The 65,295-nt window shown below is 32.2% G+C and overlaps 6 protein-coding genes across 9 annotated transcripts in view; 3 read left to right on the top strand and 3 right to left on the bottom strand.

The window, feature by feature from the left end:
* Positions 1–14,935: 14,935 nt before the first annotated feature.
* Positions 14,936–20,065, bottom strand: LOC107410014 (phloretin 4'-O-glucosyltransferase). Its single transcript, XM_048478315.2, has 3 exons — positions 19,412–20,065; positions 18,204–18,270; positions 14,936–17,386 (listed from the first exon to the last, which is right to left on the bottom strand). The coding sequence occupies exon 3, from the start codon at positions 16,434–16,436 to the stop codon at positions 15,030–15,032; it is 1,407 nt and encodes a 468-aa protein (XP_048334272.2). The 5' UTR covers positions 16,437–17,386; positions 18,204–18,270; positions 19,412–20,065; the 3' UTR covers positions 14,936–15,029.
* Positions 20,066–23,826: 3,761 nt separating this feature from the next.
* LOC107422321 (phloretin 4'-O-glucosyltransferase) lies at positions 23,827–25,986 on the top strand. The gene is made up of 2 exons (XM_048477068.2): positions 23,827–25,561; positions 25,717–25,986. The coding sequence occupies exon 1, from the start codon at positions 24,117–24,119 to the stop codon at positions 25,557–25,559; it is 1,443 nt and encodes a 480-aa protein (XP_048333025.1). The 5' UTR covers positions 23,827–24,116; the 3' UTR covers positions 25,560–25,561; positions 25,717–25,986.
* A 4,707-nt stretch (positions 25,987–30,693) lies between these two features.
* Positions 30,694–35,041, top strand: LOC107422326 (uncharacterized). 2 transcript variants are annotated; one of them, XM_016031765.4, is made up of 7 exons: positions 30,694–31,357; positions 31,525–31,627; positions 31,750–32,642; positions 32,835–32,937; positions 33,168–33,961; positions 34,526–34,624; positions 34,727–35,041. In XM_016031765.4, exons 1-7 carry the CDS (start codon positions 30,749–30,751, stop codon positions 34,805–34,807), a joined length of 2,682 nt encoding a protein of 893 aa, XP_015887251.2. In that variant the 5' UTR covers positions 30,694–30,748; the 3' UTR covers positions 34,808–35,041. The 2 variants fall into 2 exon arrangements, with proteins under 2 accessions (XP_015887251.2, XP_015887250.2); XM_016031764.4 differs by having other exon boundaries at positions 33,159–33,961.
* A 745-nt stretch (positions 35,042–35,786) lies between these two features.
* LOC107422327 (xyloglucan endotransglucosylase/hydrolase 2) lies at positions 35,787–37,922 on the bottom strand. The gene is made up of 3 exons (XM_016031766.4): positions 37,547–37,922; positions 36,622–36,815; positions 35,787–36,523 (listed from the first exon to the last, which is right to left on the bottom strand). The coding sequence occupies exons 1-3, from the start codon at positions 37,829–37,831 to the stop codon at positions 36,157–36,159; spliced, it is 846 nt and encodes a 281-aa protein (XP_015887252.2). The 5' UTR covers positions 37,832–37,922; the 3' UTR covers positions 35,787–36,156.
* Positions 37,923–46,959: 9,037 nt separating this feature from the next.
* On the top strand, positions 46,960–51,111 carry LOC107422322 (uncharacterized). 2 transcript variants are annotated; one of them, XM_016031758.4, is made up of 4 exons: positions 46,960–47,146; positions 48,964–49,058; positions 49,564–49,636; positions 50,819–51,111. In XM_016031758.4, the coding sequence occupies exons 2-4, from the start codon at positions 48,974–48,976 to the stop codon at positions 50,838–50,840; spliced, it is 180 nt and encodes a 59-aa protein (XP_015887244.1). In that variant the 5' UTR covers positions 46,960–47,146; positions 48,964–48,973; the 3' UTR covers positions 50,841–51,111. The 2 variants fall into 2 exon arrangements, with proteins under 2 accessions (XP_015887244.1, XP_048334230.1); XM_048478273.2 differs by lacking the exon at positions 46,960–47,146 and adding an exon at positions 47,296–47,434.
* A 12,638-nt stretch (positions 51,112–63,749) lies between these two features.
* Positions 63,750–65,295, bottom strand: part of LOC112492205 (disease resistance protein RUN1-like) — a 3,649-nt gene continuing 2,103 nt past the window's right edge. Inside the window, exons 2-4 of one of the 2 annotated variants that reach the window (XR_009638396.1) lie at positions 64,667–65,295; positions 64,509–64,552; positions 63,750–64,350 (exon numbers count right to left, since the gene is read on the bottom strand). The exon at positions 64,667–65,295 is cut by the window's right edge and continues 555 nt beyond it. Coding sequence is in view for 1 of the 2 variants with exons in the window: in XM_060815975.1 (XP_060671958.1) it covers positions 64,683–65,295 (613 nt within the window). In the remaining variant the exon portion in view is untranslated. The remainder of the gene's footprint in view (positions 64,351–64,508; positions 64,553–64,666) is intronic. The other variant, XM_060815975.1, reaches the window with a different exon arrangement.

Raw genomic sequence — 65,295 nt, 5'->3', positions numbered from 1 at the left:
GTATAAGAATTACACGTGTAGCTTTTTCTAGATAGAATTAGATCCTGAAGTTGCTAAAGTTTTGGGCTGAGAAATATGGTGTTATTGTATTGGGCTTTCCCTTTTACCATTGGTATTCTTCTTTGGGCTTTTGTAATCTTGGCTATCGAGATCATATTTGGGTTCTGGATTTTAAGCTTATCCTAATTTTAGATGTGGAAAGCAGTGATGCAAAGGAAAAAACAAGGGGAAAAAAGGGAAAGAAGAAGAAGGAGGTGTTTGCCTTTTTCATTTATTTATTTTTCCATTTTACATATTTATAATAGTTTTTTATTTGTTTTATTATTTTGTTTTGAGCTTATTTTACTGCATTACAGGTGTTTCCAACCAATGCAAATCAGAATATGTCAATAAAAAACTGATTACAAAGGTATATAATTACAAATTTGTCCCTTACCTGTTAAATCTCATCAAAACTTAAATAACGGTAGGGGTTACTGATATTAAATTTAAATTAATTATTCCGGGACTTGCAATTGAAATTAATCCATTCTACAACAGCTTCCATCAAAATTGTAACGCCGTTCAGTTCCATGACTTAACGTCCATAAACTTCAAGAAATTGGCAATATGCGCTGGGTGTTATTGCTCATATATTAAAGCTGGTTTAAGAGAGAGGATAAATTGTTTGTGAGATGGGAAGAGGGCCAATGGAATGAAAGGAAAGAAAGTGGTCAGATTTACATTTCAAATTAAACTTTGTTTTGGTTACACCCACCTCTATTATACCAAAATATCTATATATATATATATATATACTAAAAAATAATTTATTTTGATAAATGAGATTGATTTAGAGGTATGTTTTTCACATCTATATTTTTAAAGTTGTAAATTCAAATTACTTTTCCTTTCCTTTATAATTATATTGAAATTTCAAAAAAAAAAAAAAAGAAAGAAAAGAAAAAGATAATTGCCATATTTATATAAGCTAATTTTAAAAAAAAAATTAATCAAATAGCTACTGGAAAAAATATGAAAGGTTAGAGGTTGACTTCAAATTTCGGATGTAATTGAAAGGGTAGAACTCAGTATGACCATGACCAAGCTCCAAGGCAGACGATGATGGCACCCCTACTAACCTAAACATATTTGGTTATATATACTCAAACTTCTACCCTCATCAAAGCAACTTTACAAATCCACCTAGCACCATCTAAACAGTTTATCAATCCATCTACACCAACTAAGCATCTCATGACCAACCCATTTATTATCACCATCTGAGCTTTATTTATTTATTTGGGACAATTTAGCACCATCTACACTGTAAACAAAGAAAGGTGATTCGATGGAGGCGTTTGTAACCCGTTCTTTATAATCGATTCACATTGTTTGTTGACCAAATAAAAGGAATACACATGCATTTTCTTAATATAGTGTTATCAGCACAAGACCCACAAATGATTAAAATGATAATCGAAACGAGTAAAATACAAACATAACGAAACTACTAGAACAAATCCTCTTTTGTCCATTTTACCTCTTCAGTTATTTCCAAATGAAAAAAAATAAAAAAATAAAAAAATACATATTTATTTAAGCAGCAGTGCATTAAGTTCATATCCAGATAAAACAAAAAGAGCAAATTAATAAATTTTGCAAATTAGTTGTTTCAGACTTATCTAGATACGTCCCGTTTCGGGCAGGACAACAATTTGATTCCAATTCCCAATTAACAACCGTGACCCCAGCCTCCCTTCCAGATTCGTCACCACAAACGTTACTAAATTGCCATATTTTAAAAAATAATATAATAATCAATAATTATTTTTTGATATTGAAGGTAAGAGATTCCAATTCTGATCATTGTTCGAAGAAATAGTAGCTATTACCACTTGACTATCTCTACAAGGATCAATATATATATGTTACATATTATATGTTATAAAACTACAGACAATCACATCGACATTACTATTAATTATTCTATAAAACAAGATTATGAAATAGATAATTATTTATTTTATATTTCAAGCTTATTGGCCTCTTCAGTCTTCAACATCCATATATTGTCCAATTAATTGACTCCAAGTCCGACCAACAATATTTCACTTCAAATCCCATACAAAAACCATACATCAACCTGCAAAATCCCACGTGCCACTACGCGCCACTTATTTTTCCATGGCGAAACCCAAGCTCATCCTCATCTTGTATCCAGCACAAGGTCACATAAATCTCGCCCTACAATTGGCAAAGCACATCATTGGTGCCGACACAGAGATGACCTTGGTCACCATCATCTTTGCCCGTCGATGCATCATGAAGACCAAAACTTCCCCACCAACTGGTTTATCTTTCTTTCCCTGATCTAACGGCTATGATGAATAGTTCAATCTTGGAGACGATATTAAGACCTTTGTATCAGAGACTCACCATTGTGGAAAGCAAGCTCGCTCTGAACTCATAGACTTTAGTACCAAAGAAGACCGTCCATTTATTACTATAGTCTACAGCTTATTGTCACGGGCCTAACTTTTCCAACACTCCCGTGCGGCACTTAGCACCTCCCTTGCTAAGTAAGCCTTGCCCACAAGCTATGAAAATGCGGAAGCTAAGAGTAAAAGAGTAGGAAGTAGAAGAGTTTGAGAGAATGTGGAGAATACTTGTATTACTAGAATACTTGGATTCTTGGATGTTCTTGGATATGTTACAAATGAGAGTCCAACCCTTTTATATAGAGGGCTTGGCATGTAGGAAAGTTCTAGATATGTACACATGTCACATATCTAGTTATGGTTCTAGATTATTCTAGGGTTATGTACAAGATATTTACATGGAGTATTCTAGAGAGATTCTCATCTACATTAGTCTAGGTTTCTCTTGAATCTTCTAGAATATTCCGGGCTTCTCTTGATCCTTCATGGAGAGTGTGGAGTCTTCCGGTTAAACCTCAAGGGTTTTACTCCTTTTGCACGGGACGTGACACTCTCCCCCACCTAAACTCGCGACGCCCTCGTCGCGCCTTCTTCCTTACCCGCCGAATGCGATCTTTGAGTTGCCGTTGTGTATCTTCGTACTCCCCACTTACTTCACCATCCGGCAGGTCCTTCCCCTTCACCAAGTATTTGGTGTAGTTGGGCATGCCTCTATGTTGACCGACTCGATCCGCAAGTGTGGCTTCCACATTCTTGTCGGGTGAAGTCGCTATCTCCATGGGTGCCCTTCTTGACTTACCTTCCGCTAGGGCCTCCGTGCCCCCTTTCCTTACAATGGGAAGTGACTCTTCATTGCGTCGTGCCTTCCCGTCATGCACCTTGTGTAGTGCCTTGTTTTGTTGAGGTGATGGTTTGGCTAAGTTCCCTTCCTTAGCCTCTACGTGCTTTCTCTTGTCGTCTCCACGACTTGAAGCCAATGTACACAAGCTCCCTTGGTCCAACTCCTTTGGCACATCTTGTACCTTAGGAGATGTCTTGGCATGGCTTGGGGCATCCTCACTAGGCTTTTGGGCAGCAACCAGGTTGAGTTGCTCCTCCTTCTCAACCTGCAGTGCCGACAAGACTTTAGCCTCCCGCTTGCTAGCTTGTTCCGTAGGCACCATGCACGTCGTTCCCCCATCCATGATGCATAACTTGTTTGCAAATGGGAGTGGGAAAGCCTTTACTTGGTTGAAGAAGTCCATACCAAGGACAACCTTGTAGTCATCCATGGACACCACCGTTAGGTTCAATTGGCCTTCCCAATCCCCGATGGTGGTTTTCACGCCTCTAGCAACTCCTTGGAGTGGCTTCGCATCGGGATTCACCGCCTTTACGGAGCCCCTTTCTTGTGTTGCCTTAATCCCAAGCCTTTGTACCTCCTCCACCGATAGGAAGTTATGTGAGGCACCCGTGTCCACCAACGCCTTGGTGGGCATCCCATTGAGTTTTGCCTCCACGAACATTAGGCCACTCTTCTTTGTCTCCTTCGGAGCAGCCTTGATAGCATTCAACAGTTGTAAGGAACCTATACAAGCTCCTCCCTCTTGCTTCTCCTCGTATTGGGTAGTCATGGCATTCAAAGCCTTCCTCTTCGGACAATCCCTAACCCAATGCGGTCCATCACATAAGAAACAAGAGTTTTTAGGTTTGGAAGCATCCTTACCTTCTCTAGGCGGCTTCCACCTTGAGCTTTTTGGCTTATGTGCACTTTCTTCCCTTTCATTCTCTTTGGACCCACTAGGTTCTCCCCCACCTTTTCCATGGTTGTCCTTCCATTCTTTTGACTTTGGAGAGTCTCTTTGGTTGGAGTAGTCGATAAAGCCTTCGGCATACGCAATGGCACTAGCCAAATCTTGTACTCCACGCCTCTTCAACTCCGTTTTGGCCCAAGGTTGTAGTCCATCCATGAAGTAGAAAAGGGAGTCTTTATCCGATAGGTCCGGGATCTCCAACACCAAGTTGGTGAACTCCTTGATGTATTCCCGGATATGGCCTACTTGCTTGAGTCGTCGAAGGCGACTCCTTGCCTCATCTTCGGCATTCTCCGGATAGAATTGCCTTTTGAGATCCTTTTTAAAGTCATCAAAGGTATGGAAAGTGCACGTACCTCGCTCGATGTCGCTATGCCTCCTTCTCCACCATAACATTGCCGTGTCGCTAAGGTAGAGAGTGGCAATCCTAATCTTTGAAGCATCGTCCACAATGCCCATTGCTTCAAAGTATTGCTCCAAGCCCCAAAGGAAATTCTCGAGCTCCCTCGCATTCCTTGTCCCGGAGTAGGACTTGGGCTTTGGCACATCAATTCGTGGCCCCTCGCGGATGGTGGTTGTCCCCGACGCCACCGCCCTCTTGCAAAGAGCCCAATCACCCCGCATATCCTCCATTTAGGTGAGGATGGCATCCAATTCTCTCTCCAACATTGCACGAAGGTCTGCTACCTCCCCCATGCATTGGTCGCGTGTCGCGCGGAGCTCCCTCCTTAAGGCATCATCTAGCCCATTGAGTAACCCTCTTACGGCTTGGTTGATGGCAATGTCCTCCGACTCTAGCCCATCTAGGCGACCCTCCAGCGCCTCAAACCGTTCTTGTACTCGGGATGCATGCTCCTCCAAGCGTAACTCTACGCCCGTCATCACATCCTTGGACTTGGACTTATGCCTCTGCTTCCCCGCATTGGGGTTGCGTTGCTCTTCACGACCTCGCACTTCGGTAGCTCCCTCCACATTGATGGTAACCTCCGAGCTAGTCATCTTGCCTACTTCCATGTTACACCAACGATATTCTTGAGCAGCAATTGGCTCTGATACCAACTGTCACGGGCCTAACTTTTCCAACACTCCCGTGCGGCACTTAGCACCTCCCTTGCTAAGTAAGCCTTGCCCACAAGCTATGAAAATGCGGAAGCTAAGAGTAAAAGAGTAGGAAGTAGGAGAGTTTGAGAGAATGTGGAGAATACTTGTATTACTAGAATACTTGGATTCTTGGATGTTCTTGGATATGTTACAAATGAGAGTCCAACCCCTTTATATAGAGGGCTTGGCATGTAGGAAAGTTCTAGATATGTACACATGTCACCTATCTAGTTATGGTTCTAGATTATTCTAGGGTTATGTACAAGATATTTACATGGAGTATTCTAGAGAGATTCTCATCTACATTAGTCTAGGTTTCTCTTGAATCTTCTAGAATATTCCGGGCTTCTCTTGATCCTTCATGGAGAGTGTGGAGTCTTCCGGTTAAACCTCAAGGGTTTTACTCCTTTTGCACGGGACGTGACATTATGCCTCCAATGGGCCACAAAGTTAGCTCAGGAGCTTTCAATTCCAATGTCTTTGTTTTGGGTTGAGCCGATCACAGTGTTCCATATGTATCACAATTACTTCCATGGCTATGAAAATATCATCAAGGACAATATCAGTAACCTTTCATGTTCCATAGAATTACCTAGACTGCCATTTAAACTCACTGGCTCAGACTTTCCCTCCTTTATGGATGCTTCGAAACCCAAGAATGCTATTGGCATACGAGTGTTGAAAGAGCAGTTTGAGGTTCTTGAAAAAAACCAAAAGTACTTGTCAACACCTTTAAGATCATTTAGAGCCCCAGGCTTCAAAAGCAATTAATGAGATTGATTTCATTGGAATTGGACCGTTGATTCCGATAACTTTCTTAGGTGGGAAAGAAGATCATAAAGATCCATTTATGACTACTTCATTTAAAGGAGATGTTTTTGAAGTTTCAAGGGATTGGAATTGCATGGAATGGATGAATCAAAACCAATAGCATCCACTCTTTATGTTTTCGTTTGTGTAAAAAATAAGAATCCGTAATATGGTTTGTGTAGGAAAACTGAATATCATTGCATTAGCTTGTTAGTGAATAAATATAGCATTGTAAACTAGAGATTACATGAAAGTGGTTAAGTAGTTTACATATCAGATAATACACAAGATATTTATCCTAATAATATAAGCTATTAAATCAAAAGATAAGTCCCTTGCATATCCCACAAATATATCAATTATTAGATGTTGTACATGCATTTAGGAACTATGTGGCTTGGTATTTATCTTTACATCACCCCTAAGTTCAAGATGCTTTTAAACAGATTGAGCTTGGACTAAAGAGTGAGAAAATCAGTAGTCAGTAGCATTTTAGTCATGATGTCGATGATCTACTTGGAAGTGGGAACATAATGGACTTCAAATTTATTTTGTATGATATGGTCTCACATAAAATGAACTTCAACTTCTATGTGCTTAGTCCATGCACGAAACACTGGATTCGAAGCTAAAGATCCTGCACTCATATTATTACAACATAAAATAGGGACCTGAGTGATGTGAATTTGTTGTTCAGCAAGCAATGATTGAATTCACATTATTTCTATGGCACCATTAGCTAAGTCCCGATATTTAGATTTTGTGCTAGACCTAGCTACCACTAGTTATTTCTTAGAGGATCAAGAAATTAAGTTATCTCCAACACAGACACAATACCTGCCAATATAAATCGTCGATCATCGATGTAGGAAGCCTAATTAGCATAATTTTAGCCAAGAAGTGTTAAGTGATTAAAAGGATGTATGTGAAGGCTTAAATGAATCGTCCCTTTAAGATAATGTAAGATCCTTTTACAGGTAGTCCAATGAACATCTGTTGGTTCTTGTAAAAATTGGCTAACTTGTTGATGACGAATGACAAGTCAGGATAAGTAAATGTTAGATATTGTAGAGAACCAATAATGCTGCCATAAGGAAGTTTATTTTGAAGGGAAGACCAATTTGCTTCCTAAGTTGCATGCTGGTACTAATTGGAGTTCGACTACTTTTTGGATAAGAGCATTTCAATTTTATGAAGCAAGTCATTTATACATTTGATTTGAATAAGGCACAAACCTATAGGAGTCTAAATTGCTTCAATGCCAAGGAAATATGAGAGAGGACCAAGATCCTTTAATGAAAAGTGCAAGTCCAGTTGCTTGATTAAGGTATTTACTAGTTGAATGGTGTTTCCTATAATGATAATATCATCAACATATATTAAAATCCATATATCACCTTATCCTGTGTATACAAAGAACAGATAAGAGTCCATTTGAGATTTGTTGAAACCCTATAGGTGAAGTGTTGAACAAAGTGATCAAACCAAGTTCGTTGTGCCTATTTTAGACCATATAAGGATTTTTGGAGTATACACAAATTAATGAAGATTATTGGATTCTTCAAAGCTAGGAAGTTGAACCATATGCTCTTTTCGAAGAATACCATTCAAAAAAGCATTATTTACACCTACCCATCGAATTCGCCAGCCAATTAAAAGAGATAGAAAGAGACAATATTACCCATACAATGGTGGTTTTATGACTAGGCTAAATGTTTCATTATAGTATATTCCAGTGTTCTGATGAAAACCCTCGCAATTTACCTAACCTTGTACTATTAGATGCTTCCATCTGAGTTGTGTTTAATCTTGAAGACCCATTTATTTCCAACAACATTTTTTGTTGGATCAGTTGGTGTGAGGACCCAAGTTATATTCTTAAGTAATGCATGAAATTCTTCTTGCATGGCATATACCCAATGAGGAGAAGAGAGAGCAATGGATTAGCTGTGCATCCAAATATTTTTTTTTTCTTGGAAATTCCATGTTGTGATCTGGTTACTATTGGGTGAGTTAATTTAGGTTGAAGTTTAGGCAATTTAACATGCAGATCAATACCGGATAGACTTGGTTGGAAGCTTGATCATTTGGGTCAAGTTTATCTATTTGGTGAGAGTGTGATGGTATCATTGGAGAATTAGATAAGGATAAAGATTATTTTGAAAAGGTAGGTGTCAAACTTGAGGAATCTTTATCCGTAGGATATAAGGATGATGGATTGGTTGAGGACATGTTACGAGAGAAAAATAAACAATTTGATTGCTTTGTGATGTGTTAGATTGGGTCTAAAATTCTTCTACCGCAGGGAGACTAAAGGTTCCTGTATTTGGTTCACTTGCCACCTATTCACTTAAATTAAACATGCTTGGATAATTATTAGAAGAATATTCTGACCATAAATTGGCAAGTGGATAAGGTAATCCATTAAAAACAACTTCTGAGCTAACAGAGGTCCTTCCAATTGTCAAACTGAGGTATAGGTATCCTTTATATTTTGAACTATATCCAATGAATCTCTGAATGAAAGGAATTTTTTTTTTCTTTATGGTCTTAGGTATGGATAACATTCACCATCCAAACGTTTTAAAAAAGAAAAATCAAAATTCCTTTTAAAAAGTTTTTGAAAAGGAGGTTTTAATTTTAGAACCTTTGTGGGTAATCTACTTATTAAAAAAACTGTTGTGGCAAAAGCATTCCACCAAAATTTTAATGGTAAGAAACTATGAGCTAACAAAGAAAGAGTTGTTTCTGTTATGTATCAGTGTTTTCGCTTAATGTTACCATTTTTATGGTGAATGTAAGGACATGGATATTGAAAAATAACACTCATATGATTAAAAAGGTTTAACAGTGGTCTAAATTGTCCTTCCCAATCAGATTGAAAACATTTGATTTTTCTTCGAAGTTGATTTTCAACCATTTTTTTAAAATTGAGAAAATTTTGAATAACCTTAGATTTGAGTTTCAATTGGATATACTAGGTAAATCTTGAATAGTCATCTTAAAAAATTAAGTAATATTTATACCCTTCATTAGATAATACTGGAGCAGGACCCCAGATATCTAAATGAATTTGCTCTAAGGGTGATTTACTTTTAGACATTGAAGGAGAAGTAAATTTTCTATACAATTTACCTAATTGACAAGAATTACAAAAATTATTATCACAACAATTTGTCAAAGAAACCTTATGACATTAAGTAGCAATAGAACTTATAATAGTTAAAGAAGGATGACCTAATCTAAAGTGCCATAATTTATTAGAAGATAAAATAGAATTAAAAAGATGGTAATTAAAACTAGGACTAGTTTCTTTAAAGCAAATGACATGGGAAGAAAAACGACCAATGGGCTAAATGGTAGGCAAATAAACTTTGCACAGTCCATCTTTAAGTCTGTCTTTGAATAGCTACTTTTAGGTATACTTGTCCTTCACATACATAAAATGATTGCTGAATTCTACTATAGCATTATTATCTGATGTTATTCTGGCAATACTCAAAAAATTCTTTTTAATAAATGGTACATGCAACATTTCTTTTAGTATAATTTTTCCGCTAGGTGAATGTATAAAGGAATAACCAATGGTTTTAATGGAAACCTTGATTATTACCAATCACTACTTTCTTTTCTCCAATGTAACCAAATTTGTTATGGATGCTGGATTATTCACTTGTCACATGATTTGTGGCTTCGCTGTCTATTAGCCATTCTAGATTGCAACTGAGTTTGGAGAGGTATAATAGGCAGTAGAATTTTTATTACGATTTGGAGGTCCTGTATAATTTTGATGAAACCTATGATAGCACTAGGTGACAACATGTCCTTGCATCTTACAAAGTTGACAATAAACAGGTCTTGAATTTCCTCTACCACACCCTCAACATCTGCCTCCACAAGTTGCACCTCTCCCAAAACCATCCAGACGCTCGTTTTCATAGTTCTTTATTGACCTATCATTTTTTTTACAGCATAAGCAAATAGCATGATAAATGAGATTGATGTTTGTATCCTCATTTCTTAGCTGAGTAAAAGAGCTCACACTTCCTTTATATCTAGATGAATAGATTGAGAATTTATGTTAGCAATACAGCATCATATTCAAAAGGAATACCTTAAAGAAGGTGCATGATGAAATCTTCACTAGAAACTGGACAACCAGCTAGAGAAAGGTTGTTGACTATTTCTTTCATTTTTAAAAAATATTCTAGAAACTAGACAACTAGCTATAGAAAGGTTGTTGACTATTTCTTTCATTTTTAAAAAATATTCTATCATTGATAAAGAATCCTTCTTGGTTGACTAGAGTTGAAGTTTTAGTTGCATTGTTTTGGCTTTTGATTGGCTGCCAAATAGCTTTGCAAGGAAGGTCCACAATTGAAAAGAAGTCTATGGTTTGGAGATGGCCGTGTGTACATTTAGAGAAATGCAGACATCAACCATCCTAATAAGGCTTGATCCAAATGTCTCCAAAGTTAATACTCAGGATTTGGAATCTATTGAGGAGCACTAGAGCCTGCTGTCAAAGAATCTACAACTTGTTGAACTTGTTTTAGTGCTGGTTGAATATCCACATTAATAAAACCTTCAAGATTTCTCCCAATAAGGATAGGTTGAATTTGAGTAACCCATATAATGTAATTAATAGACTTAAGTTTGTAGGGAAATATGTAACTGTAAAGGCTAACCTGACTGGGCTGAGGGATAACAGAAGATGAAGGAATGATGACCATGACTTTAGCGGTATATGGCTTTGACACCATATAAGGAATAAAAATATGTAATATGGTTTGTGTAGAAGGATTGAATATCATTGCATTAGCTTGTTAGTAAACAAATACAGTCCTGTAAACTAAAAATTACATCAAAGTGGTAAAGTTGTTTATGTATAAGATAATACACAATATATTTATCCTAATAATAAAAAGCTATTAAATCAATAGTCTAGTCCTTTATATATCCCACAACTATATCAATTATTAGATGATGTCCATGCATTTAGGAAGTGGGTGGATTAGTATTTATCTCTACAGTTTAAAAGTATGTGTGTTTTGCCAAAGCCATAAATGGAGGAAATTGCATGTGGACTATTGGGTTTTGGATAACTTTTCTTGTGGGTTATTACTAAGAAGCAATATGGAAAAGGAAAGAAAGAAGAAGATGGGATTAGTTGCACAAAGGAATTGGAGAAGCTTGGGAAAATAGTTCCATGGTGTTCTCAAATAGAGGTTTTGTTAAATTTTTCATTAGGTTGTTTTGTGACGCATTGTGGGTGGAATTCCACGTTGGAGAGCTTGGTCTGTAGGGTTCCAATGGTAGCTTTTCTGAGGTGGATAGACCAAGGAAGTAATGCAAAGTTTATAAAGAACTCATGGAAGATGGGATTGACAGTAAAGGCAAACAAAGAAGGGATTGTTGAAAGAGATGAGATTAAGAAATTAGAAGCAATGCTAAGAAATGGAAGGATCTAGGTAGGGAAGCTATGAACAGTAAAGAAAAAGTCGTCGATTTTAGGAAAATATCGGCGATAATATTGAATTTCGATGAACATCGACACCGTCAGTGGGGGGAAGAAATATCACCGAAAAAACCAGAGGATGATGGTTAACCAGCCATTTACAAACCATGCAAGCAAGATTGTTACTCTGCCTAGGATTCCAAGAAAAACAAAATGTAATTGAAAGCAGAGATAAGGTCAAAACTTGGTAACATAATCCAACAGCAGACCAGTGAAGGCTAGAGGTATTAAGATGAATTCAGGCTTTGGATCACAGCTTTAGCATCATTCTCCAGAGCCATCCTTCAACACGAGCCAATAGCAAGGCCTGATGAATGACACGTATGGTTTTCGAGCTAATATTAGATGGGATGAGATATTTCATAACTCTCACATGCAACAAGGCAATCTCACGTGCAAACCAAGTGATGGCATATGGTGCATTTTTTTTTTTTTTTGGGTTAATTGTGAGGGCATACAGTGCTTACTAACTCTTTGGATGACTTGTTAGATGATGAATATCTTTCTCACTCTTTGAATAAAATGAATCTTTCTAACTCTTTGAATAAAATAAATATGATTTTGTTAAATTTTTATATTTTGATTCTAATAAATATCGTATTTTTTTTATATACAATAATTTTTTATATTTATGAATTATTTTATTATTATTATATTCTAATTATTGTATTTTTATATTATTTTATTATATTCATTATTTTATATGTAAAAATGTATATTTTAAATAAATATTTACATTTTTCATAATTTTATCAGTATTTTCATCGATATCAATATTTTAATCACTGGCGATGAAGGTATGTTAGCCTTCTAATATGAATTTCAAGGCGGTTGTGAATGAGATAATTTCAAATTCCTATATTCATGATTTTGGTGTAGGATTCTATTCTTAATAAAATTGTACTTTGAAAGTCATAATTATTTAGTTTTCAATAAATGAGTTTTTTTTCTTTCTTTATATATATATATATATATATAGTCAAATTTCAAATTAGATTGACATAATAATTTCAAAATTGATTTTTTTATTAGTCCTTTGATTACATTAACAATTAAAAGTTAAAATGAGAAGTTCTAGTTGTATTAGTAAACAAAATTTATACAGCCCTATCATAAATTTATATTTTTACCACTATTTAAAATTATTATTAAATATATTTACTAATTAAATATATTTGTGTTCAGAAATATAGAATTAAACATTTTAAATTTGTTCAGAAACATGTTATTAAACATCTTAAATATATTTAGAAGAATACGATCGACCATTTTTAGAAATAAATATCTCAAATGTATTTAAAAATATGCGACTGTATATCTTAAATAGATTCAGAAGTATGCAACTGAACGTTTCATAGATGAACATTGCAAATATATTCAGAAGTATATGACTGAACATCTTAAATATGTATAGAAATATACAACCGAATATCTTTAGATACGTCTATAATATTTTCATGATCTAAAAGTGCTCTAATAGGAAATAAAATTTTGTGAAATTTCCATGACTATCAATTTTATCAAAAAATGTTATGAAGAGTATTCATGGAGTAATATTTCATTTGTAAGTGATTTGTGAAGAAAAAAAAAACATGTTTTTTGGCTTAATTAAGACTCTATGAATTATGGATATGTTAAATATTAAAAATATTATATAAAGTTATATTATATTTGTATATATTTAAATAGTAGTATATAAAGAATGATACTGGATAGAGTTCTTTTAAAGTTGTAAAAAAAACTTTTCATTTACTTAATAATCAAATATTTTATCTAAAAACCCAATTAAAAAAAGGAAATTTGTAAAGACTGATAAACCATAAATGCATTTTAAGATTTAAATGGATCGATTTAATGTAAACTTAGTTGTATATATATATATATATATATACATGTAAAAATTTATTGTAGTAAGATTATGTACTTATCGTATGAAACACGTATAATGCTTTTTCTACATCTCGTGACAAATATTATGCCCATTCAATAAGGTAAGCTTGCAAGCTTAGTATAACAAAATTGTGTATATATATCATTTTGATCTAGGAAGTGATTTATAAAAGGAAATTATGAAAAATAACCTTTTATAACTATTAAATCACAAAAATTATGCAGATATAACAATTGTGGATGCTGTCATATATAGTCCTACTTGACAAATCCCTTACCATAACATTTATATATATATATATACATATAAAAAAATAATTATATATCTTATCATGAGAATTTTTTTTATTAGCACTTAAATTATTTCAAATATTAAAATTAATTACATTTGTCCTCATTTTATCGTAACTTAAAATAGAATTTTAATATTTTATTAAATCCATATCTACCCACTTATTAATTTTTAAATTTCTAAATATGATATAAGAATTAATTAAAAAAAATAATATTATACCATCAAAGTCCACATGTATGGAGAGTGGTCCATTTACATATTTCTGGTAATCGACATAAAGATAATAAATAAATATATAAAGAGTGAAAGTGAAAATTGGGGGGCCCACATGGCAGGAATTTCTCAGCCTGAAATTCAATAATATTAGAGTCGATCAGAAGCAAACATTCCTGGACCTTTTTTTCTTTTTTTTCTTTTTCTTTTTTTTTTTTGATGAATAAACATTGTTGGACTTTCTTAGCCTGAAAATCAATAATTTAGAGTTGGTTATTTAATTGTTGCTATAAAAAAATGTTTTTTTTTTTTTTTTTTGGCTTGCATTGTTCACTAAATGTTGACTTCTAATGATTACTTTTAAATTTTAACTTTACAACACCATCCATGCACTTTACTCCTTATTTGTTATCTAAAAATGGGATAAATTAGTAAATCCATTATTATTATTTTCACAAATAACAAAATAAAGAATAGTAATAGCGAGAACCATTGGACTTGTGTCATAGATTCAACTGTTCATAATTTTTTAAGGAAAAGAAAAATTGATTAAAAATGCTGCTCCAATTTCAAGGAGATAATTTGTAGGTAGCATTATGAGCATTATCAAAAAAATAAATACATCGCAAGTATGAAGCATTATGAGTACCAAATTAATTTAATTTTACATACAAGTGATCCTAATGGCTAATTAAGTTAGCGATGTAAGATTTAATTTACCCTCAATCAGTTAATTATAACTTTTATTGGCGGAAAAAATTAATTATATATTTTTAATCTTCCAAATAGTTTAATTCAAAAATTGGCTATCCCAAATAAGAAATTAGAAAAAAAAAAAAAAAAAAAAAAACCAAACAAAGAAACAAAAATAATAAAAAAAGAAGGATCAGCCAAAGAATAAAGACGTACGTACCTACTTATTATTGACTTAATTAAAATTTTAATCTTAAACAATTAAATAAATGCGAAGGAAGCCAATTTCTTTGCAATTATAGCTCACTGACAAAAGCCTTGAAATTCTTATAAGAAGAACCACCTTCCATGGCAGCTTCTCTACCCAAATCCTTCCATTTCTCAGCATTCCTTCTAATTTCCTCCCCGATTTCTCCATCTTCCATAACCAAATCCAAGCACCTCTTAATCTCATCTCTTTCGACAATCCCTTCCTTATTTGCCTTCACTCTCAACCCTGTTTTCCAAACATCCTCTACCAGCTTAGCATTGGTTCTTTGATCTATCCACTGAGGGAATGCCACCATTGGAACCCCACAGACCAAGCTCTCCAATGTTGAATTCCACCCACAATGCGTCATGAAGCAACCCATTGAAGGATTTGACAGAACCTCCATTTGTGAACACCATGGAACTATCTTTCCAAGCTTCTCCAGTTCCTCTCTCAGCTCATGATCTTCTTTCCCTTTTTCCTCTGCATTTCTCTGTTTCTCTGTAATGACCCACAAAAATGGACGTCCATAATCTAACAAAGCTCTTCCAATTTCCTCCGTTTGTTGCTTTGACAAAACAGATATGCTCCCGAACGACACGTAAATCACTGATCTTTTAGGCTTCAAGTTCAACCATTGTTTATAATCCTTGGAGCTTTGGAAAAGATCACCTCCAAAAGAAGTATCAGAAGGATCTTTCTCTTTCCCATAATCCAAGAAAGCAGATGGAATCAATGGTCCGATTCCAATCATATCGAACTTACTGATCGATCTCAATGCCTCTGGTTCTAATGATTCGAATGTATTCACGAGAACTTTTGGTTTGTTTTCTTTATCAAGCAATTCGAAAAGTCGTTTGAACAATGGAGCTGTGAAATTGTTAGCATTTTCAGCATCTAAAATGGAAGGGACGTCACGGCTTCTGAGCTCCAATGGAAGTCCAGGTAATCTTATCCAACTTGAATGATCATCATTCTTACCCATGTTGTCCCTGATCAGATCTTCGTAGCCATGGAAGTAATTGTAGTAGATATTGAAAACGGTAGCCGGTTCAACCCAAAGCAATGCAGATGGAAGATGAAGTTCATGAGCCACCTCTGCAACCCAAGGGAGGAGCAAGGTGTAGACTATGCAAGAGAAAGGTCGGCCTTGGTTTTCATTAGAGATGATGAGATTGGACAGAGTTTGCGAACCGTGAAGGCTGAGCTCTGACACGAAGTGGTTGATGTCATCACCAGGCTTGAAACCGTCATTGTAGCCATCAGAAAAGGGGATGAAAGACAAGCCAGCAGGGGTGGAAGCTCCGGTGTTGATCATGCGCCGGTGAGTGGAGTGGGTGGTGAAGAAGTTGACCTCGACACCAACGCTGATGAGGCGCTTTGCAAACTGTAGGGCTGGATTTATGCAACCTTGTGCTGGAAACGTAACCACGATGATGCTGATTTGCGCCATTGATCGATGGTGGTGGTGAAGGAGGTGAGGAATGGAGAGACGGACTTTGCCGTAAAAGCTTTGGTACAGATGTATGAATGGAGATGCATAGGCTTAAATAAGAAATCGACTTGTTTTTCTCATCAAACAAGTGAGAATTCACATGTAGTGGTAATTCAATGAATGTAATTTGCTCACTGGGAAAATAATTGACCACTTGTGGAAACTGCTTTTGTTTAAAAAAAGTTGGTAGATTTGCACCGTTTCTTAATGTAGGAATATATTTTTTCAAAACTAGTTCATTGAATTTGGCCCAAAACAAAAAATAAAAAAAATAAAAAATAAAAAACTGGTGGGACTATTATTGTTTTTTTTCTTCATGAATCAAATTATGACCCGACTCTACAATCAAATTATGACCCGACTCTACAAACAACATGACTTTTGTCCCAAAGATCAACCACCCTTGACATAGCAAGAAGATTAATTAAAAACAATACTAGGAGATTACATTCATATTACTGCTTAAATCATTACCAAGATACTTTTTTTTCCTGTAAAGGCTATTGAGTAAAACATTTTCTACACTTTTCTTATTTTCCAAAAGTTGAGCAGCATTTTCTTTTATATTATGCACACATCACATAGTCTAAAGCAAAACAGAAGGACAAGATACAAAATAGTTATTTATTTTAAAAGTACTTAATATTAAATTATGGGCAAATCGTCTTTTAACCCTCCACGTATGTCATAATAACACTATGGTGGCATGCTTATTGAAATTCATCACTATCCTCCCAATAACTAGTGAAAGTGAAGATGAAGAATGTAAAGGGAACCGGTGTATTAAGGACAACAACAACAACAAAAACAGAGAAAAAAGGGCTCCAGATTAGAATGTTGATCCATACGAACCATGGAGATCTTAGCCAGCAGCTAAATGCTGCACCTGTTGTCCAAATTTGAGTTTCCTATCAAATTTTAGGTAGTTAGCTACCATGTTATTATTGAGACAAAAATGAAAATTGAAATCCTCCTTATGCTTTTGACATAGTAGAGTACTATCTTACTTTACAAGAGGCTATAGATATAAAAATATTCACCAAATTCGTATACATTAAATGATACGTGCTAACATGTTATTAGTTGGCATATTCATGTATAATCTAAATATAGATAAATGAGTCCTTAATGGAAAAGTGAATTTAAAATATAAGCCAATTAAATATTAATACCTCATCTGCCGTGTCATTTGGTCAATAAATTTGGTGAATGTTTTGATAAATTTAACATTATTGTTTGTTAATTTATCTGGATTGGTACTGAAAGAAATATATTAAATTCAGAAAAATATATATACATTACAAAAATAATAAATAAATATCTTTCTTTTTCAAGGAAATTATATTGGATGCAATACACAAAGCAAATCTACGGATTAGCAACAACCAATGTAGTTGAATGAACACCTAAACAACATTACTAAAATTTGTAACTGGTACCTAATCTCAACCTCAAGTTTCATTAGAGTGTGTATATATATATATATATATATATATAAAGTGCGAGTAAAAATGTCCCTTACATTTTAACTTACAAGGTGAATTTGATATTTGTTTCTTCAACAAACTAAGCAATAAGATTTATCATTTTCAGTAATATTTCATCTTGCAACCTGCTCCACCATACTGCAGAGTGCAACGTCCAAATAATCAAAACTCATAAAAGAAATAGATCTCATTTTGACGTTTAATAAGCTTAGTTTGGTTGCTTAAATCAATGATATACCTTCTGTTGTTCCTGCCAACTCTGGAGATCCCTGGAAGTTAAGAGCGAAACTTGTTCTAGGAAAAGCCTGCAAAGAATGCCCGCCGTGTGAATACAGAAAAACCAGAAAATGAAGCATGCAAGAGCATTGGATCAAGAATCGATTTATATATTGCTTTATATATATATATATATATATATATATTGCTTTGAAAAGGATATAAATGGAAACCAAACAACTTTCACATAATAACAGGTCATTTGCAGCATTTATACAACACTATACAATAACAGGTCATCAAAATGTTAAATAAATCTACTTAAATGTTACCAAGCACATTATGATTATGTTTTCATCCATCCATGGTTCTTTACAGGGAAAAGAAAGTCTATCTAAGATTTTACAAACCACAATATAGGACAATACTTTAGGTCATAGTAACAAGCTGGTAACAGATTTGAGTGGTTAAATTGACCAGACCAGCCACATTTTAAATTTAATGTAAAATAGTAACATTTTTCACGGACTTTTTGGCTGGTTTTTAATTTGTATTTTCTTTGAAACTATCTAAGAAGCAATAGTCTGCTGTGAAGTTTAAGGATCATATTTCAATTACGTATTTGAGATTATTAGACTGGCATCTAGTTTAGTCATGAGATTTAAGAATAAGGTCAAATATTTCTACAATTGCAGAGCAATGAATCTATTCAAATACAAATGTTTACATGAAGCATGGGATTTAAATCGTATTGACATTTCACATATTACAACAGGTAATTTGCTGCATGCACAACACTCCAGATAATAACATGCCATCAAAATGTTCAATAAATCTACTTTAAAGTTCTCAAAAGTATAAAACATAAAAACAACTAAGATGACAACATTTTTATCCTTCCATGGTTCTTTACTGGGAAAGAAAGTGGATATATGTTAAAGAAACATATTTCAATTTGTCCTGAGATTATTCAACTGTTATCTGGTTTAGTCATGAGATTTAAGAATAAGGTCAACTACTTTTTTTATAATTTCAGGGCAATAAATCTATTCAAATACACAAATATTTACATGAGGAATGGGATTTAAATAAAATTGTCACATTACCACGAAGCAAAACAAAGAAGCTTGCACATTCTTACCAACCAGTAAACTGAACAAACCCAAAATGAAATTGACTGAAAACAAACAGTTAACCTAAGAAAAGGACATATTATAATGAAATCTTTACCTTAAACTCATTCTTGGACCTAATGAATTTGCCCAAAACACCACCAACATCCTCTTCATCACCATTATTGACATCAGTGTCAATCCAACCAGCCAATTGCCTCTATACATCATCATCACTTCCATTGTCACCTTGTAATTTCTAATTTCTTACCCTATTTCACTCTCTTCAACTTTAATTTCCACCTCCTCTTCTTCTTTCCCTTTCACATTATGATCATCATCATCATCCTGCTCATTCACTGGAGCCACTACTGGAAGATGATTATGATGCACTCGTATTCTCATAACTTTCCGAACTTGTTTCACTATCATCCTTATAACTCACTGTTACAATCTTTACACTATCCTCATTTGCCATTTCAATCTTTCATACCATTCTCACCAAAAAAGAAGAAAATCTTCGGCAACCAAACTAACCTTGACCCGTCTCCTAAAACTCAAATTCCCAGACAATTTCACAATTTCCCCCCTTTTTCCATCTTCACCACACAAGCATCCTCACAACCTAAAATCAGGTAATGCTCTGTTTGGGTAGCGAGAAAACAAAGGAAAAATACAGACCCACTGTTTCTTAATACACAAAGCATTAACATCAAAAGAAAAGAGAGGAGCAAAAGAAAAGCTTCACCTACCGGATTATACAAGTGCAAAATGAAACGTTGTCGTCTCGCTCCTCTCTTTGGTCTTCTGTATAAACGCTACTAACAAAAATAAATAAATAAAAAAAAAGATAAAAATAAATAAAAATAAAAAGGTCAGATGTAAATAATTAGATTTATATTTTTTTATCGAAAATAATAATAATAATAATTAAAGATTTATTTAATTAAAAGTTTTAATAGCAAAACCAATAACTCGACTTATCGGACCAAAGTTTGACCCGACCCGACCCATACCATTTCGCGCCAAATCTCTGCACTTTCCCGCCATCTCTCTCTCTCTCTCTCTGAGCTCCAAACCATCTTTCCCTTCTCTCTTATCAGCAGTCATGGAAGCTATGTTTGTCTCCAGGGAACGGGAGCAAACTTTTTCTTCGTCTTCCTCCTTTATTCCATCCCTTACTTGATGGACATCTCTATGCGCAGCAAATCTCAGCTCACCGCTACGGTCGTACACGACCGGACACCGCTAAATTTCATTCTTTACGAGCTTTTTGATGCACAAAGATTCTAAGTTGACAACCATAGGTGTTATCATCCATATCTTCTCTAATCGTTATTTCGAAACGTCTGAGGTATTTGAATCTTTCGCCAACTAGCATTAGAATCCATCCCCGAATCAATTTGTTTGTTACAAAGTTTATAGACATTGGATGCAAGTGATTGTAATAAATCTTGAGAAGTAACACAGGCATAGTCGTTTAAGGAGTCATTCGTTATATTAATAATGCAAGTTTTAGAAGTTTTGGAAACTACAAATTTTGAAGGCATGCATTTCCCTCATTGGTTTAATAAAATAATGCAATATTTGAAAAGTTGGTCAGCATCAACTTCTCTTTTTTGCAAAAATTGTTTGGAGCTGCCAATCATGGGGAAACTTCCATCTCTCACATGTCTTCCAATATCTTGTATGGATTTGCTATGGTGGAGAGGTAGAGGGATGTAACTTGCATTTACAAGATTTAGCAAGCTTCAAGATTTTCAATCTGACATGCTAATTAGGGGCTCAATACTTCTGAGGAATTATATATCAGTTTTTGCCATATGCTTGAGAGCTTTCCTGTTGGATTATTTTGCGGCTCAAATAGTCTTAAAAGAATAGACATTAACCATTGTAAGTTCAAAAGTTTGTCTGATAGTTTCGGAGACCTTACTGCCCTTGAGTCTTTTGGTTCTTCATGCTTGTACAGAATTGGAAACTTTCCCAAATGGTCTTAACAATCTTTCTTCCCTCCAAGAACTGATCCTATCAGGTTCTGATTTGGCAGCTTTCCATGATCATAACTTACAGCAACTCCCCTCTCTCAAATCTATGCAAATTTCTTGGCCTCCAACTCTTGTCCCAACTTGGAATATCCACCGACAAGTATCCAACACCTCACCAACTTACAAAGCTTGGAACTTGGAAATTGCCCTAAATTAGTGGAATGATGAAAAAGGGAAATTGGAGAGGAGTGGCACAAGATATCCCACGTTTCAGGTCTCTGTATTGGTTCCTTAGGTATACCAAGTATTATTTATTATTATTTTTTTTTTTCCGAATTACTTGCTTGATATGAGAGTAAAATTAATCTATAGATATATGAATGGAAGGCTTTTGTTTCTGATTTTACTTCTGCTCAATGGATGTAACTATGCTATTTTTAAACGTTTGGCATTAAGAAACAACGTGCATAGAGTAGATGTAGTCGGTACAAAGGATTTTGAGAACAATGAGTCGCAATATTGTCAAAAAGACATGTTAATGACTGTACTTAGGAGAATTTAACATTCTATTCCATTTTGTTTATGTCATCTGGGTGAAAAAATAATGGATATGTGAGTCACAATGACTCTTCTCCAAACTATGAGCTGCATGCCCCCGGCTACTTCAGCAGCCGCTGTAAGATTCTCTAATGGAATTTTCCATTTCATACTGAATTACCATAATAATCTTTTAGTAACCTGCTTATTGCACTAGTATCTGCATGAAAGCTGATTAATAAAGCTCCTCATCCCCATTGGTGGTGCTGAATGTGCATTTCAGAAGGCAGAGGATGTATGCTTGCTTCCATGGACAGTGACGAAGTTGGTGAGGATTGTGGATCAGAATTTCAGGTTTGATTTTTCTGTTCATGAGCATAAAGTTAGTAGTCAGAAGTGTGAATCTGCCATAATGAAGAAAGTTAGCTGAAATTTCATGATATGGATTTGTACTATAAATGCTTTTTAAAGCATTTGTATTTAGTTATATGTTTACCATTTGCTTTGTGTTTCTAGCCTGAAAGTATTGAGACTATAACATGTGTCCATCTATTAGCACCATCTGAGCACCTTACCGGCCCACATATTAGCACCATCTAAGCTTCCTTTTTTTTTTTTTTTTTTTTTTTTTAAATTTCACAACCGTTAAGTTTCATTTTTTGAGAACCATAAATTGCACCTTAAGTAATGTTTTACTATATATATTTGCATTGCAATTTTATTTTATTTTTTGTTTTTGTTTTTTTTTTAAAGTAATGTACGGTAATATTTATATATATAGAAAAATTTTCTTTTGGAAGATGGGAGTTTAGGATAACTTGAGCTTTTGAATGTCCCAAAATAAAAAATAAAATATTCAAGACACCTTTAATGGTTAATCATGCCTACGTACCTGAACTGAAGGATTTTCGTAGATGTACATGATCTGAGTTGTTTATAAAGAAAGATGATATGATGGAGGTATTTGTAACCTGTTCTATCTAATCAATTCGCGTTTATCATTCATTGCCGACCAAATAAAACGAACATGCATCTTCTTAATTAGTCTAATCAGCACAAGACCCTAAAATTATTAAAATGATAATGGAAACAAGTAAACTAAGTACAAACAAAACAAAACAACTAGAACTTGTCCTCTTTTGTCCATTTTTGTCTATTCAGTTGTTTCTGAAGGACAAAAAATATAAAGATAACAACTACTTAACCAGTAGCGCAATAAGTTCTTACAGATGAAACAAAAAGAGCATAATAAATTTTGTAAAATAGCTGTTTCATACTCATATTGATATGCCCCTTTTTGGGCAGGACAACAATTTGTTTCCAAATTCCAATTAATAAACCCTAAACTTCCCTTCCAAATTTGTCACCACAAACGTCATTATTTCCATGAATATTAGCATTTTAAACGATAATAATTGATAATATAACAATATGTGTGTTGCATACTAAATAATACTATTGTCTAAAACTTTTTGGTGAATACCATAATCTAACACTATATCATAAAACTAATGCCAATATCATAAAGTACATAAATTGCAAGCTTGACTTCTTCAGCCGTTATCATCTGTATAATGTCCAATTAATTACCAAAATATATATATATATATATATATCTATATAATGTCCAATTGACTCCAAATCCAAAATCGATTGGGTTGCTAATACAAGACCTCTTATTATTTGAGCATATATAATACTATCTCATGCTTTTGCAGGTTCCTTTTCTCTTCTTTTTTTCTTCTTCTATTTTGTCTGTTTCTTTTTTTTTCTCAGTGACTTTTGGCTTGATGCCTTTTCTCTTCTTTTTTCCTTCTTCTATTTTGTCTTTTTCTTTGTTTTTCTCAGCCGTTTTTGGCTTTTAGGCGCAAGCTGCGGGTTCGAGCCCCGTGAATCCTAACAAATTCAAATCCAATAAAAAAAAAAAAAAATACATAAATTTATCTCTGCATTTTTTATATGAAAGCAAGTACAAATAGCAGAATTTTCAAAGATGAACAGTATAACCCATATATATATGTATATATATGTATATATACACACACAAATATCATCTCCACACCAAATGATTAATGAAGATCCCAATATTTATTTTTATAAAAAATAATTATTATAAAAAACAAAAACTTTTATAATTATTTAATAATTATATAATTATTATCTGTATTTGTCTATAAACTCTCCTCGCGGGTGGCTAATATCCGGAGTAGCTAACTCCAAGTCCAACCAACATTTCACATCAAATCCCACACAACCCATTTATCAACGTACAAAACCCCACGCGCCACCTCCTCGGCTGCCATGGCAAAACCCCGGCTCATCCTCGTCTTGTATGCAGCACAAGGTCACATAAACCCCGGCCTGCAATTGGCAGAGCGCGTCATCGCAGCCGGCGCAGAGATCACCTTGGTCACCACCATCTTTGCCCACCGGCGAATCATCAAGGCCAAAACTTCCCCACCAGCCGGCTTGTCTTTCGCCCCCTTCTCCGACGGCTACGACGAAGGGCTCAAGCCCGGAGATGACGTCAAGACCTTCGTATCGGAGAATCGCCGTCACGGAAAGCAAGCTCTCTCCAAGCTCATAGACTCGGGTGCCAAAGAAGGCCGTCCATTCACTGGCATAGTCTACAGCTTATGCCAGTATTGGGTTGCAGAGTTAGCTCATGAGCTTCAAATTCCAACAAGTTTGCTTTGGGTTGAGCCCGCTACAGTGTTTGATATGTACTACTATTACTTCCATGGCTATGAAGATATCATCAAGGACAGTATCAATAACCCTTCATGTTCAGTAGAATTACCTGGACTGCCATTGCAGCTCACTGGTGCAGACATTCCCTCCTTCATGGATGCTTCGAAGCCTAGCAATGATATTGCCATGCAAGTGCTCAAAGAGCAGTTTGAAGTTCTTGAAAAAGAAAGAAACCCAAAAGTGCTTGTGAACACCTTTGATGATCTAGAGCCTGAGGCTTTGAAAGCAATAACTGAGATCAATTTAATTGGGATTGGACCGTTGATTCCAATTACTTTCTATGATGGGAAAGAATATCATGAATATCCATCTGAGACTAGTTCATTTAGAGGAGATCTTGAAGGCTCAAGGGATTGGAATTGTATGGAATGGATGAATTCGAAACCAAAAGCTTCCATTGTTTATGTTTCGTTTGGAACTGTGTGTGTGTTGCCAAAGCAACAAATGGAGGAAATTGGAGGTGGGTTATTGGATTTTGGGCAACCATTTTTGTGGGTTATTACAGAGAAGCAATATGAAGAGGGAAAGAAAGAAGAAGATGAATTGAGTTGCATAGAGGAATTGGAGAAGCTTGGGAAAATAGTTCCATGGTGTTCTCAAATGGAGGTTTTGTCAAATCCTTCATTAGGCTGTTTTGTGACACATTGTGGGTGGAATTCGACATTGGAGAGTTTGGTTTGCGGCGTTCCAATGGTGGCTTTTCCGAGGTGGATAGACCAAGGAAGCAATGCAAAGTTGATAGAGGATTCATGGAAGACGGGGTTAAGAGTGAAAGCGAGTAAGGAAGGGATTGTTGAAAGAGATGAGATTAAGAGGTGCTTGGAATTGGTAATGGGCGATGGTGAAATTGGGGAAGAAATCCGAAGGAATGCTAAGAAATGGAAGGATTTGGGTAGAGAAGCTGTGAAGGTAGGTGGATCTTCTAATAAGAATTTCAAGGCATTTGTGAATGAGATAATTTCTGATTCCTATATTCATGAAGAGAAGCTGTGAAGGTAGGTGGATCTTCTAATAAGAATTTCAAGGCATTTGTGAATGAGATAATTTCTGATTCCTATATTCATGAATTTGGTAATGGATTCTCTTCATAATCAAATTGTACTTTGAAAGTGGTAATTATTTTGTTTTCGGTTAATGATCTTCCTTAAAGGGTGATATCCAGTGGGTGGAGAGCGTAGTGAACAGGTTGACCTTGACATCGACATCGATGAGTCGCTTTTACAAATGTCAGGGCCGGGTTTATGCAACCTTGTGTCGGAGGATGAATGCAACGAGGATGATCCTGGCGGTGAAAGAGGGAAGAAATGGAGTTGTGAATTGTAATGAGACTTTGCCTTTAAAACCTTTTGTACAGATGCATGAATAGATATGCCAAGATTTGAATAAGAAATTAGTTAAACCTTGTTTTCTTATCAAACAAGTTATGTAGTGGTAATTCAATGTACGTTATTTGCTCATGTGGAAAATAATTGATCACGCTTAATCGATTGTGAAAAGTGCTTTCGTTTAAAAAATTGGTAGATTAGCATCGTTTTCCAATGGAGGAATATATTTTTTTAAAAGTAGTTGATTGAATTTGGCCCAAAAAAAAAAAACAAAAAAAAAAAAAAAACAAAAGTGGTGGGAAAGTCATTGCCTTGTTTTTCATGAATCAAATTATGACCCGTCTCTAGAAACAAAACGACTTTTGTCCCAATGATCAACCACCCATGAGATAGCAAGGAGATAAATTAAAACACAGTACAAGGAGATTACATTTATATAACTACTTAATCATTACAAACATACAGTTTTCCCCGTAAAAGCTATTGAGTAAAACATTTTCTTTACTTTTCTTATTTTACAAAAGTTGAGCACCATTTTCTTTTATATTAAGCACAAATCACAAAGTCTAAAGCAAAGTCTAAAGCCAAAAGGAAAGATGAGATAGAAAAATAGTTATTTATTTTAAAAGTACTTATCATCAAATTATGGGCAAATTGTCTACGAATGTCATAATAACACTATGGTGCCATGCTTATTGAAATTCATGACTATCCTCCCTTATAGATTAGCGGCTGTCCAAGCTGATGTGTCACTAGATAATGCCAAACGGTACTACAATTTTAATCCTATCAGATAAATAACCTATACTACTGTACCATCCTATGTTGATATTAGCTATAGTGATTTTGCTGTTAGCTATATGGATGAATAGGGGTATGGTGCAACAAGATATCCTCTATCTCTCTCTCTCTCTCTCTCTCTCTCTCTCTCTCTCTCTCTCTCTCTCTCTCTCTATATATATATATATATGGACTCATCAAATCAATAAAGTCAAGCTTTTTTACTGTTTTCATTCTTTAATTGCTAAACTTACATGGTATCAGAGTTAATCGCCATCCTGAATTACTATTTATTTTAAAAATTTAAACTAATAGAATAAAAAATAATTCAATTTAATTTTAAAAGTTTAAGCTAATAGAATTAATGATAATTCAATTTGGTATTAGAATCAGATATCCAAGAGGTTTTAAGTTCAAAATTTAATAACTACATCTAAAAATAAAAAATAAAATAGAAACACATATAAAAATCTAAAAAAAAAATTAAAATAGATGAACTTACATATGAAAAAATATGTTAGAGATAAATATAAATAAAATGAAATTTCATATTTCATTGTTTAAAATTTTAAAATCAATAATAATTCAACTATACTTAATATCGAATGAAAGTGAGGATTGAAAAGTGTAAAGGAACCAGTGCATTAAGGATTAAAAAAAAAAAAAGAAAAAAAGAAAAAAAAGAAAAAAGGGGTACGGTTTAGAATCTTGATCCATATGAACCATGAGATCTTAGCCAGCCAGCCGAATGGTTCACCAGTTATCTAAATTTGAGTTTCCTATCAATTTTTAGGTACCTAGCTACCATGCTTTTACTGATACAAAAATGGAAATTGAAATCCTCCTTATGCTTTTGACATAGTAGAGTAATATCTTACCTTATAACAGAATACAGATACTAATATTTACCAAATTTACATACCAAATGACCCAGATCAACCATCCTTGAGAGTTAATTATTATTATTATTATTATTATTATTATTTTGCTGAAATAGATCGCTAATTATATATCATGCTACATTTCGATGAGGTCATATATTAGATTAATAATTAAAAAACACATCCCACGGTCTAAAGCCAAAAAGAAAGACAAGATAGAAAATAGTTATTTCTTTTAAAAGTACTGTACTTCCAAGAATTAGTAGTGAAAGTCAAGATGAAGAAGATTATAAAGGGAACCTGCAATATGATTAAAAAATAAAAAATAATATATATACACACATATATTTAAAATATAAAATAAAAAATAAAAGAGTCCAGTTTAGTATCATGATCCATATGAACAATGGGGAATCTTAGCCAGCCAAATGCTGCACCTATTGTCGAAATTTGAGTTTCCTATCAAATTTTAGGCAGCTAGCTACTATATTATTGCTGAGACAAAAATGGAAATTGAAATCCTCCCAATGCTTTTCACATAGTAGAGTAGCATTTTTATCTTACAAGAGGCTTTTGTTAACTTATCTGGGGTGGTGCGTTTAGACTTAAGAATTGAAAGAAATATATTAAATGCACAAAAATATATATACATTACAAAAAAATAAATAAACATCTTTTTTTTTTTTTTTTTTTTTTGAAAAATTATATTGGACGCAATACACCAACAAATCTACGGATTAGCAGCAACCAATATAGTTGAATGAACACCTAAAAAACACTCATAAATTTGTAACTGGTACTGAATCTCAACCCCAAGTTTCACTAATAAATACACATGTATGTATACACAAACAGTGCAAGTGAAAATGGCCCTTGCATTTTAACTTCTAAGAAGCACTAGAAATTTGTTTATTCCACAAACTAGGCGATAAGATTTATCATTTTCAGTAATATTTCATCTTGCAACCTGCTCTACTATACTGCAGAATGCAATATCCAAATGCAAATATTATAATCAAACTCAAAATAGAAATAAATGTCATTTGCAACATTTAATAAGTGTAGTTTGATCAATGATATACCTTCTGTTGTTCCTGCCAACCCTGGAGATTCCTGGAAGTTCAGACGGGAACTTGTTAGAGATGAAATGTCTCCAAAGAAACAATGCTGCCTTGTGAAAACAGAGTAATTGGAAAAAGAACTGTGAGAGCACTAGATCAAGAGTGCAATTGTATATTGCTTTGAAAAAGATATGAATGGCAACCAAACAACTGTTTCACATAATAACAGGTCATTTGCAGCATGTTTAAAATGCAAGATAATAACAGGCCATCAAAATGTTCAATAAAATTACTTAAATGTTATCAAAAAGATAAAATGTAAAAAACAATTACGATATATGACTATTTTTATCCTTTTATGGCTCTTTACAGGGGAAAGAAAGAAAGTTAATATCTAAGATTTTATAAACCACAACATAAGACAACAATTTAGGTCCTAGTAACAGGCTGGTAACAGATTTGACTGGTTAAATTGACCAGACCAGCCAGATTTTAAAATTTATAGTGTAAAAAATAGTAACATTTTTCAGGGACTTTTGGCTGGTTTTGAATTTACATTCTTTAAAATGATCTAAGAAGCAACAGTCTATTGTGAGAGTTAAGGATCATCTTTCAATTTTTTCTATGAGATTATTAGACTGACATCTGGTTTAGTGATGAGATTTAAGAATAAGGTCAACTACTTTTATAATTGCAGATTAGTGAATCGATTCAAATACAACTATTTACATGAATCATGGAGTTTAAACCATATTGATATATTACAGATAGTAACATGTCATTTGCAGCATCCATAAAACTCTAGATAATATTATGCCATCCAAATGTTCATTAATTCTACCTAGAAGTTATCAAAAAGATAAAACATTAAAACAACTAAAATGGCTATTTTTTTTATCCTTCCATGGTTCTTTACCGGGGAAAGAAAGTCGATATATGTTAAGAATCATATTTCAATTTGTACTGAGAATATTGGACTGACATCTGATTTAGTCATGAGATTTAAGAACAAGATCATCTACTTTTATAATTGCAGGCCAATGAATATATCCAAATACGCAAATATTTACATGAGGAATGGGATTTAAACCAAATTGACATATTACCACGAAGCAAGCCAAAGAAGCTTGCACATTTTTACCAGCCAGTAAACTGAACCTAATGAAATTGACTGAAAAACGAACAGTTAATAGGAAAAAAAAGGGCATATTAAAATGAAATCTTTTACCTTAAGCTAATTCTAGGACCTAATGGATCTCCTCAAAACCACCACCACCATCCTCCTCATCATCACCATCATTGACATCAGTGTCAATCCAACCAACCATTGCCACTATATATCATCATCACTTCCATTGTCATCTTGTAATTTCTTACTTCCTCCCCTATTTCACCCTCCTCAACTTTAATTTCCTCCTCCTCTTCTTCTTTCCTTTCCACATTATCATCATCATCATCCTGGTCATTCACTGGAGCTACTACTGGAAGATGACTATGATGTACTTGTATTCTTATAACTCTGTGGACTTTTTTACTATCATCCTTATAACTCACTGTTACAGTTTTTTTTCACACTATCCTCATTTGCTATTTCAATCCTTCATACCATTCTCAACAACAAGAAAGAAAAATTTCATGAGGCCCAGCCAAACTAACCTTTGCCCTCTTCCATCACCACCATACAGCCAGACCCACAATCTAAAATAAGGTGATGCTCTGTTTGGGTAGCAAGGAAAAAAAAAAAAAAAAAAAAAAAAAAGAAGGAAAATACAGACCCACTTTTTCTTTATACACCGAGCATGAACAGCGAAGGAAAAGAGAGGAGCAAAAGAGTTTTAACACAGCGGAGAATACAAGTCTTGTACGAAACGGCGTCGTTTCAACCTCTCTGAGTCTAAAACTGGACCGTCAACCAGAGATTATATATGTAAATAATTAGATTTATTTAATTAGATTTTAATATTAAACCCAATAACTCTTGTCGGACCAAAGTTGACCCGAACCGTATTGCTTCGCGCCAAATCTCCGCACTTTCCCGCCATATTACAACTAGGTTATACTTTTATTCCCTACCATCTCTCTCTCTCTCTAAAAACTCCAAACCTTCTATCCCTTCTCTCTCATCAGCAGCTACCATGGAAGCTATGTTTGTCTCCAAGAAACGGAAGCAAATGTCTTCCTCTTCTTCCTCCTCCTTTTCCCATCCCTTGATGGGTGCCTCTACCCGGAGCAAATCTCAGTCTCACCTGCACTGCAACCGCTCCGGTTGTACCCGACCCGACACAGCCAAATGGATTCGCAGGAGATACAGTTCAAGAAAACCGAATCCAGGGTGTTCTGACGGCGATGATGTGATTTTGCACGCTCCGATTAAGGATCTTCGCTCCAGGCGAGTCTTCTCTCCCAACTCCGAATCGTCCATGAACTCCGGTGACCGCGAATTCGAAGGGGAAGATGATGGGAACGCGTTGAAGAATGGAGGGTCTAAGAAGTTTGGTGATGGGTTTTCTAGCAATGGTCAAAATGTAGATGGAAAAGAAGTTGCAGAGAGCGAAGGAACTGAGAAAATGGATCTGGGTTTTATGCCTGAAGCCCAGAATCTGAAGCCAATTGTCAATTCCACTGAGAAATGGACACAGACAACGCCGGAAAAGCATGACGATTCACAGGTTAAGGAAAAACCTTCAAATGGAAATGTTCAGAATGGTGTTGAGAAAGTTTATTCCGGTTCCAAAACCAATTTGGTAAGATTCTCCCAAAATTACCATGTCTTCAATTTTTTTTTTTTTCATATTATTATGCTGGATTTTTAAGTATGTTTTGCAACTTTATTTTCTCATAAAATTGTGAATGATGGGCTAGAATGTTTTTTGCTGTTTTCAATTTATTAGATTGAAATTTTTGAGTACAGGGTCTTAGACCATGTTTCCAACGGAAAGTATTCAAAAACCCTGGTTCAGTCAGCTATAGAAGATTGCTTCCTTATCTGATGGGCATCGCAGAGAACAATTCAAGTAACTATTTTCTACTAGACCCTTTTTGGTTTCTTAATTGGAGATTTCTATGAATAATAAGATAATTTGGTTAAGAGAGACATTAAAGGGAGCTAATGGTTTTAACGTTCAATTTCCTATAGGTGCTCACAAAATTGACCAGCATCCAAAACTTGAAAATGTTTTGAAACACAAAGAATTTCCGGTTACTGTGGCTTCTCAGAGTGAAGAAGCTTCTATTAAGAGATTCAATGGAGACATGGATTCGATGGAATATCAAACTAGTCATTCTGATGCCCTACCAAAAATTGTATCAGATTCTTCCAATGAGTCATCTAGTGGTGATAAGCTAAATTTAGATTCTCCTGTGAACACTATTGAATCACCATCTGGAGTAGTGGTCGATAATAGTTGGTCAAAACCACCTGTGAATGGACAGATTGGAAAGATGGATGTGGAGTTTTCTTGCAATGACGAGGAATTAGTTGACTTGGACAGATGTGTTTCTACGGTGGTGGCTGATCTGCATAGTGTAAAAGATAATGTAAGTGGAGTAGTTGTTGCTGATGCCAAGCCAGTGAAGAATGAGAACAATGATGCTGATAATGGGTTTTCATGTAAGGTTCAGAATGAGAAGTTTGCAAATATAAATTCGTCTTCCATAATGGATGACAGTTCCTCAGGTAAAGATGAAGAGCTTGGTCAGTACTCAGAGGATTCAGAGCTTGGTCAGTCTCATAGTGAAGTGATGAAAATTTTTGACAAGGAATGTCGTAGTGAAGTTCATAATTTGAATCAATTGGAGCAAAAATATGGAGATGAAAGTGAGGTTCTACATCAAATAGATTATCCACATGAAGAATCTATCCAGATGACACCACCAGATACTGAGATATTTGATAAACAAGACATAGAAGAAAACGGAGTTGACAGAGGAGAATATGCTCTGCATAATAAAGATAATGGTCTTGGGAGGCCTCTAAGTGGAACTAGTAACAAAAATGCTACATTGGATGATAGTAGGAAACAAAAAGTGGTAAGTAGATTCAAACTCTGAAATTTTAAGTTTTATTTTGTTCTAGTATTAAAAGTTTCTTTCCCAAAATTATAATTTTCAAATTAGACATACTTTAAGTGCTTTCAAATTAGACACACTTTTAAGTACATTCTTGTAACCATAAGTTTAATAATGTCGATTTTCTTGTGCTTTTTATTCTATCGAAACCAGGTCTTGAATCCACGTTCACGGTTGAAGGTATTCAAAACTCCAGGCTCAATCAGCTACAGAAGATTGCTTCCATTTCTTACAAATATGGCTAACAATAACCCTGGTAAATTTTGTTATCTTTTCTGTTTAACATGTTCCTATAATTGCGTACGGTCCAGGGCCCTTTTAATTTGAGGCTTCATACTGGAAAGCTAATCATTCTCATAATCAAATCCTGTTGTCTTTTCTGTTTAACTTGTTCCTATAATTGCATAGAGTCGATGGCCCTTTTAACTTGAGGTTTCATACAGGAAAGCCGATCATTCTCATAATTCTCTTTTTTAGGTGATTCAGCAAATGTGAAACCTAAAATGGATTTAGAAGAAAAGCTAGTGTCGCCAACATTTGGTTCAAACCATCAAGAAATTCCTATAGAGAAATCAAATGATTCTGGATTTCATATGGAGTGTCAAACTTGTGATCCTGGTCCTCCATTAATAGCTGCATTAACTACCGCCACAAGTTCATTTGATGATAAGGAACCAAGCCCATTATCCCCTGAATGCAGTACAGGATTCCAAATGCCAGTTGAGTCTGGAAAGGAACAGCAACTGCAGATTGAAGGATTCGTTGCAGATAAAGCCTCCAAGTTGAAAGCATCCCCTGGCACTTCAAGTTCATTACATGGACCAGATCTACCACCCATTTTATTGCATCCTATGAATTGTGAACCTTCATCAGGAGAAGAAGGTGCATTATCAGTCTCTAACAATTTATATGTGGACACTGAAGCGGATTCATCTAGATCGGTTATGGAATCTTCTGATGGTGTGAAAGTTGAGGTAGAAGGCTGGTTCTGTCCAAACTCATCCCCATCTGAAATCCCCATATCTTCAGGGCTTCCTGCTGTTGGCCTCGAAAAGGGGATATTAAAAAGAAACCCAAAAGGATGCCGAGGGCTCTGCACCTGTTTAAACTGTGCTTCATTTAGACTGCATGCAGAGAGATCATTTGAATTCTCTAAAAATCAGATGGAAGATGCCAAAGAGGTGGCATTAGATTTGATCAAGGAACTATCAAACCTGCGTGCTATATTAGAAAAATCTGCGGAGGGTGCCGATGATCGAGTTGTTGTTCATGTCAATAAGGTAAGTCTTTATGAGCACAAGATGATAGTTTAGAATTTTCTTCCTCTTTCTAAGAAAGCTGACTGACCAAGCTATTACAAACTAATTGTATGTCTTAATGGCTCTTTTTTTCATGCCTAATGGATGTTCTTGCCCTTCTCCCATGCTACTCAACGTACCTTTTTAGTCAACAAGTAAAGTTTGATAAATCTTTTGAAGTTGTTTAACATATTACATCTCTTACTTCCTAAAAGACTCCTTAGTTGTGTGGATTTCTTTGTTGTGAAGGACTGGTGTGCAATAAGAGAAATATCTTTTAGACTTTACTAAATTTCATGTGAAATATTAACTCCTAGCTTTCTTTAAGTAGCATCTTTTTCCATGAAGTTTTTTTTATCATGAAGAAACCAATGACTTTTTGCACTGATAATGTCTATGCAGTTAAAGATCACTTCATAATGTCTTTAGCTTTACTGTCACGGATTCAAAAAAAAAAAAAAAAAAAAAAAAAAAAAAAGAAGAAAATCTTGGTTTTAATTGTATCTTTTTCTTGGAACACTAAATTTTCTCTCCATTTTTTATTAGGTGAAAGAAGCTTGCAATAAAGCATCTGAAGCAGAGGAACAAGCAAAAATCCGTCTCAACCGAATGAGTAATGATCTCAGCATACATTGTAGAATCCCAGTAAGGGTCAATCATAGTGTTCTTTTGTTTTTCTGCAACAAGTTTTAGCCATTGAAATACTTCTATCTTTCTCAACTAATAATTCTACTTGCATCCTAACAGTGCTTGGTACGGCCGAAAGTTAGATTCGCCAATAATGTTGAACAAAAAGTCATTCCTAGAACAAATTTTCTGAGCAACTAGTTCGGAGGCTTGAGAAAGAGATTGCAACAATCCATTACGTTCTGTTTTCACACGATGAGACTTTGGCTGCAACTGTGGACATATTTATATATAGTTAAGGCAAAAAGGTTGTACACATTTGAGTTTGCAGATATCTATCAATCTTTTATTTGGAAGAGGATTGTGAGCGTGAATTTGTTGTAGAAGGCATAAGAATATTTTAGCTCGAAAGAAAAGAGAAAAATTACTTATCACATATACCTATTGTTGCAAATTCCTCCAAATAATTTTACAACTTATGTAAAGATGACAGTTAGTTATTAAACTTTGGCATTATGATGCAACTTACTCTTTAAATCTTAAAATTGCTTCAATTCTGATATGTAAACTTGGGAGTAATTAAGTTTCAGTTTTGGGTATTTGGGCAAATATCGATTGGAGTGTTAGAATAAAAGGGTATAATTTAACCTTTCGCCAAGAGTAGTTTTGTATTTCTTTTTTGTTTTCTCATGCATATATTTTTCTTGCAACTTTTAGAACTACAATTGCATCTACTTATATTTTAGATTTATAGACGTACACTTTTTTTTTATTTTTTTTTTATTGGTAAATGAGAGTTGCATCCTGTGTTGGTCAAACACAACATTCATATTACAATCGAGTCCAGTAACTATTTAAAGCTATTTTTTTTTATCTAGCTTCATCTTCAATTATCCCATTGATGTCACTGGATTTTTCTCTCTTTCGATGGGATTTGATAGTAGGATATGGTTTCTAATCTTTGCTCATTTTTTATTTTTCTTTTTGGTTGTTTCTGGCAAGCTTAAAAAAATTAAATTTTATTAAAAATTGGCAATTAGAATCATCAATACTGTTTTCTAATTGGTTGATACTTGGCATATTTAAAAAGAAATTATAACATTCTAAATTTTCTTCTGATCCACTAAATTGAGGAACTCAACAATTGTTCAGCACAAAAAACACCAAATAGAACTGCATGTAAAATATAACAGAAACATAATAATAATAATAATTCACAAGTACAAAGATGAAAATTACAAAGGACTATAAGTAAACCTTCTCTACAGAAGAACAGAAAATAGCAAAGCAAGAGGTAATTTTCCTGCTGCAGAAGTAGCAAGAAAAATATTTATTAAACAACGAATAAGCATTTATTTGACCTCCCCAGTCTCAGGCTAAGCCAAACCCTGTATGCACAGAAAGAACAACAAAGAATCCCCAACTCAAACCAACCCAACCCAACCCGACCCGACCCAACCCCATCACGGATTATATTACAATCTCCAACTCAACCCAACCCAAACCCATGGATTTATATTACAGAGAAAGAGACTTTCCTAAAGAAATCTTCATGGTTTGCACTCAGGAGGAACACCTTGTGGAAAACGTTTTAGATCAGTACAGTAGTTGTAAATCATGAAGTATCTCTGAACCCATCTCAGTCTTCTTCTTCCGGGTGCATCAAGCGCATTGATTTGATAATTAGCAGCTTCAGAGAATGCGTTTGATGATCTGCTATCCAATACATTGAAATTCCTATAATATGCTGTAAATGGGGCTTTTGTCCAATCAGTTTTTACCAATCCACCTCTTGTTGCCCAATCATCAGCATTCCATAGACTAGAGTAAATTCTCATTGGTTGGTTCTTAGGGAATGGAACACCAACTGATTCAGCATTTTTAAATACTCTGATGGGAAAATTGTCAACCAAGAAGCTGAAGAAGAAGAACAGAAAAAAACTATATATGTTAAAAATTTGTTATCCAAAGCATAAATTATTAAAAGTTCAAGGACCATTTTTTTAATTTCTTACATTATGTGTTGGGGTTTCCAGATTACAGAGTAAGTGTGAAAGTTTCTGGTTGGGTCAAACCAGAGATAGAATTGTTGCTCTCTGTTTCCTCGGCCTTGAGTGAAGATATTTGTATGTAATATATATGGGTCACCACTCAGGTTTCCCAAAAACTCAAAGTCAATTTCATCATGAGTAGGTCCTTCAGAAGACAACTGCAAAAATAAAAAAAATAAATTAATTAGCAGACCAATAATGTTTTCTTTTTAATCCACATAAAGACCATATTGATCACATTCCTTATTTCTTGCTAAAATATTATAATAAATTAAGAGGAAACAAAAAATTTAAACAAAAAAAAAAAGAAGCTGTTTTAGTCAAGGGTTTTTTGGCAAAGAAACGTCACTAGTGTCCTTGTCTACAGTAAAGGACAAAGGTCATAGAGTATACAGTTTTGGAAAATGATTTCTCCTCTTTTTTTTTTTTAATTTTTGTGTGTGGGGGACCACAAGGAGAATTGGTATAGAAAATGTAATAAAAATGATTTGGGTTAGAATATTTAAAGTGAAAAATTCTTTTAGAAAAAATGTCAAAATGCTTTATATGGTCTTTGAGAGGTTGGCCAATTGTTCTCTCGTGAATGTATAGTGACTCAAACAGAAACCAAAAGAAAGTTGATAGCTTTCAACTTTCACTTTTTTATGTAAAAGGCTTCAAAGATGTCTCAACTAGCCCATCATAATCATTCTATGCATTAATAAGCTATTTTTGAAGTAAAAAAAAAAAAAAAAATCAGATTATATAAAATTATGTAAGGGGCTTCATAAGACAATTTATATTAGATGTGCACGTATACAATGATTTTGTTGAATGCTCAATATAAATAATCTGATATAGCCGTGCAAATCATATTATTAAGTAAATATAGATTAATTGTAAAACATACATAGTAGGCAGTGACTGTGCCAGCAGAGTTTCCAGCAACAAGCTTGAGCTGCATATCAATCCTTCCAAATAGATATTCTTTTTTGGATTTAAAACCAGAACCAGAAACTTTGTCCAAAGAAAGGGAAAGAAGTTGACCTCCTTTGAATATCTTGGCTCGGTTACCACCCCATGTCAGATCAAAATCTTGGTAAAAATTTCCAGCACAAGTAGATACAATGAAAGAGCTCAAAACTATACTACTAACCAATAAAAGCATGGAAAACCTATTTGAACACAAATCCATTTTGGAAAAACAGAGGGAAAAACAGATGAAGAGAGAGAGTTTTTGATTTTTCGCTTGAGTGTGAAGAGGGTTTTAGAGGAGGCAATATATATAGAGTAAGTGATTGTATGCATAGAGAGGTGGATAAAGAAAGGGTATATGGAGGGTGGGGAACGCGTGAGCAATAACTAGAGAGGAGAGAGCCAAAGCTGTTGCCAGCTTAGCAAAGTTTGAAAGCTGGAAGCTTTTGTTTGGTTACTTGGGGTGGTTTTTTAAATTTTTTTTTTTTTTTTTTGAGTTAATATATTTTTGGAATTTTGTGTTACAATGATTTTGTCCAAAGGATGAAAGAGTAGGACCCATGTATTTTCTTTTGTGTATGATTTTAAATTTTTGGTGGTGGATGACAACGGTGTTGTGGTATGGAAGAATAAAGCTGCCTTGGGACCATCAATCATTTATGGTCTATCTATTGCCATTTAGGAATAATTTTAACATTAAGATCGAATTTGGCTGGTTGGGCCAATAAAGTCTGAATTCGCTACAAAAACTTATATATAACAGTAACATCATGCCATTTCAAAAATAATTTACCCAAAGAAAAATGACATTTTAATAATAATATATAATGTAAATTGAATAATTTGTAATATTTTTGTGATGTTAAAACAATAATACATGTTTCGAACAAAATAATAATACATGTGGTTCTATATTGTTGTATCATAAGGGTTACATATAATTTGAATCAGCATCTTTACGTACGATGGTTATATACTATGTTATTGGTATAACAATAGTTAACATCAATCATGTACAAGAAAAATCAAACATTCAAACCTATAATTCTATGTTATATATATCAAGGTAACAGAGCATATATGTGAACTATACAAATACTTTGGCATTTTTTGAGGGGTTTTATTTATTTATTTATTTAACTTTGATTTTGAATACTTACTCTATTTGGTTTTCTTCCAAGTTGCAAATACTTTATTACCAAGTAATGAGAGTCACAGGATAAGTCATGTTTGTGTGTGAGTTTCTTTGGACTTTGTCTTTGGCTGTTTACGTAGGGCATAGGGTGTTTTTTTGGTTGAAGACAAAATCTTATCTCAATGGCTTATGACTTTTTGCCTCCTTGATTTAATTCATCTTTCCTGTTCAATTTTCTTGTTTGTTTTGACTGCTGAAATTCTTCAAAGAATCAAAGTGAATTCAAAAAACCAAGTACTTTTGCTAAATTTTAGTTTGTTACCCAGCTGTAGAATCTGGAAACTCCAAAGATACAATCTCATGCAGATATATTTAGCATTTATTGGTCAGGAAAAACAATTGATTCATAGATTTTTTTTTTTTTCTATTTTTCTTCGCCCTGTTAAAAAGGGAAAATCTCTCAAATTAATGGGGTCCATGGAGTACTGGGGAATTTCATTTTCATAGATAATTAACTTCATATAATATATATATATATATATATATATATATATATATATATATATATATATATATATATGTATGTATGTAGAGCAATTAATTAAACAAATAAGATGTTATTAATTATTTAAAATATTGTTTGTTAATTTTCTCTTATCATAATCATGGTACGTCGATTTGTTTTAAGAATGGGACTATCTTATGTGGTATTTTAAACTTAGAAATTAAAACTGACAGCAAATATGCATATATAATTTCTTTTTTCATCGATCTGAATAGTTGTCATAATTAATTAGTCTAAACTTTGTTCATTCTCATAATATTGAAAAGCTATATTTACTTGGTCGTGTAAAAATATAAATTTAATTATAAACAATATCTGTCCTTTTTATTAAGTTGATTACAAACGTTAATTAATTAGTTATATATTAGAAGTAGAACACAAAGTTATTTTTAAGCCCGGTCGCAATTACATATATAGGATCACAAGTCACATTTGTATTTTCCATTCATAATTAATGTTTCAAAGTTTCTAGAGTACAAATTTTATTTAAAAGAAATTAATAACTTCAACCATGTTTTTTGTTTATAAAAAAAATAATTAATAAAAATAAAAACCATAGCTTTCTAGTTAATATTGAGATAAGTTCCATCTCATATGGAAAAATTAGTATAAGATCGCTTATATGATTAAGGTTATAATATTTACAATTATTTCCTAGCTACTTCATTATGCTTTTGTTTGTCTCTAAAATGGATTTATCTTGTAATAGGATATGTATATTTATATGCTTGATTTAATTGAAAAGGATAATCTAAGCAGTAGTTAGGATGGTTTTTAAACTCCATTAGTTACAACCCACCAAATTAAGCTCGTGATTATATACAATATATAGAGTCATATGCTCACGGATCCATTGCTTATTTTTATTATATGCTTGTTTTTTTAACGTATAGATATATATCCATACATGCTTAATTGGAATTTAATTAACATTTAGATTCTTGTTGATAAAATGGTCTTATATCATTTGTTGAATTGACAAATCACCATAAGGATCGAAAAGCAAGCATAGATGAGGATGGATAAGTAAAAATAAAATAAAAAAGAAAAAAAGAAAAATGAAAATAGAAGGCATTAATTCCTTGCTCACATCATGTTAATACAATGGCTTTAGTAATGATGACCTTATTTATTATTTTTTAAATTACTTCAAATGTTAATATTTAAAATTAATGATCTAGTATAGATTTGGTAAAGTATTAAAACTGTATTTAAATCAAATGAATTTCATATAAACTTATGTTTGACATATTTCTTAGACATTTAAACAATCCAAAAATTAATAAAAAAAGTGTAAATGATAAAATTATCATGTAAATGTGATGTAAACTTGCTTATGTGTATATATATATATATATATATATATATATATGTACATACCTTCTTGAAGATAAGGTTCACAGGCACTTAAATTCATTGATTTTGTTTATTTTCTTACTTTGTTTACTTCGTAATTTACCAATTACTTTGGTTTTGGCCATAACATAATAAATATATATTATTTATACTGATGGGACCAGTGTTATTAAACTAACCCATTTTCCGTACTTTATTTCTGCATATTGGGTCCAAATTTTTGGAACAATGAATGAGATACATGAAGTTGATAATATGGGCAACTGCAAATCCCCAAGTCCAGCTATGAAAGTATGTTCTATTTTATCCAAATTACTCAACCTCACCAATCAGCATTCCCTATTGCACCCCACCTTGTCAAAGAGAGAATCAAAATATGAAAATTAATAAAAAGAGACTTGTACATGTGGCTGATCATTTCAACGTCCAAATTTTGATGGAGAGTTGGGACCAACCTCTTTAATCTTGATTAAGAAATCTAAATATGAGGATGGCTTATGTCCAATATAGATAAATATCAAATACATACTATACCTTTTGGTTCTTTCCATTCAAATAGACAAAATAACATCACAGTGGGTTTTGGAAGTTGACATAAAAGATGCGAGGCTTGAGATGGTTGCCAAGAAAACAGGAAAATGATGTATCAAAAGGTCCCCAGAAAGATTATTTGAACATGAAATGTTTGTGGCTTTATATAGATATATAACTAGAAATTATATAATAATGTTTATATTGAAAGACTGAAAAAGAAAGGTAATAAAGGATTCCTTAATTATGAGGGCTATATAACTAGGCAGATTTCATTGTCAAATAGCTGGATTCCTTTGGCTTTTCTTTATCATTTTCATGAGTAATTGATATTAATTCATTCAAGTTCTTTCAATTCAAACCTTCTATATTTCCTTTTTCCGCATGTCGGCACCTCACACCAAAAGCGAGGAGGAATATTGAGTTATTAGTTTCTTAACGCGTAGATTATTCTTATAACATTGAGAAAGGAATGTATTATTTTTAATTTTTTTTTACAGAAGAGAAAGGAATGTATTATTATTAAAGTTCTATTTGGAAAGTGTCAAATTAGAGAAAATTGATTTCTAAAATTTAATTTTCTGTGATTTAGTTTATTGAGAATTAATTTTTTTCCTAATATGTTTGATGAGTAATAGGAAAGTTAGGACTTGTAAGTAATTAAATTTAATATTTTATAATAATTAAGAGTAAATATTTATTTTTTTAAAAAAATTCAAACTATTTTTTTGAAAATTTTCAAAATAATTATCTATAAATGATACCTTTATAGGTAGGAATAATTTTTTCATATATTTTTTTATATTGGTAATAATCTAATTCCATAAATTTATATTTTTCCACCTTATAATAAATATCCAAACAAAATAAAATTATCATTTTTCCAAAAAAATAAGGTTTTCATTAACTTTACCGGAATCTTTACCATTATCAAACATATTGTAATATAACACTTGCATTTTTATATTTTTTTTTTACCAGAAAATATTTATTTCCTAGCTATAATTAGAGTTAAGACCCCTTTTATCTAAAATTATGAAATTATTTTGGAAAAGCGCAGTTTTATGGTGTTTGAGTAATTTATTGTAAATGAAAAATCTGGGTATATGAGGAATATGATTTTCAATATTATTTAAGAACGTTGAGGGAAAAAAAAGTGGTTCGCTTAAAATATCTTCTCATATTCCTTGATTAATTAAATTAATTTTTACATGTGTTTTTCTAACGACAATCTTTCTCTTATTTTTAATACACACACACACACACACACACACACACACACACACACACATATATATATATATATATTAATTACAATTCAATCTTGTAACCAGATAATAATTGGGAAGAGAAATTGATCATGTGAAAATTAGTTCCAATAAAATTAATTCACAAAAAACCTATATCCTTTCATAACTTTACAACAAACCAAAAAGGGATATAGCTCCATGGTATATATCATTTTTATTCTTTTTATTTTCCACCAGAAACATAGTTAAATTTAAAAATAAAACCTTTACTGACAGAAAACGACAAGAAAGACAGCAATGATAATAATTAATAATTGTACCATTGACAATAATTTTAGGCGTGAAATAATTAATGTTCTGCTTTAGTTAAAATTAGATAATAGTTTATGACTTTATTAAATGAAAAATGTAAGATGCTTTTCTTCCTTAATATTAGTTTAATGGATATAAGTAGGAATTATATAAGGAATTTTTTTTGTTAACATTATATAAGGAAAATTTAAGTGTACCTTTTTCTCCCATTTAATGATTCCATAGGTGAAAATGAAATCCCTCTTAGTGATGGTATAATTAATAGTTTCTATTGGACCGCTACAGATGTATGAGATAGCGACTAATTATTTAACAACAAAGAGGCAACAAGTTTTTGGCTTATACCATTTAGCATAGGTCATTAATATGCTTTTACTTTTTTAAAATGCTTAAAGAAGAAGTTTCTTTTTATTAGTTTTGCTTAAAAGTTCGTTAGAAGTGCTTCAAAAACATTTTTTATAAATTATCTAAACAGTATTAGAAGTAATTTTTAAACTTTAAAAACTGTTCTTAACATTTAAAAAATTGTACCAACCAAAGTTGATTATTTTTTTTATGAGATTCTAGAGACTGAGTTTGATATTTTACATTTTTTTTAATTCCTTTATTTAATATTTTACTAATTAACAATTGAATGTAAGCTAATGTTTCTCTATTGAAATATTTTATATATACAATCCTGTAGTTGGCAATAATCAGCTAGTCATCAGGCATTTAGTTGCATGTAATTTGTGAAACAAATCATCTATATTATATGTAATCAAGCACTAATTAATGCCTAATTTATTTTGGATGTTATACCTATTATAGTTAAATTATATTATATATATATATATATATATTAATATTAATGTATCGGACGCAGGTAATGAAGTGAAAAAATATCAAATTAAGCTACAAATATTATATATTTTTTCATTTTTATCATATTAGAATATTTTTAATATAGAATCTAAAATTATCTTCTAACGAAAAATATTAAAAAATATCTCAAGTGCAATTGTATTTTTAATTTTTAATTATTAATTAAAATATCATCTATAAATTGTACTTGTCATATTGTCCTTTATAAGCTGAGATTGTTTATAGAATAGCAATTCTCCTTTTATATATATGTATATGTATATATTATATACATACATATACTGGAGTGAGTGCTCAGAGGGCCTATGTTGTAAATTAAAAAGTAGTATTTGATTTATTTAAGTTGACAACAACAGCACTCAAAGAGCAGCAATAGCAGTTTCTATTTTTTTAATTCATGATTCTCTTGAGCGACTTTAGGCACCGTCATGGAGTGGGCAACTATATATCATTTTATTAATATGAACTTGGGTAGAGAGAGATACTACAAATTAATTATATTGTATTCTAGGAATAACTTAAAATTCAGTAAGATTCTTTTTAATATATTTATATATATATATATATATATATATATATATATCGAGAAAAGAAAATGATGGAGAAGAAGGTTCATATATATTGAGAAAAGAAAATGATGGAGAAGAAGGTTCAATATAATGATGCATGCTGGCATTTCTATGCACTGGAAACCAATAAAACAGTTTAAACAAATCACTTGACACTCATAACCCTTATAAGAAGGTCTAAGGAACCTATATATACATATGATGTTTGAGTAAAAATTAATTAATTAATTAACTTTTCAGGATAGTACCTTAATGGTTAAAAAATTAATAATAAGAAGAATTACAAATATATAAAACTCAATATGTATGAGTAAATGAAAATTATTATATCAGTTGGTTAACAAATTGGTATTTTATAGTATTATTGTCCTTGGGAAGGGACACAGAGGACACAGACACGTTGATTTAAGATGGAATATGATCTTAAAAGTGGTTTAGTTGTTGAAGAGTAGAACTTAATTATATGCATATGGTTCCTACTTAAGTTTAAACCAAACAGAGTTTAATACATTTGATTAAGCTACAACTCATATCCATGAATAATACCAAATATAATTAAAGCTAGATATATATTATATATATATATATATATATATATATATATTCATCTGCAATTTAATTAAAAAATTGTCTTTGTAGTTTGGTAATGTAACAAACCGATGCATTCCCTTCAACCATGAAGTTGGCAAATCAATCTCGATCCTTGATATATTTGGTAGGAGGGAGAGGGCCCCTCTTACCCTATGCATATCTTTTCTTTGATTGGTACATAAAATTAATCCATGCATTGTATATAATACATGATACATATGCATATATGTGTACAAATAAATAGTTATTTATCTTTTAACAACATTTTTTCAAATTGTATTAGAAGTTATGATCCTGACAATATTTTTCTTGTCTGCAACCCGTGACATGGAATTTAACTGTCGAGGATTGTTCTTTTGTGGATTAGTTATTTAGATATTTATTCAAGTATCACATACCAAGGGTTAGGTTACAATATCATCCATTATAATTTAAAAATATGTAGCTATTAGGAAATCATAATTGTATACATATGCAATTTATATATATATATATATATATATAGTTTGAAGAATGCAATTTTGAACATGATGAGAATATATTCTCATCTTATTCTTATTTAAAAAATTATATGTTCATGTATAAATTCTCACAAATTTGAAAATGTTCTGAATTATATATTAGTCCATATAAAATCATTTTATTATCTCAAAATTTTAATATTTCATAAAATTTGTACTTTCATAATTTTAGTATGGAGATTTTTTTTAATAAGATAGTGACTAATTATATTATACGGTATTGATCACATTACAATATTTAAATTTTATAAAGTACAAATTAATCATGAAAAATGATCATTTATACTTCATTTTAATTTTTTTTTTATATTGTTGAATATTTTGAATAGATAATTGCTTATGTATCATGTGTGTTTATATACCATGTGTGCTGTTTGGATGCCACTGACCGCCATCACATCAATGTATTTCAAACATTACCAACTCGATTGTGGCCTAGAGGTGTTCCATCAAAAGATAAAAAGGATTAAAAAAAAAATAAAAAAACAAAAGAAAAAGAAAAGTTTGTGGCCTAGGCTATATAATTTCCAAACCTATCCCCATCACATGTATAGAGATCAAATCAAATTAATTGTGATTCTTTGAAATCTTTATCAAGCAAAATTATAATTTAATGTAAATTATAAAATTACATCAAAATTAGTATTTATGATGATATCTTGTGTAATCTTCAACAGGAAATTGAATTCGGTGCCATCAATTATTATTATTATTTTTTTCATTGGTAAAATTTACTTTTATTATTACTATTTTGGGTAAGATTTACTTGAAGGCACAGATTTTGTATAAACCGATGTCCGGACCATAGTATCAAGATTATTATAATTATTATTATTATTGTTATTATTTTTTATTTTGACCAAAATGATAAGATTATTGAGACTTAAAAGTTTGATTCTCTGTTTCACCTTATATTTATTAATTTTGTTCCTTTCCTTTTACGTTTTGTCATAATTAAAATTACATATGGTTTAAAATTAAATTAAAATTTGAATACTCTAAAATCTATACAATAAATTAATTATGAAAAATAAATAGGCCATAATAGTATCAAGTAGTAAATTAAAATATTATAATTTTTAATTAAAAATAAATAATTCTATCAACAACATTGGATTAAAATTTATAACTTTATTAGGTCAAGATCAGCCGAGTTGAGCACTTCCAAATTCTTATATCTAAATTTTAAAGTATCTCCAATAAATATTATTTTATTCTTAATAATTTTAAAATTTAGTATTAATATGAGCTTTTTTTCAACTGTAAATGTTAAAACCAATACTAAATTTTAACAGTGACTATCTAATAGTACATGCTAAAAAATAATATTAACAAATTATAAATATTATTAATTGATAATGAAATATATTTTTATTAATTAAAATATAAAATTATAATAATTTAAATATTAAATTAAAAAGAAAGAATCAAACAATTATGGGTGTCACAAATTTTATTATTTATTATTAAAATTTGACAATTTGATATCAAAATTCAATTGGAAAATCGTGCAATGTGCTAATAAATAAATGGAAAGGTCAAAAGCACCACTTGTTGAATTAATAATACTTTGGGGGAATTTCCCAGTTTCAGCGTAGTGTAGGGGGAAAATTGTAATTTTATAAAAATTGGATGACATCCGAATTCCGAAAACGAAGTTTCTAAATTCCTGCTCCCTTTCCATTTTCTCTACCGTTTTGCCGCAATTGAAATCGTCGGTCTCTCAAAACAACGCCACCATTGTTGACTTGCCGCCATTAGAGCTCACACAATTCTCTCTCTCTCTCTCTCTCTCTTCCTCAAAGAGCTTCTGTTTTCTTCAGAATTTTCTGCTTCTAAAGGTATATTTTTCTACATGTAATTCTTAATCTTGTGAAGGCCATTCTCTTTTGCTTAAATATTGCTTTTGCCATTTGGATCGGCTTGTTTTGGGTATTTTGTTTGGTGGGTTTTTTGGGAAAAGTAACTTTTTTCTTTGCCTTGACTTTTATATGAATTTTGGGTTTGATTTGTTTTGAATCTGTTAGATCTGTGTTGTTCTGCATGTTTGTTTGTGAGTATATAAGGTGAAGAATTCTCTTATGTTCTACCATTTTCATGGTTAATCTATACTGTGTATAAGAAATCAGGTTTTCCCTTTTATCCAAATGGAATTTTTTTTTTCCCTCTTTGAATAGTAATTCATGCTTCAATATTGCTTGAATACGCTTTGTATGTTATTTGTTGTATATAAATTGCTGTCTATATGGAGGTTAATCATTTAAAGTCAGTGTAATTTTTCACCCTAAATCACGTCAATAATTAGAGCTTGTACCCATGTGATTTCTTTAATGTATAAAGAACTTGGTGAGTTTGAACAATGTTCTAGGATTTCAATCTCTCATTTTCAGGTAGAGTTCTGAAATTTCCATAAAGGTAAAAAGGGGGATTGAATTTGCTTACATTTCCGTAGTTATGGTATTTTATTTATTTATTTATTTATTTTATATGGAAAATCCTGTCAATGGAACTACTGTGTGTTTTATTTGATATTTATAGCTGTGGGAAAAGGAATAGAGTGAAACTTGTTCATGTCTTGCTTTATTTTAGGAGATGTGTCAATGAATAGGTAGCTATAACGGTACTTAAACTTATTGGAAATTTTCATTTGTTGGGTGATGAAAGTAATGAGGGCCTTCATTTCTTATTTTCACTATGTCGATAAAAAGTGGGTCCCCGAATAATGAGTTTTAAATATATCTAATGCCCTAGTAATCCTGTTAGAACAGAGTTAGTTTACTGTGTTGAAAAAAAGAAATTCGGAGTTACATTGGATAATGCTTCCTGTGACAATAATTTGGTAAATACTTAACAGAAAAATACTACTTTTTGATTCCTTTCCATTATAGTAACTTTTGGCATGCATTGTGGTGAATCGTTTAAAACCTACAAGAAGGCTTGAAAGGTAGAATTGCATCAAGTTAGTGAAATTGTTAATGCGTTAGGAGTCTGGAAGCCAGGAGTGAAATATTTGCAACTTGACTATTATAGCTTTCTTTTGCAAGTAGAGAAGTACACCAAGCTGTGCAATCCAGATAAAATTCCATGGAGCTCTTCATTTATTGTACTCTATAACCTGTAGCAATCTTGGGAAACTATTCAATAATGGACCAATGAGCAAATTCCTAATTATTATTATTTTCTTTGGTTTGATAAGTAGGAGTCTCAATCCTATCCTGTTGGAACATCTTGTCATACTTTTCACTTCCTAAACAAGGAAATTGGGCAAGAAATGGAACAAAATCTCACCTTCCTAGCTCATTTTTTCCTATAAAACACTCATTTCTGTTGAAGACATCTCCTCAGAATCTTGTAGGCAGCTTCATCTGTCAGTTGCAAGACTTTCTTGTAGTCTTCTAGTATAAAATTGAAACACGTGCACTGTAACACGTACTCACACATCAAACTTCACCATTGCATGTTGCAAGGGAGGTTTAAAATAAATAAAAGGAAAACAGATGCTTCTATATAGTATTCACCATATTATCTGTACGTGAAGCATTGTCCAAATTAACTGCGGATATATATATATATATATATTTTCAATTTTGCATTCCTGTTTTTACTTTTGAATATATTGACTGAAGTTTAATTCTAAGTATGCACCCATTGTTTTTAGGTTCAGATCGATGAATTGGATTCAGCGCAAAATTTTTCTTTACAATGTCACTTTTGGCCTCTATATGTTGGATCGGTGGGAGCGATGTCTTTTCAGTATCCTTTTTGTACCCTTTTCTTCAGAATTCAATCTTCAAGATGTACGCTTTTTTAAGTTGAGATAGAACTTGTTCATACAATTACATAATGTTATGGTCTCGTGTCTTATTTTATTGCTCATTGCAGGTAAAAATTGTTTATAATTTCTGAGAATTACCAAAACGGAATGGAATACATGCTATTTGCATTAGCTTTTATTTGATTAGTCATACTATTTCTTTCTTGGATCAACTGAACAGCTAAAAAATGAAGTTCAGCACTGAAATTGGTTTAAGATTCATGAACCTTTTTTCATTTGATAATCATGCTCAAACTGGATCTTAATAACTAGTAGTAAAGTTACATTTTCAGTGAAGTGTCATACCTAAGATTTGAGGTTCAATTTTCTGACAGAATCAACAAGTTGGTTTCGTCTGCCCTTTTCTAATCTACTTTAAGCGGGATTCATTTTTGTGGTTTTCTGTTATAAAGTTGCACTTGCAAGTTCCTTAATGTTTGGCAGATGCTTTGGTGATCGTGTTAATGTGGTTTGTTCTTTTCAATGGGTCACGGTATGCAATTGAGTTCTGCAAGAGGTATAATTAGAATCTTTTCTCTTTTGGATTTCATGAAGCTACAGTTTTAATATTTCAGAACTTGGGGTTATGGTGTTGATAATATTCAATACATGATAGTTTTTGTTATGATTACAAATTTATTTACTCAGTTATATCTTTTGTATGGATATGCTCATATTTAGCTTCCTTTTCTGAAACAGAGTGGATAATCTCGTCTAATCTTCCATATGGTTGAACGGAAACTTTAACTTGTAATAGCTTCCAAATCAGCGTGGAAGATGTAATTGAGCTTTTAACTTTTTGGTTTACCTATATAAGTGGGTCAATCAAGATTGCTACTGTTAGGTTAGCTAATTTGATTAGTAAGCGAGAACCAAAGGCTAATTGCTGTTCCAATGACTAATTTGGAGCTGAGTCCTTTGGTGTGGGATAGTCTATAAGCTACGTATAACTTGTGGACTAAATGAGCGTTCTTTATTTTACCTATTGGTTCCTCATAGTACATAGCCTTTATGAGTACAACAATGCTAATTTATTGCCTCACATGACATAGTGTAGAAGAGTCTTTGAAGTTTCCACTCCAAGGCAGTTGTAGAACCATAGCAGTCAAAGAAGATGAATGAAACATTGCCCTTTAAAGATCAGTAACCTTTTATCTGAAGCCAAGAGTCATATCTAGACATTTACTCATGCTATTTGATTGGTTGGAATACTAAAAAATCTGAATATCCCTGTAAGTTAGTGATAGTTAAGAGCTTTTTGTGTGGGCTAAGCTTTCGGAATTTGAGAAGTTTAAAGAAGATTGGACTTCATACTTCAAAACAATTAATTTGTTGACATTCCTTGATAAAGATTTCTGAATGGATTCAAGAAGATGGTAGTTCTGTTTGTTGGTTGTCTTATTGCTCTAGAATCTTGTATATTTTGCCTACAATGCTTTGATACATGCTTGAAGCAACTGCTCGGATGAAGTAAATATGAGACTTTGCATCTTACAATAAAAAATTGCTGGGTCTGTCTTTGGACCTTATCCTCTCCCATGAATAAGTGCTAAAACATTCTATTAATTATTTGAATAAAAGAAACAAATTTGGTCCCTTAAAACCCATTTGTGTGTGTGTGTGTTTTGTTTTTTGTTTTTTTTTCCCCCTCAGTTGTTTATTGACTGTTTGTTTTCCTGCTTTTAATTTATAATGTCAGGCATTTAGGGCAAGGTTTCTGAAGTAGCATGAACTGGAAATGTCAGGATGTGATGATAGCATGGATGAAATCAATGTACTGCTGAATAGTGTCCTCTGATTTACATTAACTCATAGATTTTCATTATTTTTTTTTTCGTTTTTGTAAAATCAATTGTGTATGTTTTCCCCATAGCATGAACTGGAAATGTCAGGATGTGATGATAGCATGGATGAAATCAATGTACTGCTGAATATTGTCCTCTGATTTACATTAACTCATAGATTTTAATTATTTTTTTCTTTTTTGTAAAATCAATTGTGTATGTTTTCCCCATATTGTACCTTTTCATCGAGGGTTTTTGCCCATGTCTTCTCATTATTCCTTTTTGAAGTGTTATTAAAGTATTTTAGCCTTTTTTTTTTTTTTTTGTTTTTTTGTTACTTGTTAAATTTTTTGACAAAACTGATTTTTGCATTTCTTTTGATTGCAGATTAAATTAGTCATTTGCTTTTGACAAATATTTTTATGGTTTTTGCTCAACTAGAAAGTGGAAGAACTGTAGAATGCAAGGCTCTTTTAATTTTGTACCCTTTGCTGTGAAAAGTTTTATTTTTTTATTTTTATTTAATTTTTGTTTATTTTTCTCTCTCTATGATTAATAAATTTTGTTTTAATTATATTTTAAATTATTAGCAAAATGAAATGTTATATTTTGAAAAATTGTTTCAGCTACCTTCTTTGACAACCAAATAGATTATTGAATGCTAAATGTGATGTGCATATTATCTATAAAATCCAACTTTATATATCAAATTGAAACCAAAACAAAAAACAAAAAAACAAGAAAACAATCATAATTGTTATGCCATAGTTAGTAGGAAATGGATTAAACTTTATGTATCTAGTAGATTTAATCCATCATAAACATACTACATAAAAAATCATATATAACCATTTCTAATATTGGTCAACTGTAATAAGTACTTTTTGAATTTTGAAAAATACTAAAAACTCAACTCTTATTTTCCTCGAAAGTGCACAAAATACTCGATAATATTTTTCTTCAAGACCTTGAATGATGAATCGGAGCCCAACTTTATTGACAGAAGATAAGAGAAAAATTATGGAGAGGACAGAGAAAATGTTGCAGGCATGTATGCAGCTTTTAAGGAACCAGATTCACATGAATGAACCCTGAAATCAATAAAAACCTTGTGATGATTGATAGGCCTAACTGGAAAGGCACCAGTGGATGACGGAAGAATTCTTGTCCCAGTTGAACATATCCTTCTAGCAACTACCCACATAATTATAAATTCAAGCACAAGACCCGTGCATTTTCATTAAATTTACTTGCTGTCCCAAGCAAAACCCATTTTTCTTGGGGGCATGATCCCGAGGCTTTTTTTTTATTTATTTTTTATTTTTATAAACATGTCTTACCTCGTGTACTACATATACCATATTTTAGATTATTTTAAATGTTAAAATTAAAAAATGTGTTAATAGATTATATGAGTTTGATAAAGTACCAAGACTTTAAAAGGGAAAAGTGAATAATATTATGGCCATTTAAAATTCAAATATATCTTTAAATTTTAATTTTTGAAACAATTCAAAATTATACAAGACAGAAAAGTAAAATAAAATATAAATAGATCATAGGACAATATTATTATGAGATGACAATATGAGTTTTCAAACAGAATTAAAATTAACCTTATACAAGACAAAAAAATAAAATTAAAACTATTAAAATAGCTTGATAAAATAATTTCTATTAATAAAATTAACCTTATACAAGACAGAAAAGTAAAATAAAATAAAACAAAGTAGTTTCCAAACAGAATTAAATAAGTTGTGTATGATTAAATTCATTAAAACTAAAATATATAATTAAACTTAACTAACTTAGGGCAAGGTGATAAAACAGTGAAATGTTTTGTAGTTTAAACAGTAAAATGAGAAAAATAGCATAGTTTTTTGTGCGTGCGTGGTGGGGCTGGGGGTGGCTGTATAAATCCATGGCATTTTGCACTCATGAGGAAAACGGAATATATATCAACAATAATTTTGCTGTGCTGCTGAAACTGCAGAGATTGCTTCTTATCCAAAGCATCTGTAAAAATAGTCAAAATGGCAGGCTAATATCATCATATGGCCATATCTGCCTCCATGTCCATAATTCACACCACCCAACTACTCTGCTCAAACCACACACTCAAAACCTGCTAGCTACCCAAAACTCCCATATTGATCACTTAAAAATAATCCAACAACAAACAATGTATATCTCTTTTTCTACAGGGTGGAAAATCTATTATTAACAAAAATCGATAAAGGGATATCATATTTGAAATATTTTTCATCATTAAAAGATATTTCACTCAAGTTCTTTTTGAAGCTAAGTTAATTAAAGGTGACATGTAATTATAATATGGAAGAGCATGAACTAAGTAACAGAAAAATCCATGTCGTATTTGTTGAAAAACTATTTAATAATATATATATATATATATATATATTAAAAAGGACTAAATTGAAGTTCAGAGTGCTTTAGGATTCATATGAATTTGCTGTTGAAATACGCTTAGTACTGTGGTTATTTTTATTATCATTATTATTAATTTTTTTTCCCCACTGATGTGCCCCTGTTTTCACTCAGTGTGAACATTTGCTAATGCATAGAGGAGCAAATGATATTAAATTTCTTTTAATTCATCTATTATATTGATTTTCTACAGGAGCTTTGAGGTCAATGAAAACTTATGCTTTAGTTTTAAGACAATAAATCGTCAAATATTTGTTATGGCCATCCACATGGACAAGATAAGTTTAATATGGACTTGTTTTTTGTGGTCAGTGTACAGGGATTGAAGCTGATGATTTCCCTAAGGGAGCTAAAAACTGTCATACAATCTTCTCCAAGTAAAATTTCAAACTCCTGTAGAAGCAATATTCTCAAAGAAAATGAAATCCTAGGCTTGTTTCAAAAATGCGGTTGGCCAAGAAAATCGGCTACTTTATTACATAGTCCACATAAGCATGAGGCACAACAATCTACAAATCTTTATCAATCAGACTCATTTACACCTTATTACAAATTACAGTACCACAACAAGAATAGCCATTCTTGATTGTCCAATCTATAAACAATGTGACAAAATTCTAAAGATTAATTACCAACAAACTTGCAATATTTACATGAATTAATTTTATGATTTGAGCACTAAGATGTGGAGATTGGTAGCTCAATTCTTTGATGTAAAGTGTTAATATCTATGACATAAAAAAAAAAAAAAAGAAGAAGAAGAAGAAGAAACAATGAGAGATGCTCTAGCTAGGTGCATTAATGGAACTGAAAGCAGAGATTCTGTTGAATGCAGGTCTTGAAGATGCTATTTCTTGAGAGTTGTTGATAGGAATATGTGTAGCACCATCCAAATCTTTTTTGGGAGCATAGTCTTATTCTTTGTTTTGTCCTTTACATTACATACACATTCAGAAAATATATTCAATGAGAACATTCAGGCTAACATTTGATAAATTGTTGGTAATTTAGGGCACAACTAATACATTTTTAAACAATAAGAAGTGGGATTTTAGATAGAAAAATTCTTGGTAATTGTTTGTTACCTTCCAATTAAAGAGGCTAATATTGCTTCAACTTAGTTGATCTCATCCCGCTAAATTAAGTTGAAAGCATGCATGAGTAAAATGGTATCACAGAAGGAGCATGATATACAAAAAATAATTCTAACAATTAAATTGGTACACTAGCTTAGTTCTTACCATTTTATACTCAAAGAAAGGACAAAAATGCAAATCCCATAGACTGCTTCGTCTTTCTGCCTTGTTCTGGCATTCTTTTCGAACAATTTCGCCCATCTCTTGTGTCAACTCATGCAACCAAAGTATGCTATATGATGATCAATTCTCAAGAGAGACCTATGATCTTATCCCATTTTCCGCAAAGAAGCCACCGTTTTCCAGAATTTGCATAAATAAGTTCATCATTCTCATATCCATTGAAGAAGTAATATGCAATATCTAGTAAAATATGTCTCTAGTTTCCCCAGTTCATCATAGCATATTTGAAATATATCAACAATCTTCAACTTCCTTGGATATTTTTTGAACCTATCAAGTATATTTTTCCATTTTCTTATACTTTTGGTCCACAAATAGGAACCCAATACTTCAAGAGCTAATAGAACACCGAAGTCATATTCGATCAATTATCTAGATAGAACGATGTAATCCTCCAATAATTTTTAAGGATTTTAAAGGGAAAAAGTTGAAGAGCTTCTCTATGATCTAATTGATTGACTTTGTATAACAAATATTCTTCATACGTTCTTGCTAACAAACTTTCATCTTTAGTGGTTAAGATAATTATATATACTTCCTGAACCAAACCAATCGTCTTTCTCAACTAATAGCTCTTAGTTGGTCCAATGTGTCCACATCATCAAGAAAAATATCTGGCCCTGGAAGAACCTCGTGTCCAAGCAAAACAAAATAGCATCGCTGATGGATACAAGTTCAGGAGTCAGTGGCTTCCATAGGTGATTATAAGGTTTGACAAAGGCGTGCCAGCCATTAGTTCTGCACTTTGCATTTCGAACCACCCCTATAAAACCCACCTTACACGCAGCTTCACATATTCCAGCATCAACATTAATTTTCAAATCATCTAATCTATTCCTTATACTTTATTTTATTAAATACAAGTAAGAATATGATGGAAGAGAAGGAAACTATAAAAATTATATAGAATGCTAATTGAATACGGATGAATTGCGAAGAAGTTAGAACTTTTTTATTAGTTTTCATTTGTCAATATGATGGTGAACACTCTTATATATACTTATGCTCTACCACAACCACAAAAAAAAAAAAAAAAAAATAAATAAATAAAATAAAAGAAAAAAGAAAAGAAGAAGCTAGACAACAAACCAATTATTATTATTTTTTTATGCTACTAACTTATTATTCATTGTTTTAATGATAGCTAATACATAATTACAATCTCTACATAGTAATGCTAAATTGACAAGAAAAAGTTAATAAAATATAAGACGGAACTTATGTAAAATACAAAAACTACATCTAAAATATATTAAAATGCATATATGGCCAAAAAAGAAAAAATTAAAAAGGGCAGGGAGGCCATGGCTCCCTCAGGCCCAAGTGAGGCTCCGCCACTTTTGCCTTGGTAATTACCACCCCATGTTAAATCCAAATCTTGGTCAGCACAATACAATGCAGGCATGGAAAACCCATTTGAACAAAAACCCACTTTATAAAAATAGTAAAAGAAAAAAAATACAGAGAAAGAGTTTTTAAATTTTCTTTTGCGTGTGAAGAGAGAGATTCAGAGGACTATATATATAGTAGGAGATATACACAGAGAGAGAGAGAGAGAGAGAGAGAGAGAGAGAGAGAGAGAGAGAGAGAGAGAGAGATAGCAAAGTTTGAAATCTTTTTTTTGGTAATAAAATCTGGAACCTTTTGTTTAGTTATTTGAGATGGTTTTTTTTTTTTTTGGTTATTTTATTATTTTTTTTAATATAATTTTTTGATTCTTTTTGAGTTAATATATTTTTTAAAATTTTGTGTTACAATGATTTTGTCCAAAGGAGGAAAGAATTGGACCATATATTAATTTTCTTTTGTTTATGATTTTAATTAAAATTTTGGTGGTGGATGATAACAAGATATTGTGGTTAGGAATGTCAACGGACAGGGCCAGTTTTTAAAATCCCGTCTCCATTTCCACGGAGAATTTTTCATCTCGTCTTCGTAGTTTTTTCTGTTTTTTTAGAGGCGAGGCAGCGATTGAGATTTTTCAATCAGGGATGGGACAGGATGGTTTTCCCAGTATTTTTTTTTTTTATAATTGATATAATTTTTTGAAAAATTTATATAATTTTTTTTATTAATAAAATGTAAATAAAGTGACTAAAATATAATAATAATATAATAAAATACGACAAGGTCCAAATTTATAGTTATAATAAAATATATTTTTAAAAAATATAATAGTCTAAATACATAAAATATATATATAAAAATAAATAAATATATACGGGTCATATTCTTTATTCCCCGGTCCTAGCCTGATCCCAATTCAAGCCTTAAGGATTTATCCCAAGCTTGTTCTACGGTTTAGATTTTTCGGAGAAAAACGAGGCAATGCATTGAGGTTTTCCGAATATGCGGGAAAAATTACTATTCTTAATTGTGATATGGTAGAAAATATAGCAGTCTTATCGCCATCAGGAATAATTTTAGTATTTTCTTTTAGAAAGTGTTAAAATTAGTGAAATTTTAAAATTATTTGGAAAATAAAATTTTTATATATTTGGATGATTTTTATAAGAAGGAAAATGAAAATAAATTTAAAAATATGGAAAAAGAAGGTACAAAATGAATCCTCCAAAAGAAGAATCATTTTAAAATTTTCCGAGATATTAGTTTTATATATTTTATTTAAAGATAATTTAATCCTTAAATTTCAAAGCAGAAATTAATTAATTATTTGTAAGTTTTAAATATCCCAATACTAACCAAATAATCTAAAAAATAATTCACATGAGATTGATTTCCAAAATATTAATTCCTCAAATATCAAATTTGAAGTATCAATTTCCTTTTAAATTTCAATACTTTCCAAATAAAGTCTGAGATAGAATTTGGCCGGCAGGGCAAATGAAATCTGAATCACTGTGAATAAAACTTGCATATAGCAGCTATACCATGTCATTTCAATAAAATGGTAACAAAAAAAAACTTATAATATTTACTTGACCGTCCTCTTTCTTTCTTTTTTTTTTTTTTTTTTTCCTTTTTTTTCCTGAACTTTGATTTCAATCTATTTGGCGATTAATCTTTCCTCGACCAAAAAATTCCTATAAAGTTGTAATATGTAAGACAATAACATGACCATGAATAGTGTAACACAATCTATAAAGTTGCAATATTATCAATGTAATGAGTAGCATTCCAAATTTTAAAATATTATTCATTTTATGTTCCAATATTACATGTTTAAGGACCATATTGAACAGTTTATAGTCCAATATTATCAATCTTACTGTACATCTGGTTTTACTGTAGAAACACCCGACTATCAATGTCCTTAATTGTTTTGAGCACTAAAATTCTTCAAAGAATAAAATTGAATTCAAAACCAAGTACTTTTGCTAAATTTTGTTTTGTTACCCTGTTGTAGAATCTGGAAACTCCAGAGATCAACCTCATGCAGATAATATATATTTAACATTTTTTTGTCAAGAAATTAGTTTATGAATACAATTGGATTCAAGTTGCAAATACTTTGTTACTAGGATAATTAATTTATCCCATTAATTATTTAAAATATTGTTTTTTTTAATTAGCTCTTATTAATTGATAATGATGGTACGTAGTACGCATGTCGAATTGTTTTAAGAGTTGGACTATCTCATGTGTGTATATTAAACTTGCAAAAACTGACAGCAATATAATTTCTTTTTTCTTCGATCTGAATAGTTGTCATAATTAATTAGTCTAAACTCTGGTCAATCCCATAATATGGAAAAGCTATATTTACTTGGTCGTGTAAAAATATAAATTTAATTAATATATAATATCTGTCTTTTTTATTTATTAGATATATTTGGGTACATAAATAATAAAATTAAATTCCTCTTTTTCCTTTATTTATTTGGATATGTTTTTGGTTTCTGAACCAAACCTTTTTCGGCCGTGAGAAAATTTATTTTGGGATTTTGATTAAGAATAATAAAACACATAAATTTGTGTATGTTTATTTTAATAAAAATATTTAGTATAATACATTACAACACCAAATACTATATAGTATTAATATTATATAGCTCAAACCAATCCAATCTATTCCACTATACGTTAACACAATATATTCCAATATTATGTTGCATACCAAACAAGCTCTAAATCTCCCTTGATTAAAAGTGCTAGCCAAGTTAACTTTAGATTGTAAACCCATTTGTATATCATATTACATTGTAGTTTATAGCCAATATAGAATTTTCAACCTTGGCCAGCATCCAAATTAGGGCTCTAAATTAAAATTTATGAAATTCAAGGGTATTGATACTAAAGACAATATTTCAATCAAGCAAAAAAAAAAAAAAAAAAAAAAAAAGGACAATATTTCAAGAAACTAAACTGCAAATCAATCATGAATAGTTCAGGAAAAGGGTACCAAAAAAAAAAAAAAAAAGAAAACTATAACTCTTATAAACCTAGAGACAGATATACAAAAAGTGTAAAGTAAAAAGGGCTACTATAAATTTACACTTATTATATATAGTTTTCTTGCCCCACAAAAATAGTTGACTTTGAATTAACAATAATGTTCAAAGTCTAGATGATGTATTTTGTTATTGCCTAGTTAGATCTGCAATTAATTTCGTTCATCTCAATGAAAAACAGAGCTAGCTAGCAAGCAAAAAGACAACATCTTTTAACCGGCTGGCCGGAGATCAGGATCAGAACTTGGTCTTAGTCATCGGAGAGAGATGAACATCGATGAGATAGTACATCCGGGCCACAATAATCCCTTGAGCTTGTGTTCAAATGTAGGCTTCACATAAATTAGGAACAAAGAAAATGCAAAATGCCATGGCTGCAACTGTTTCTTGGTAAACAAGAGAAACCCTTTCCATACCTACTTATATGAATGCAAAATACATGGATGTAATTATTTCCTAGACTTGCACTGTGCCAATTTGAAAGATTTATCTCACATAATCCACCCTCTACACCCACAACACCCAACCACTCCCCACTTTGACTTTCCAAATGAGCATGAAAAGCTTAGAGAATTTGTATGCAGCTTCTGTGAAGAAGCCAAAACATCAGGCTTCTTTTATCATTATGATGACTGTAACTTCATTTTTTCCAATAAGAGAAAATATTCCAATTTTAACTCTTTCAGAACTCAATTGCATACCGTGACCCATTGAAAAGAACGAACCACATTAACACGATCACCAAAGTATCTGCCAAACATTAAGAAACTTGCAAGTGCAAATTTATAACAGAAAAACAAAAAAAATGAATCCCGCTTAAAGTTGATTAGAAAAAATTAAACTTTTGAAATCTTAGTTATGACACTTCACTGAAAATGTAACTTTATTATAAGTTATTAAGATCCACTTTTAGCATGATCATTAAATAAAAAATGGGTTCATGAATCTTAATCCATCATCCTATATTATAAAAACTAACTTCAGTGCTGAACTTCATTTTTAGCTGTTCTGTTGATCAAAAAGATAAAAAGTATGGCTAATTAAATAAGAGCTAATGTAAGTAGCATGTATTCCATTCTGTTTTGGTTACTTTACCTACAATGAGCAATAAAATAAGACAAGAGACCATAACATTATGCAATTCTATGAACAAGTTCTATCTCAACTTAAAAAGCCGTACATCGTGAAGATTGAATTCTGAAGAAAAGGGTATGAAAGGGATGCTGAAAAGACAACGCTCCCACCAATCCAACATATAGAGGCCAAATTTTGCGCTGGATCCAATTCATGGATCTGAACCTAAAAACAGTAAGTGCATACTTAGAATTAAACTTCCGTTCCTTCAATATATTCAAAAGTAAAAAGAAGAATGCACAATTGAAAATGTATATAATATACATCCACAGTTAATTTGGACAATGCTTCACATACTGATAATATGGTGAATTCTATATAGAAGCATCTTTTTTTCCTTTTATTTATTTTAAACCTCCCTTGTGCCATGCAATGGTGAAGTTTGATGTATGAGTGTGTGTCATGGTGCACGTCAAGTTTGATGTATGAGTGTGTGTCATGGTGCACGTCAAGTTTGATGTATGAGTGTGTGTCATGGTGCACGTGTTTCAATTTTATACAAGAAGACTACAAGAAAGTCTTGCGACTGACAGGTGAAACTGCCTGCAAGATTCAACAGAGTTGTCTTCAACATAAATGAGTGTTTTAATAGGAAATAATGAGCAAGGAAGGTGAGATTTTGTTCCATTTCTTGCCCAGTTTCCTTGTTTAGGAAGTGAAAAGTATGACAAGAAATTCCAACAAGATAGAATTGAAACTCCTAATTATCAAAACAAAGAAAATAATAACAATTAGGAATTTGCTCATTTGTGCATCATCGAATGGTTTCCCAAGATTGATACAGGTTCTGAACTGGCATGAAATGGAAAATGTCAGGATGTGATGATAGCATGGATGAAATCAATGCACTGCTGAATATTGTCCTCTGATTTACATTAACTCATAGATTTTAATTATTTTTTTTCTTTTTTGTAAAATCAATTGTTTATGTTTTTCCCCTATTGTACCTTTTCATTGAAGGTTTTTGCCCATGTTTTCTCATTATTCCTTTTTGAAGTGTTATTAAAAGTTTTTAAGCCCTTTTTTTTTTTTTTTTTTTTTTTGGGTTTTTTTGGCACTTGTTAAGTTTTTTGACAAAACAAACAGATTTGTGCGTTTCTCTTGATTTCAGATTAAATTAGTCGTTTTCTTTTGACAGATTTCTATGGTTTTTCTTAACTAGAAAGTGGAAGAATTGTACAACACAGGTATCTTAATTTTGAACCTTTGATGTGAAAAGTTTTATTTTTTAATTTTTATTTATTTTTCTCTCTATGATGAATAAATTTTGATTTTGTTAATTTTAAATTATTAACAAAATGAAAGTGTTATGTTTAAAAATTTGTTTAAACTGCCTTCTTTGACAACCAAATAGATTATTGAATGCTAAATATGATGTATATATTATCTATTAAATCGACCTATGTATATGCATATCAAGTTGACACTTCACACCAAAACAAAAAGCCAGGAAAAAAGAAAAAAAAAAGGAAACAATCATAAGTGATGTTATCCCAAAGTAAGCAGGAAATGGATTAACTTCATGTATCTAAAAGATTTAATTCATCAAAAACATAATTCATATAAATTTTGTATTTTCATTTCTAACATTGGTCAAATGTAATCAGAAGTATTCTTTGAAATTTGAAAAATATTAAAAATTCATTCTTATTTTCCTCAAAACAGTGCACAAAATACTAGATAATATTTTTCTTCAACACCTTGAAAGATGAATCAGAGCCCAACTTTCTCGACAGAAGATATGGTTAAAATTTATGGAGACGACAGAGAAAATGTTGGAGGCATGCATGAAACTTTTAACGAACCAGATTTACATGTATGACCACTTACGTCGACGTTGCCATGATATTGTCCTATGGAAGCGGGCGGGCTGAGAAGTTGGGCCGGGTTTCTTCTTGGTGTCCCAATACATCATGTCTTTCTAGCAACTACCCGTATAATTATACATTCAAGCGGAAGGCCCACACATTTTTGTTGAATTTACTTGCTACACCAAGCAAAGCCCATTTGTCTTTGGGGGAATCCAAGGCCTTTTTTTTTTTTTTTTTTTTTTTTTTGATAATTTTACCTCATGTACTACATATATCATTTTGTGTATTTAACCTCCAAACTAAATAACACCTGATATTCTTTTATTCAAAAAAAAAAAAAATTAAAAATAAATAATACCTCATATTATCCCCTTGACTGTTATTTTCCTATAGGTTTAGTCTGATAGCTAACAAGTTTAATAAAATTAGTCATGTACAAGGCAGAAAAGTAAAATAAAATAAAGAAGTTCTCTAAACAGAATTAAATTAGTTGTGTAAGATTAAAAATTCATGAAAACTAAAGTGCATGGTTAAACTTAACTTAGGGCAAGGTGAAAGTTTTTTTGTAGTTTAAAGTGCAAAAAATAGTATAGTCAGAGGGGTAAATAAAATGTAGACTTACACTCAGGGTGGAGCAAATGGAAAGAAGCAGATCGTCCCATCACCTTGTAGATTTGATCCTGGTAAGCTTCATTTGTGTCTTGTGATGTAGTCCACTTGCAATAAACGCTATGAGGGAAGGGGCTACAAATGCTATATATCAGTAGTTCTGGACTTTCCACTGGGTTAGAAAAACAGGTTAGCAATGGTATACTGTCCTAAAGGGTTTTGGGCCGATAAATTACCAGGTGCCTCATTTTTTATTTACCAAAAAATCAAGCGCGTGTGGTGGGGTGGGGGGATTAATAAATCCCAAGGCATTTTGCACTCATGAGGAGCACAGAATGTATATCAACAACAATTTTGCTGTGGTACTGAAACTGCAGAGATTGCTTCTTATCCAAACCTTATGCCAAACGGTCAAAAGGCAGGCTTATATCATCATATGGCCATATCTGACTTCCATGTCCATAATTCAGACCACCCAACTACTCCGCTCATACCAAACCACTCAAAAACGGCTAGCTACCCAAAACTTCCATATTTACCACTTTAAACAACACAACACCAAACCATATATTCCTCGTTTTTTACAAGGTGGAAAATCTATTTCTAGCAAAATTGATAATGGGATGTCATATTTGAAATATCTTTTCATCATTAAGAGATATTTTACTCAGTTTTTTTTTTCTTTTTTTTTTTTTTTGAAACTATGTTAATTAGAGGTGACATTGTAATTATAACATGGAAGAGCATGAACCAAGTAACAGAAACTTCCATGTCATATTTGTCGGAAATCTATTTAATAATATTTTTTAAAGAAAGGACTAAATTGACGTTCAGGGTCCTATAGGATTCATATGAATTTGTGGTGTTGAAATGTGCTTAGTAGTGTGATTATTTTTTTTTTAATCATTATTGTTATTACTTGTTTTTTTTTTTTTTTTTTTTTTTTCAATGATGTGCCCCTGTTTTCACCCAGTGTCAACAATTTTGTTAATGCATCTGGGAGCAGTATTAAATTTCTTTTAATTCATCTGTTATCTTGATTTTCTACAAGAGCCTTGAGTTCAATGAAAACTTGAACTTCAGTTTTAGGACTATAAATCCATAATTGTTTGTTATAGTCATCCACAAGCACAACATAATTTCAATAAGGGCTTGTAGTTTTGTTTGTCTCTGTACAGGATTTAAAGCTGATGATTTCCCTAAGGGAGCTAGAAATTGTCATACAATCTTCTCCAATGGAAATTTCCAACTCCTGCAGGAGCAATATTCTCAAGAAAAAGAAATCCTAAGCTAGTTTCCAAACCATAGTTGGCTAAAAACCAGCTAGTTTAATACATTCCTTATAAAAGCATAAGACACAACAATCTAAAAGTCTCTACCTAGTCAAACTCTTTACGCCCTATTACAGTAACACAACAAGAATAACAAATTCCTTAACGTCCAAGCTACAAATAATTTGACAAAATACCAAAGATATTTTTTTACCAACAAACTTGCAATATTGTTGCCTGATTTTGTGATAAATATCTAAGACAGAAAAACCAGGAGACATGCACAAGCTAAGCGCATGAACTGGAACCGAAAGCAGAGATTTTGTTGAATGCAGGTCTTGAAGATGCTAGTCTATGTTGAGAGTTTCTTGATAGGAATGTTGGATAGATCCAAAATTCACTTTCAAGCTTCTCTTAGATCAGGACCTTCTCCTTTGTTATGTCTATCACATTATACATTCAGGAAAGAAATTCAATGAGAAAATTCAAGCTATATATGTAAGCAGGTTGATAAACTCTTGGTAAGTAATTTGTTTTTAAAAGATAAGAGAATGTGACATTTATTAGCTTGAAAAATTCTTTGTAGATGTATGTATATTACCTTATAATTTAAGAGGTTACTATTGCTTCGACCAAGATTGTTCCCTAACAAATTAAGATTGAAATAATATGCATAAGCAAAATACATGGCAGCAAAGAAGAGAGCAGGATATAAGAGACAACGCTATAATTAAATTGGTACCTTAACTTAGTTCTTACCATTTTATGCTCCAAATTATGGACAATAATGCACATCCCATAGCCTGCTTCGTCCTTCTGGTTCCTTCTGGCATTCTTTTCGAACAATTTCCCTCCCCATCTCTTGTAATAACTCGTGCATCCAAAGTGTGTTTTCATCAATTCTCAAGAGAGACTTACGATTAAGAACTATTATCCCACTTTCAGCAGAGAAGCCACTTTCTTCCATAATTTTGGTAACATAATCTTTTTGACATCCATTGAAGAAATATGCAATATCCAGGAAAATATGCTTCTCTAGTTCCTTCAGTTCATCAAAGCATATTTGAAGTATATCAACAATCCTCAAGTTTCTTGGATGGTACTCTCTCAGCCTATCCAACGTACTTGTCCATTTACTTTCATCTTTGGTCCATAAAAAGGAACCTAAAACTTCAAGGGTTAATGGAACACCATTGGCATATTCTATCATTTGTCTAGATAGAACGCCATAACCTCGTGAAGGATTACGATTCTCGAATGATTTCCATGAAAAAAGTTGAAGAGCTTCTCTATCCTTTAATTGCTCGACTCTGTAAATTATACGTTCTTCATACGTTCTTGCTAGCAAACTTTCATCTTTAGTTGTTACAATGACTATGCTCCCTGAA

The sequence above is a fragment of the Ziziphus jujuba genome, chromosome 3 (assembly GCF_031755915.1).
Source record: "Ziziphus jujuba cultivar Dongzao chromosome 3, ASM3175591v1".
NCBI lineage: Eukaryota > Viridiplantae > Streptophyta > Magnoliopsida > Rosales > Rhamnaceae > Ziziphus > Ziziphus jujuba.
Note: the sequence above shows the minus strand (reverse complement) of the source record. Positions and strands in the feature narration are given on the sequence as shown.

Excerpts from the sequence above, each read along its gene's own strand:
- LOC107410014 (XM_048478315.2), bottom strand. The coding sequence starts at position 16,436 with ATGGCGCAAATCAGCATCATCGTGGTTACGTTTCCAGCACAAGGTTGC.
- LOC107422321 (XM_048477068.2), top strand. The coding sequence starts at position 24,117 with ATGGCAAAACCCCGGCTCATCCTCGTCTTGTATGCAGCACAAGGTCAC.
- LOC107422326 (XM_016031764.4), top strand. The coding sequence starts at position 30,749 with ATGGAAGCTATGTTTGTCTCCAAGAAACGGAAGCAAATGTCTTCCTCT. Across the intron at positions 31,628-31,749 it reads CATCGCAGAGAACAATTCAA|GTGCTCACAAAATTGACCAG; the intron begins GTAACTATTTTC and ends AATTTCCTATAG. Across the intron at positions 34,625-34,726 it reads GCATACATTGTAGAATCCCA|TGCTTGGTACGGCCGAAAGT; the intron begins GTAAGGGTCAAT and ends GCATCCTAACAG.
- LOC107422327 (XM_016031766.4), bottom strand. The coding sequence starts at position 37,831 with ATGGATTTGTGTTCAAATAGGTTTTCCATGCTTTTATTGGTTAGTAGT. Across the intron at positions 36,816-37,546 it reads GCACAGTCACTGCCTACTAT|TTGTCTTCTGAAGGACCTAC; the intron begins GTATGTTTTACA and ends TTATTTTTGCAG. Across the intron at positions 36,524-36,621 it reads TGGAAACCCCAACACATAAT|CTTCTTGGTTGACAATTTTC; the intron begins GTAAGAAATTAA and ends CTTCTTCTTCAG.
- LOC107422322 (XM_016031758.4), top strand. The coding sequence starts at position 48,974 with ATGAATTGGATTCAGCGCAAAATTTTTCTTTACAATGTCACTTTTGGC. Across the intron at positions 49,059-49,563 it reads GTGGGAGCGATGTCTTTTCA|ATGCTTTGGTGATCGTGTTA; the intron begins GTATCCTTTTTG and ends AATGTTTGGCAG. Across the intron at positions 49,637-50,818 it reads GCAATTGAGTTCTGCAAGAG|GCATTTAGGGCAAGGTTTCT; the intron begins GTATAATTAGAA and ends TTATAATGTCAG.